The sequence below is a fragment of the Mus caroli genome, unplaced genomic scaffold (assembly GCF_978045245.1).
Source record: "Mus caroli unplaced genomic scaffold, Mus_caroli_1 scaffold_5, whole genome shotgun sequence".
Taxonomy (NCBI): Eukaryota; Metazoa; Chordata; class Mammalia; order Rodentia; family Muridae; genus Mus; species Mus caroli.
The window spans coordinates 59,441,478-59,502,425 of NW_028227260.1; the positions used below are offsets into that span (position 1 = coordinate 59,441,478).

The window sequence follows — 60,948 nt, forward strand, 5'->3', positions numbered from 1 at the left end:
CTCTATAAGTTTCAGTGTCTATGGTTTTACGTGGAGTTCCTTAATCCACAAAGATGTGACCTTAGTACAAGGAGATAGGAATGGATCAATTCACATTCTTCAACATGATGACCGCCAGTTGTGCCAGCACCATTTGTTGAAAATGCTGTCTTTTTTCCACTGAATGGTTTTTGCTCCCTTGTCAAAGTTCAAGTGACCCTAGGTGTGTGGGTTCATTGCTGGATCTTCAATTCTATTCCATTGGTCTACTTATATGTCACTATACCAGTACCATGCAGTTTTTATCACAATTGCTCTGTAGTACAGCTTTAGGTCAGGCATGATGATTCCACCGGAGGTTTTTTTATCCTTCCGCAGAGTTTTTGCTATCCTAGGTGTTTTGTTATTCCAGATGAATTTGCAGATTGCCCTTTCTACTTCTTTGAAAAATTGAGTTGGAATTTTGCTGGGGATTGCTTTGAATTTGTAGATTGCTTTTGGCAAGATAGCCATTTTTTACTATATTAATCCTGCCAATCCATGAGCATGAGATATCTTTCCATTTTCTGAGATCTTCTTTAATTTCTTTCTTCAGAGACTTGAAGTTCTTATCATACACATCTTTCACTTCCTCAGTTAGAGTCACACCAAGGTATTTTATATTATTTGTGACTATTGAGAAGGATGTTGTTTCCCTAATTTCTTTCTCAGACTGTTTATTCTTTGTGTAAAGAAAGGCCATTGACTTGTTTGAGTTAATTTTATATCCACCTACTTCACTGAAGCTGTTTATCAGGTATAGGAGTTCTCTAGTGGAATTTTTAGAGTCACTTATATATACTATCATATCATCTGCAAAAAGTGATATATTGACTTCTTCCTTGCCAATTTTTATCCCCTTGATCTCCTTTTGTTGTCAAATTGCTCTGGGTAGGACTTCAAGTACAATGTTGAATAGGTAGGGAGAAAGTGGGCAGCCTTGTCTAGTCCCTGATTTTAGTAGGATTGCTTCCAGGTTCTCACCATTTACTTTGATGTTGGCTACTGGTTTGCTCTAGATTGCTTTGATCATGTTTAGGTATGGGCCTTGAATTCCTGATCTTTCCAAGACTTTTATCATGAATGGGTGTTGGATTTTGTCAAATGCTTTTTCAGCATCTAACGAGATGACCATGTGGTTTTTGTCTTTGAGTTTGTTTATATAATGGATTACATTGATGGATTTTCGTATATTGGTCAATTTCGGAGAAGGTACCATGAGGTGCTGAGAAGAAGGTATATCCTTCTGTTTTAGGATAAAGTGTTCTGTAGATATCTGTTAGATCCTTTGTTTCATAACTTCTGTTAGTTTCACTGTGTCCCTATTTAGTTTCTGTTTCCATGTTCTGTCCATTGATGAAGTGATGTGTTGAAGTCTCCCACTATTATTGTGTGAGGTGCAATGTGTGCTTTGAGCTTTACTAAAGTTTCTGTAATGAATGTGGCTGCCCTTGTATTTGAAGCATAGATATTCAGAATTGAGAGTTCCTCTTGGAAGATTTTACCTTTGATGAGTATGAAGTGCCCCTCCTTGTCTTTTTTGATGACTTTGGGTTGGAAGTCAGTTGTATTAGATATTAGAATGTCTACTCTAGCTTGTTTCTTCAGACCATTTGCTTGGAAAATTGTTTTCCAGCCTTTCATGTTGAGTTAGTGTCTGTCTTTTTCCCTGAGATGGGTTTCCTGTAAGCAGCAAAATGTTGTGTCCTGTTTGTGTAGCCACTCTGTTAGTCCATGTCTCTTTATTGGGGAGTTGAGTCCATTGATATTAAGAGATATTAAGGAAAAGTAATTGTTTCTTCCTATTATTTTTGTTGTTAAAGTTGTCATTCTGTTCTTCTGGCTGTCTTATTTTAGGTTTGTTGAAGGATTAGTTTCTCGCTTTTTCTAGGATGTGGTTTCCATCCTTGTATTGTTTTTTTTTCTGTCATTATCCTTTGAAGGGACGGATTCATGGAAATATAATGTGTGAATTCGGTTTTATCATGGAATACTTTGGTTTCTCCATCTAAGGTAATTGAAAGTTTGGCTGGGTATAGTAGCCTGGGCTGGCATTTGTGTTCTCTTAGAGTCCGTATAACATCTGTCCAGGATCTTCTGGCTTTCATAATCTCTGGTGATAAATCTGGTGTAATTCTGATAGGCTTGCCTCTTTAGGTTACTTGACCTTTTTCCCTTACTGCTTTTAATATTCTATCTTTATGTAGTGTGCTTGTTGTTCTAATTATTATGTGTCAGAAGGAATTTCTTTTCTGGTCCAGTCTATTTGGAGTTCTGTAGGCTTCTTGTATGCTCATGGGCATCTCTTTCTTTAGCTTTAGGAAGTTTTCTTCTATAATTTTGTTGAAGATATTTGCTGGCCCTTTGAGTTGAAAATCATCATTCTCATCTACTCCTATTATCCGTAGGTTTGGTCTTCTCATTGTGTCCTGGATTTCCTAGATGTTTTGAGTTAGGATCTTTTTGCATTTTCCATTTTCTTTGATTGTTGTTTCCATGTTCTCTATGGAATCTTCTGCACCTGAGATTCTCTCTTCTGTCTCCTGTATTCTGTTGCTGATGCTTGCATCTATGGTTCCAGATTTCTTTCCTAGGTTTTCTATCTCCAGCATTGTCTCACTTTGGGTTTTCTTTATTGTGTCTACTTCCCTTTTTAGGTCTAGTATGGTTTTGTTCATTTCAATCACCTGTTTGCATGTGTTTTTCTGTTTTTCTATAAGGACTTGGAACTCTTTAGCAGTGTTCTCTTGTATTTCTTTAAGTGAGTTATTAAAGACCTTTTTTTTTTTTAACCAGGCAAGACCAATTATGTTTACAACAGTCTGTAGCAAACTTGGCCTTGGGGTTTCCCAGGGCTGGGCGGGGCAGGGCGGAGCAGAGCAGAGCAGGGTGGGCCTGGACAGCAAGCACAACAAGGACAGTGGCAACAGTGTACAGACACAGGACATTGGCTTCAGACAATGCAACAGCAGGGGTGTCCTGGCCACAGCTCTGATAGAACTGCCCCAACTCTCTTGCCTCCAGGTAGGAGGCTCCGTACATGCAACTCAGTCTCGAGGAAAGTTCTAGTCAGTCCAAGTCCAGAGACATCCCAGGCAGGTGGAGCTCTTCCGAAGGCTCAAGGAAAACAGGCATTTGGGCATTAGTTCAGGTTCCTGCTCCACAATAAGGCAACTTTTAAAAAAATATTATTTCCAAAAACAGAACAGAAGAAAAATTCCAAGGAGGGGGAAAGACATCACTTTCTATGGATTAGGTGGGCTCTGGTTTTTTGTCTTTTTTTTTTTTTTAAGTGGTCGATTTGTCTTTTTTTTTTTCTTCTTTTTTCTTTCTTTTTTTGTTTTTGTTTTTTTTGTTTTGTTTTGTTTTGTTTTTTTGTTTTGTTTTTCTGTTTTCCCAAGGATGGAAAGGTCAGAGAAAAAAATAAAATGAATCATCTTTCAATAGTCTCTTCTGGTGTGAGCAGCGTCTCTGTGGTGGGGTGAGGGGGCGAGGGGAGAGGCTGAAGCTCCCACCCCCACTGAGATCCTTTGGTTTCCTTCCCCCAGAGGTGGCAGAAGGGCATGTGGAACAGCAGGGACACGGTGATGGCAAACCCCAGGTGATCAAGGGGCTGGTGCTTCTGGGGCCCATGGGCACCGCCAGAGCCTTCTGGTGGGCTGCATAGTTGGCTTGAGGGAAGCAGGAAGAGGCAGAGGAGACAGGTCGGCCTAACAACCGCAGGAAGGGCTGAAGAGTGATTTTGGAAATGCAGACAAACTATCAATAATTTAAAACTTGATATATATATATATATATATATATATATATATATATATATATATAATCTCCCCCCTTTCTCTCCCCCCTTTCCCTCCCCCCTTAGAAGTTATGATGGAAGTCATGGTGACAGGAGGGGATGGGGTACTTGGAGGCTCCTGCCCAGGAGCACCGCTAATAGCCCAAATGGTATACACTGCTACTCAGCGCAAAGGCCCATTCTTGGTAACTCTAGGCCTGTCCCTTCTCTTGTTCACTCTTCTGGGCACCCCACAGATCCTCACCCCCACCCCCTCTATCACAAAACCCAGGGGGCTTCAGGCCATTCACTTTCCCAAAGTCAGTGTGTCCGAGTGCTGGCTTGTCCATTTGGCATCTTCTCGAGTGGCCTGGCCAGTAGGTGTCGTAGGGGGCTGGCTGATCCCAGTGGCAAGCCTGCTGGAAGACTGGGAAGGGCACTGCTTCCTGCCCTCTCCGCTGCCTCCTGCTACTACTGGGTGTCGCTTGTGGTTGCCTTCCTCGCCCATGGGGGGGTCCACTCGGAAGTCTTCTAAGCGGCGGAATTTGCCGAGGTATTCTTGCAGTTTGGGGTCAGTGTCCAAATTTTTGCCTTTGGAGTATTTCAAGAAGGCCCAGAACTTCTCCAATCCATAGAGCTGGCCAGCCTCATAGTCCTTCACTGTCTCCTCCTGGAAATCCTTGAATATGTCCAGCCGGAACTTTTTCTCTAGACCATAACTGTAGTATCGAAAAAGGCACTCCAAACCGTACCTACATGTAGCCTTCTTTGGCATCCTCCAGTGCGAGCTGCTTGAACTCTTCATACATCTTTATTGAAGTGATCTCGGAGGAAGAAGGACCAAAAGCGGAAGAGGGTGTTCATCTCCTGAGACTGGCCAATGCCCAAGCGCTTCCGCTCATTAAGGCAGCGCCTCCGATACTTGTGGTAGACGTGTTGTGTGAAGCCATTTTCCTTGAGCAGCTCATGGGAAGGATGCTGGAACTTGGGCAGTGACTGAGGGGTACAGCCATAGCTGCCGACTGCAGGTGTTCCCTCTGAAGGACTGGAGCTAATAGAAGAGTCCTGGGCCTGTGCTCCCGAGAATCCATCACCCAGCCCACATGACTTTCCAAGGGGGGATTCAAGCTGTGCCTTGTCTTTCTTTTTCGAGGCATCTTGGCATCTAGGGTCCATCCTTCTTTCACCACGGGGTAAAACTGTGGTGTCTGACTAGAGTCTTTGAGCTGGGGGGTCCGGGGTGTGCGGGGAGTCCTGGCATTTCGGTAGTTTGGAGACTCTTGGGACAGTGGTTGGTAGAGAACGGGCAATGGTAGATGGCTCGGGACCACCAAACAGCTTGTTGGCCAGGGCATCAGTAGGAACTTGCTGGAACCAAGGTGGCCCAGAAGGAACCTCCTGGTTAGGATCCACAGGGGGCTCAGGGGTCAGAGTGTCAAACTGTTCCCGACTAATCATATTCACTTTCTTGAAGTTCTCCACTTCTTGCTTGATCTGTGAATACTCAGGCTCAAACTTCTCAGTCCATAGGTCTTGTTTATAGTAGAAGAGTCCATCATTAATGACCTTGGCCAGTTCAGCACTCATCTTGGCACGAGAAGTGTAGTTGCCTGTACGGTCTCCTCCAGGGTGGCGACGCATGTAAGGTGGTGTTTGAGTGACGATGAGGATCTTATTGACATCCCGGTCATCAATTTCATAGTCAGAGTCCTCTTCAGACCAGGCAGTGAAGGTATTCTTCCACCCATCCATCTGCTCCATCTCCTCGTCAAACAGAAAGTCTAGTTCTTCTTGCTCATCCTGATCCTTAGACATCAGCTGCTGGGAGGGAAGCTGCTGAGGCAGAGCAGTTGGGTGGGAGAACCTGGGCTCCTCTGGCTTCTTGGGGCGTGCTGGTGAGGGCCGAGGCCTTTTCTTCACTTCAATCCAGCTCTCAGAATCCAGATCTGGGAGGCTGGCAGACAAGCCCTTGGGAAGGGTCTTCAGGTTGCTGACCTCCTCTGTTTTTGTTGGCACTGGGGTGACTGCACGGGGAGAGCCAGGTGCCGACTCTGTCTCTTTCTGGTAGTGCTGTCGGGGAACAAACTCTGGGCAGTTGAGAAGCTGAGAAAAATCAGTTTGTGAATAATCCACTATCGGGGGTCCAAGCAGTGGCCACTTTTCAGGTTCTTCCCTCCTGCGGACTTTCTCCTCAACCATCTCTACCACCTTGCTGTCCTTTAGAGCCGCAAAGATGAGTGAAATGTCAGTGGTTAGGGCCTGTACATGGTGAAAGGAAGCAATAAGGGTGATGGGAAGGAAGCCATCAGCATCCATTTTCCGTCTCAGGAAGAAGTCTCGCTCTAAATTGTCCACGCTGAAGTAATATTCAATCTGGCGCTTGATATAATCCTTGAGCAGCTCCTGGTCCATACTGTAAATCTCATTGCTGCTGACATTGTCAAAGTAGTAAGTGATGTTGTTCATATACTTGTGGGTGCGGGGCCCCTCTGTACCATCAAACTTTCGGTAGCCAAACTGGTAGTCAAAGTGGGTCCGAGTGCCACCCCGTCCACGGCCCCGTCCACGACCACGCCCCCGTCCACGGCCACGGAAGGAAGCCCGCGCCCCACCAGCCCCATCACTCTTCACACTCGATGTCTCATCCTGGTCGTGCCAAGCAGCAAGCAGGCTCCGCTTTGGTTGCTCTGGTTGCCAGGCTGGGGTGGCTGGGGCCACAGATATAGGCATGTAGGTGGCAGGTTCAGATCCTTTCATCTCCCCACGGATAGCAGGTGTATGTCTTGGCTCCTGTGGGCGAGTGGGACGGGAGGCCAATTTCTCTCTGGGTACTTCAGGCTTCATGTCTATTTGCAATGGAACCCACTTGTGTTTGCTCCCTTTCTTCTTCTGCCCGCCTCACTGGCAGTCCTCATCCCCATTCTTTTCCTCCCCCGATTCATCCGACTTGGTTTTTGGGCTCTCCTTACTATCACTTCCATCTCCTTTCTCTTGCTCCTTCATGTCCTTCTTGGGTGGCAACTTTCGAGCAGGCTGAGGCTTGTGGGACTGTGGCTGCACACTTTTGTGGGCTATCTCTCCAGGTGTAGGCTAGTTGATTGCATCTCCAAAATCACCAACCTTGCTGCCCTTATGCGGTTTAGGAGCAGCTGCCCTCACCACCTTGGCTGGAGCAGAAGGTTCTGGAGGCGGCTGTCCGTTCACCGTGGCCGGCGGCGGCGCGTGCTTCGTCCATGGGTTCACCTTGGGCGGCGGTGCCTCCACGAAGTCACTCCGACCGCCGTCCTCGCCGTCGCTCCCCGCTGGGGCTTCCGCAGCTGCGGGTGGTCGCGGGCTCTCGCGCTCCGCGCCGTCGCCCGGGCCCGACTCGGCCTGGGCGTCGGGCGCCGGCTTCTTCCTCGCCAGGCCGTGCTCCTCGGCCTGCAGCAGCGGGGCACCCGCCGCCAACAGCGGCTCCACTTGAGTGGCTATCTGCGCGGAGGGGCCGGGCGCGCCGCGGGCTCCGCTCGAGGCCGCTGGCGGGGCGCCGGGGCCCGGGCCGCGCGGACGCGCGCAGAAGGCTCCGGCGCGCCTAGCCGGCCTGGCGGACCTCGGTCCACCGCCTGCGTCCCCCCGCCCCCGGCCCGGGGCGGCACGGGGGGGGCTGCAGTGGTCTAAAGACCTTCTTTATGTCTTCTACCATCATCATAAGATATGCCTTTAAATCTGTGATCTGATAGAATGCATGGGGTTAGTTCAATCTTCTTGTATCTGTTGAGGCCTGTTTTGTAACAATGGTGAATTTTGAAGAAGGTACCATGAGGTGCTGAGAAGAAGGTATATTATTTTTTCTTAGTAAGGGTTTCTATTCCTGCACAAACATCATGACCAAGAAGCAGTTGGGGAGGAAAGGGTTTATTAAGCTTACACTTCCATATTGCTGTTCATCAGCAAGGAAGTCAGGACTGGAACTTAAGCAAGTCAGGAAGCAGGAGCTGACGCAGAAGTCATGGAGGGATGTTCCTTACTTGCTTGCTTCCCCGGGCTTACTCAGCCTGCTCTCTTATAGAACCCAAGACTTCCAGCCCAGAGATGGCCCCCCACACAAGGGGCCTTTCCCCCTTGATCTCTAATTGAGAAAATGCCCCACAGCTGGTCTTATGGAGGCATTTCCCCAACTGAAACTCCTTTCTCTGTGATAACTCCAGATGTGTCAAGTTGACACAAAACTAGCCCGTACACTTTTGTTTTAGGATGAAATGTTCTATAGATATCTGTTAAATCTATTGGGTCCATAACTTCTGTTAGTTTCACTGTGTGTCTGTTTAGTTTCTGTTTTCATGATCTGTCCATTGATGAGAGCAGGGTGTTGAAGTCTCCCACTACTATTGTGTGAGGTGAAATGTGTGCTTTGAGCTTAGTAAAGTTCCTTTTATAAATGTGGGTGCCCTTGCATTTGGAGCATAGATGTTCAGAATTGAGAGTTCATCTTGGTAGGTTTTTCCTTTGATAATGAAGTTTCATTCCTTATCTTTTTTGATAACTTTTTGTTGAAAACCGATTTTATCCAATATTAGTATGGCTACTCCAGCTTGTTTCTTGGGACGATTTGCTTGGAAAGAAATTTTCCAGCCCTTTACTCTGGAGGTAGTGTCTGTGTTTGTCACTGATATGTGTTGTCTGTATGCAGCAAAATGCTGGGTCCTGTTCATGTATCCAGTCTGTTCGTCTATGTCTTTTTATTGGAGAATTGACTCCATTGATGTTAAGACAAATTAAGGAATAGTGATTATTGCTTTCCATTATTTTTGTTGTTAGAGGTGGAATTATGTTGTGTGGTTATCTTCTTTTGGCTTGTTGAAAGACGATTACTTTCTTGCTTTTTCTAGGGTGTAGTTTCCCTCCTTATATTGGAGTTTTCCATCTATTGTAAGGCTGGATGTGTGGAAAGATATGGTTTAAATTTGGTTTTGTCATGGGATATCTTGGTTTCTCCTTCGATGGTAATTGAGAGTTTTACTGGGTATAGTAGCCTGGGCTGACATTTGTGTTCTCTTAGGATCTGTACAAAATCTGCCCAGGATCTTCTAGCTTTCATAGTCTCTGATGAGAAGTCTGGTCTAATTCTGATAGGCCTGCCTTTATATGTTATTTGGACTTTTTCCATTACTGCTTTTAATATTCTTTGTTTTGTGCATTTGGTCTTTTGAGTATTATGTGATGGGAGGAATTTCTTTTCTGGTCCAGTCTATTTGGAGATCTGTAGGCTTCTTGTATGTTCATGGGCATCTCTCTCTTTAGGTTTCAGAAGCTTTGTTTTATCATTTTGTTGAAGATAGTTACTTGCACTTTCAGTAGGGAATCTCCATACCTGTTATCTTTATGTTTTAGGTTAGGAGCTTTATTCATTTTGCATTTTCTTTGACTGTTGTGTCATTGTTTCCTATGGTATCTTCTGCACCTGAGATTCTCTCTTCTATCTCTTATGTTCTGTTCATGATATTTGTATCTATGACTGTTCTCTTTCCTAGGTTTTCTGTCTCCAGAGTTGTCTCTCTTTGTGATTTTTTTATTGTTTCTATTTCCATTTTTAGACACTGGATGGTTTTGATCAATTCCTTCACCTGTTTTGTTGTGCTTCTCAGTAATTCTTTAAGGGATTTTGGTGTTTCCTCTTTAAGGGCTTCTACCTGTTTGCCTGTGTTTCTTTAAGGGAGTTATTTATGTCCTCCTTAAAGTCCTCTATCATCATCATGAGATGTGATTTTAAATCAGAGTTTTGCTTTTCTGGTGTGTTGGAGTATTCAGGGCTCGCTGTGGTGGGAGAACTGGGTTCTGATGATGTCAAGTAGCCTTGGTTTCTTTTGCTTATGTCTTTGCCCTTGCCTCTCACCATTTGGTTATCTCTGGTGTTAGCTGGTCTTGCTATCTCTGAGTGTGGCTTGTCCCTCCTGTGAGCCTGTGTGTCAGCACTCCTGGGAGACCAGTTCGCTCCAGGAGGAATTTGGATATGGAGAGCTGTGGCACAGGGTCAGCTCCAGGGGACAGATGAAAACTGGACTGATCCTGTCCCTGGCTGTTCCTTGATTCTCATGTCCTCATGGCTCTGAGCAAGTCTCTCTTGGGCCCAGAATTTGAGCAGAAGTGATGGTCTCTTACCTGTGCTCTCAGGTGTGTCAGCACCCTTGGAAGGCCAGCTCTCTCAGGTGGGACCTGGGTATAGAGATCTGTGCTCTCAGGTGTGTCAGCACTCCTGGAAGACCAGCTCTCTTGGTAGTTTTGGTTTTTTAAACTAATTTTTATTAGATAAAAAGTAGTGTTTAATTCAGTCTACTACAGATCCCTTGTGCCCTTAAGTGTCTAGTTTCCATCCTCACTACAAATAAGCCCTCCCTTCATGTCACATATATTCCATTACCTTCTCCTTGCCCACTTCTTAGAATCGCTTCCTCACTACTCATGATCCCCTTTCTAGTTTCAAGCCTACACACACACACACACACACACACACACACACACACACACACACACACACACACATACCTATGCGTTTCCTGTTCTGTAGCCTGCCTCTTCTCTCTGAGACCAACTCTGCTGTGCAGGATTGTCATTTCATACAATCCTATTTGTTATATCTTGAAATTACTTCTTATTTCATTCTTCTAGTAATGTATACCTAGGTTTTCCAGAACCATTTTTTAAAAAAGATTGTTGTTTCATGTAATGCAAATTTTGGAACTCTGATTGAAAATTAGGTGGATATGGTCATGTGTTGTTGTTATTGTTACTGTTGTTTATATTTCTGGAGTCTCTATTGTAGTCCATTGATCTATGCATCTGCTTTTGTGTAGTACCATAGTTTGATACTATGGTCCTATAGTACATTTTTGAAATCACCCACTGTAATGGTTTCAGTATTGTTCCTTCTACTTACTGCTTTGACTATTCAGGGTCTTTTGTGATTCCTTATGAGTGTAAGATATGTTTTTCGAGTTACTTGAAGAATATCATTAGAGTTTTGATGGGATTTTATTGAATATGTAAGTGACTTTTGAAACTATAATAATATTTATAGTATTAATTCTGCCAAATCATACACATAAGAGGTTTGTCTGTCACCCAGTGAATTTTAAATTTTTCTTCAGTATCTTAAAATTTTCATTTTAGATCTTTTACCTCTTTGGATATGTTTACTTTTTTTTTTTTTTTTTGTTTTTTTTTTTTTGTTTGTTTTTTTTTTTGTTTTTTGAGACAGGGTTTCTCTGTATAGCCCTGGCTGTCCTGGAACTCACTTTGTAGACCAGGCTGGCCTCGAACTCAGAAATTCACCTGCCTCTGCCTCCCGAGTGCTGGGATTAAAGGCGTGCGCCACCACGCCCGGCTTATCACTGTTTACTTCCTTGATATTTTTAAGAAACTATTGTAAATGAATTTTTTTCTTGAATTCTGTCTTGCTAATTTTGTTGCCATATTTGTTACAGTTATATGGGGAGGCTACCATTGAAATTTGTTGAAATTTTTAAATTTTGTGACTTGGCTAAAAGTGGGCATAAATTCTAGTAATTTTCTGGTTGAGTCTTTTAATATAGCATGAGATGTCTGCTAATAAGCATTCTTCTACTTCCGACTTTCCATTATGTAACCATTTTTTTTTCTTATTGAATTATAGTTTTGAGAGTAGACATCATTGGCTCCTTCTTGATTTTAGAGAAATTATTTTCAGTTTTTCCACTACTCAGTATAATGTTAGATAAAAGTTTATCATACCGTAACCTTATTATGTTACTTTTTCCCTCATTTTCTCCAGAGCTTAATGCCATGGAATGATATTAAACAGTTTAAAATGACTTTACTGTCTGTAATGAGGTGATCATATGATTTCTGTCATTAAGTCCACTTATGTGTTGTATTTTATTGATTTGTATATTATGACACAACTTTGCATTATTTGTATGAAGGCAACTTGTTCATAGTGTAATTAATATCTTTATAATTAGTTTTTTAATTCAGTCTGAGAGTATTTTGTTGAGCAGTTTTGTGCCTGTATTCAAAAGAGATGCTGGCCTACAGTTTTCTTTTGCTGATATGCTATTATCTAGCTTTATTATCAAGCATCTACTAGATTTATAAAATGAATTTGTAGTGTACAAATGTGTATTTAAATGCATAAACAAAATTTCATATATATATATATATATGAAATGAAAATATTTTAAGATATAATAAAGTAAAAAGACACTAATATATGGGAAAAACATGATGTACAGGAAGCAATGCCAAGCCCTAAAAAGATAAAAATGGTAAAATGCTAGAGCAGTGTTGTTCTGGGTCTTTGAAACCTGGAGAGGAGAGTTAGTTGAACTTAATATTTCAAACCATGATTTGTGCATGTGTTGTTTCAGTATTGGACAACTCTCCAACTGTCCATGACAGTTGCTTACATTCATTGATATGCAAGGCTGCATATGACTTTCATTTTGTTACTTGTTTTCTAGTTTTACTACAATCCTTTCTATCCCTCTTTTATCAACTTTTCTTTTTTAAGTGATTTACTTAATTACCATATGATTTATTCTTCCTTACTATTTTTTGGTTTGTCTAGTGTAACATTTTCATTGTACTTATAAAAATAATCTTTGAACTATAATAAGCAATTTTGAATAAAAACTAAACATGATGAATAAAACCTAAGCATTATTTCTGTTTGATTGCTTTAATTTTTTATTATGTTTTATTATTTTATTTTGAGTCTCAGTATGTAGTAAAGACTGGATTTGAACTATGTAACGAAAGAGGACATAACATTCAAGATTGCCCTGATTGAGCATTTCATGTGCTGGAAAAACAGATATCTACCATTTCATCAAGCTAAGTCACTTCCATCTCTTTTGTTATGTTTTTCTGTATTGGAAAGCAATAGTAGTTTCTTCTCTTGCCCAGAAAAATATGTGATGAAAGCATATTGCAAGTAAAGAAGATTTATGTTGGCTCTCAGATCAAGGATGTAGAACATCATTGCAAGTACAATATAATAGCATGAGTCCGAAACAGCTAGTCACATTATGTCTATCACAAGGAGGCAGAGAAATGAATACTGCTCTTCTGCTCACATTCTATTTTTACTCTTTCTCATGGAATGCTGCATCCCACAGTTAGGAAGCATCTTCCTATTCACAGATACCAATTGTAGAACATCCTTCACAGACATTCTCAGAGGCTTATTTCCAAGTAATTCTAGAGCCTGTCAAGTTGTCAATCATATTAATCATCACAAACACACTCGAAGCTCAAGTTTTTCTAAATTTCTTGTTGTTTACAATGAACTAGGAGAATAGCTAAAAATTATATTCTGTCCACACAAATCTCCTTAGAGGGGCTTCTCCCACGTGTCTCATCTCTACTGGCCAAATACTTTACCTCCAAAATCTAATGACATTCCTGTAGCCTTCAAATCCATCAAACTGTGTCATTCACTAATGCCCAAAGCCTAATAAAAGCAACACAACCCTGTGGGAGGGCCAAGGCCCACATTATTATAGACTGATGTCCTTACAGAACTCAACAAGGCCACATCAGCCACAGGTAAGGCTAACTAATCTAATAGCTTAACTTGGGTTTTATACATTCCAAGATGCTGTATGTTTACACAGACCCCACCCTAAAGATAAAGTTTATTAGTGTAGACATAATTTTTTGCAACCTACTTTTTTTTAATTACTTTTATTCTTCAGTCAAGCCATTGCACCCCTCCTGGCACACCCGCCCACAGTTCCTCATCCCATTTTTCTTACTCTCTGTCTCCAAGAGGATGCCCCCCAAGGCCTCCCCACTCTCTGGGGCTTCATGTCTCTCTAGACTTAGGTGCTTCTTCTCCCTCTGAGAACAGACCAGGCAGTCCTTTGCTATATATGCTTAGGGGACCTCGGATCAGCTCATATATGCTGCCTGGCTGGTGGCTCAGTGTCTGAGAGATCTCAGAAATCTGGGTTAGTTGAGACTGCTGGTCTTCCTATGGGGTTGCCCTCCCCTTCAGCTTCTTCAATCTTTCCCCCAGTTCCTCCATGGATGTCACAGACTTCAGTCCAATGGTTGGGTGTAGGTATCTGTTTCTGTCCCAGTCAGTTGCTTGTTGGGCCTCGCAGAGAATAACCATTCCAGGCTCCTGTCTGTTAACACACCATAGCATCAGTAATAGTGTCAGGCCTTGGAGCCTCACCTTGAGCTGGATCCCAAGTTGGCATGATCACTGCACTGCCTTTCCTTAAGTCTCTTCTCCATTTTTGTCCCTGCAGTTCTTTTAAACAGGAACAATTCTGAGTCAGAATTTTTGACTGTAGAATGGCAACCCCATCCCTCCACTTGCTATATATATGTCTTTCTACTGAAGGTGGACTCTCCCCACCATAGGGCACTTGAGCTAAAGACCCTCCCTTTGAGTCTTGAGAGTCTCTCACCTTAAAGGTCTATTGTACATTCTAGAAGGTCCCCCACCTCCCACCCTCCGAGGTTGCATATTTCCATTCATTCTGCTGGACCTCTGGGTTTCTCTCCTTTCGCCCCCCACCCCATACCTTATCATGTTCCCCCTTTTCCCTCCCCATGTCCACTCTCACCCATGTCCCTCCCTCCCTCTGCCTCCCAGGATTATTTTCTTCTCCTTCCAAGTTGGGATTGAAGCATCCTCACTTGGGCCCTTATGCTTGCTAACTTTCTTGAGCTCTGTGGATTTTCTCCTAGGCTTTCTGTACATTTTTGAATAATATCCACTTATTAGTGAGTACATACCATGTATGTCCTTTTGGGTCTAAGTTACCTCATTCAGGATGATATTTCTAATTCCTTCCTTTTACCTGCAAAACCTATGATGTTTTCAAACTACTATTAATAAGCCTTCAACCTCGCCTCTATCCCACCACTCAGCAGACTTTGTGGAAGAGAAAAGTATTTAGGATATGGGTGAAGTGGACCTGTTCAGCAGTAGTTCTTTCAGAATGAAATCAATCTTCTTTGTCAGAAGTTCAGTCCTGTATCACACATCAGATATGACTCAGCAGCTGTAGACCAGTCCTCTAGGCTGGCAGATACCACAATGGAACTGACAACTACATTTCAGTCCTTTCTGCAGGCAGACACCAGGCATGAACCAGCAGCTGCAGTTCAGTTTTGAAAGAGCTGCCAGCCTCACCAATCCACCTAAGATGAGGCCACTGAAGCAGTTTTTGGGCAAGTTTCTCTCAATGGTGGCATCATCATATGTTGAGCTCAACAATACTATGTAAAGTGAACCAATAGCTTCATTTTTAGCGAAGTATAGTGACATAGAAGAAATTAAAGCAAGGCTCAGTGCTTGTTTCCCACTGCCTGTGGGGTCATATTTATACTCCAGCAAGCATCCTTTCACAGGTTTGCTATATCCAAACGCCATTTCACCTGAGTCTGCTTCAGGAAAACTGTCTTTTATGTGTTTACTTTAGCAAGACATCCTTTCACCTGTGTGCCCCCAGCAAAACAACATTTGACATAACTAACTTTCCAAAGAAACTAGAAGTTTCCACAACACATTAGTATCTCCTCTGTCTTGAGTTTCATCAACCAAGCACAATTCTACAGCAAAGTCCTGTCCTGTAAACCTACTATCCAAGATTAGGGTAGTGTTGGTGAAGGCAATCATTTGGACACCTAGGCTGATGCTAAACTCAACTGATCTTAAGGTTCACAGATACAGACTTATGGTAAGGTGAATTAATCTTAAATATCATAGATTCATGAATCCACAGATTATGGGGAGTGCACCAAGTCCAATCTATCAAAAATATGAATATATTGCATCAGGGAGCTAGACACTGTCTGATAACAGTAGTTGTAGCACTGTTAGAAGACAGTCTCCTGGTAATACCTGCACTACCTCAAGATGGATGGTAAGAATAATCCATTGGCTACCACGATGAACATTACTGATCTTGACTGTTTCTCAAAGTCATAGGCACATGCAAATTTTCAGTACAATGACGGGTGTTTTCTATCTAGGACCATTCCACAGGTCCACGTGGCATAACTCAAAACTTGTGTGTCTTACTGACATGAAGACCTTTGTCTGATACTAGTGCTGGGTTAGAGGCTTGATCTGTGAGCCTTTGCCTATGTATCTTGCCTTCTACTCAGTGCTAGACCTCGCTGTCTAGAGAGAGAGCCTCAAGACAAACACATGTGCAAAATATTGTACCTTGCTCCCCAATGAAGGGAATCATGTTTTCTTATCAACTACTTATGGGCATAATGTTTTGTATTCTGTGTAAAGTTTATCCTTGTATAATTCAAATGCTTATTTCTCTGCCCTCATATCTTGTTTCAATCTGGACATGGCATTGTAAAGCTTACACCAAAAATCTCCTGTCTCAACTTTGTGTAAACAGTTCTTTCCATTTACTTTCTGCCTTGTCAATAAATGCTGATCATCCAATGGCTAGGCAAAATAGAGGACAGGGTGGGACACCTGCCAGCAGAAAAGAGAGAGAGGAAGAGGAGGAAAGTTAGATAAGCAACAGAATGGAGGAATTGGACCCATGAAGAAGGGGTCTGAAGCCACAGATCAACAATATGCAACTATCATGGGATGGGGCTGAAAGGTAGCCAGATTAGTATACAAGATAAAGATAGATCATTTAACTGCTCAGCTATTGAGGTGCAGCTTTGACAATCTTATTTCTTCTGTGTGATTACTGGAGAATAGCATCTGGTAAAGAAATACAGCTGCTGGATTAATTCGCTGTTATATTTACATGAAGAATAATTCATTTACAGCTACTAGATATCAAAGATGAGAGGTACATAGTTAGCACTAGTGTTCCAACATGTGGCTATAAACCTGATAGTCTGAATGCTGCTGCTTTGCTAAAAACCATGTCTTACCATATACAGCCTAGTATAAAATATTGACTCTAAGATTTAGAGTTACTTCTCCATTCTTGTCTCAGGCATTAATTTCCTTCCCTAAAAGCTGAGATGTTTGTAGTTGAGGGAGAAAGGATGTGGTTCTTTCCTCTTCTTTTCTTTAATGTCTTTACTTTGCCATACTGAGAGCAGTCGCCATGATCTCTCCAATGATTCTTTCATCTTGTATCAAAGTATTCATATGATAAATAAATTTTGTGTCTATAAAGAGATATTCCTTAAAAGATCTTACTAAGCCATCATCTTGTTTATGTCCTGAATTATTTTTTAATTATGCATTTATATGTGTGTGAGTGTGAGTATGTACACATAAGTTCAATGTGAGCTGATTAATGTTAGTGCTGGAAACTGAACTCTGATGTTTGGGGATAGCAGTATGTCCTCTCAACCACTACTGAACCATTTCTTCACCGTCTATTTTTCATGTTACAAAATCAATCTCAAACCTTGCCAACTAGTCTACTTTCTATACAGATCTTTTAGTTATTTAGCAAATATGCAAACACTGTCATTCTGGCCACAGAAGTAGCAGCAAGAAATAAAATAAGTGAGTAAAGTGATAATGTCAATCTATAAACCACAGTGAGCAACTTGATTTTGTTTCTTGGTTTTCTATAGTCCTGATTTATAAATGATTAATTTTTATTTTTGAAATTATAATTATAAAATTTTCCCTTTTCTTTCCTCCCTCCAACTCCTACCCCTGTATAGCCCCTCCCCTTCTCTCTCAAACTCATGGCCTCCTTTTTCCATTAATTTAACATTTTTTACAAGTAATTGGCATGATCACTGAAATATTGTTCATCTAATTTAAGGTAAATGAAAAGTGAAAATCCATGAAGGACACTGATAAGAAATTAGTCAAAAGAATTAGTGGATCATTTATAAAAGAATAATTATGGTCTCTATGTTTGTATAAAGACTCTAGGAAGTTAGAACATTATGAGGAACACAATACTTATTACAGGTGGAGCACTTTGTGGGACACTTCAGTGATGCCATCTCTATCATTAAAACTATAGCTGATCTGGTCTCTCTGATTCCAGGTGCCATGACTAAATTTTTACTACCCCTTACAATTGATTCTTAAAGCTATAATCTCACTGTGATAGTATTTGGAAGTAGAAGTACTGGGAAGTAATTTTGTTTACATGTGGTCCTGTGGATAACATTCTCATGATGGGATCCTCTTAAGACTAAGAATACATTTGCCTAGGAATTTCATAAATTCATTCTTTTTAATAGCTGAGTAGTACTCCATTGTGTAAATGTACGACATTTTCTGTATCCATTCCTCTGTTAGGGGCATCTGGGTTCTTTCCAGCTTCTGGCTATTATAAATAAGGCTGCTATGAACATAGTGGAGCATGTGTCCTTCTTACCGGTTGGAACATCTTCTGGATATATGCCCAGGAGAGGTATTTCGGGATCCTCCGGTAGTACTATGTCCAATTTTCTGAGGAACCGCCAGACTGATTTCCAGAGTGGTTGTACAAGCTTGCAAAATTCCTAGGCAAATGGATGGACCTGGAGGGCATCATCCTGAGTGAAGTAACCCAATCACAAAAGAACTCACATGGTATGTACTCACTGATAAGTGGATATTAGCCCAGAAACTTAGAATACCCAAGATATAAGATACAATTTGTGAAACACATGAAACTCAAGAAGAACAAAGACCAAAGTGTGGCTACTTTGCTCCTTCTTAGAATTAGGAACAAAACACCCATGGAAGGAGTTACAGAGACAAAGTTTGGAGCTGAGACAAAAGGATGGACCATCTAGAGACTGCCATACCTGGGGATCCATCTCATAATCAGCCTCCAAACGCTGACACCATTGCATACACTAGCAAGATTTTGCTGAAAGTACACTGATATAGCTTTCTCCTGTGAGACTATGCTGGGGCCTAGCAAACACAGAAGTGGATGCTCACAGTCAGCTATTGGATGGAGAACAGGGCCCTCAATGGAGGAGCTAGAGAAAGTACCCAAGGAGATAAAGGGATCTGCAACCTTATAGGTGGAACAACAATATGAACTAACCAGTACCCCAAGGAGCTCGTATCTCTATCTGCATATGTATCAGAAGATGGCCTAGTCGGCCATCAGTGGAAAGAGAGGCCCATTGGTCATGCAAACTTTATATGCCTCAATACAGGGGAACGCCAGGGCCAAGAAGTGGGATTGGGTGGGTGGGGGAGTGTGGGGAAGACTTTTGGGATAATGTTGGAAATGTAAGTGAAATAAATACCTAATAAAATAGAAAAAAGAAGAAAGAAAAACCACAAAAAAAGACTAAAAATACACAGTAGCTCCTCTGTCATGTAAGGGGAGAGAGATTCTTGCAAAGCAGAAAGAGAGCTGTAACTAAGAGGTGAATCAACTGGTACCTTGTTCATAAGATTCTAGCCTCAAGAACTGTGTGAAAATAAGTGCCTACTGTGTATTCCACCAGTCTGTGGTAATTAATTACAGCAGATCCCACAGGCAAAGATATCAACCTAGAATGTCACTGAATACCATACCTTCAGGTTAAATCTTCTCACTGTTTTTCCCCCCATGGTTTATAGCATAGATACCTTTTCTATTGGATATTTTCTTTACTTACATTTCAAATGTTATCTTATTTCCTGGTTTCCCCTCCGAAAACCCCCATCCCATCGCCCCTCCCTCTGCTCACCAATGCACCCATTCCCACTTCCCTGTCCTGGCATTCCATTACCCTGGGTCATCCAGCCTTCTCAGGACAAAGGGCCTCTCCTTCCACTGATGTCCAACAAGTCCATCCTCTGCTACATATGCAGCTGGGGCCATGGGTCCGTCCATGTGTAATCTTTGGTTGGTAGTTTAGTCCCTGGGAGCTCTGGGGATAGTAGTTGGTTCATATGGTTGTTCCTCCTATGGAGCTATAAGCTCCTTCAGCTCTTTTGGTCCTTTCTCTAGAAACTCCATTGGGGACCTTGTGCTCAGTCCAATAGTTGGCTGAGAGCATCCACCTCTGTATTTGTCAAGCACTGGCAGAGCCTCTCAGGAGACAACTATATCAGGCTCCTTTGTGGAGCAGAGACTGAAGGGAAGACCAACCAAAGATTGCCACACCTGGGGATCCATCCCACATACAGTCACTATTGTGGATGCCAAATCATCTCACTATTAGAGTTATTTAGACTATTTCTCTGAAAGATGATAAGCATTCAATAGTTCTTTTGTTTGGGGTCTTGCCCTGAAGTCACAACTTTATTGCATGTAGCCTCAAGCTTTTCCTTAAACATCTTATCTCCTTGATAATTGGATTTAGCTCCATTGCACTTCCTGGTGACTCTTTTCACCTCATAATACACACTTTGTATTTTCTTTGCTTAGCTTGCTGACTCCCTTTCATTATAAATCTGCATATTAGTTGCCACTAATAAAGCAAGGAACACAATAAATACAAGGCTGTTTGTTTGGTTTTTAGCTTTTCTGCCAACACAATTATTCCAAAACTCTTCAATTTAGCTTCAGGCAGATATTTTGGGTAAGGGTATAAAACAGCCACATTCTTTGCCAAGTTGTCACAAAAAAATATTTCTATATTGACACTTATTCCTATACTTTTCCTCTGAAACTTCATGAGCCAGATGACTGTCATAATAATCTACATTGCTCTGAGCAGCACTGTGTTCCCTGTTCCTATGAGTATGGCCAATTAAACCCCACTTAAAGAGTTCAACTGCTTTCCTAATCTAAAAAAACCCAGCTCCACATTCCTCCAACAAGAAGAGTGGTCAGGCTTGTCAAAGTAAGAACTCTCAGCCACCTCTCCAGCACCATGTCTGCAGGCATGCCATCATGCTTTCCCTTATAAGAGTTGCCATTGTCATGGTGTCTCTTCAAAGCAACAAAACATTAAGACAGAAGTGAATCTCAAGAAAGTTTATTTCTAAAAAGTTCCTCTCATTGTTTTGAGGCAGGCACCATCTTGGGACATAGGTTTTAGGAAATATACCAATCTACATACATGTAATTTCTCCATAGACCATTCAAAAACTTCTAAGTCTTTATCAGATCATTTAAAATTTGTGGATTCTTCATACTAGCTATTTCAGCAGACATCATTTGTCATAGGAAGAATATTTAGATTGCTAACTGTGATAAGTAATGAGATTTATTTTGTCCCTACTTTTTCTAATTAGCAATTCTAAAGTGAATATTTATGCATTTTGTTTTGAAACAAAGTTGGGATTTTATTAAAGGTATGTTAACATAGGCTTAAAATGAGCATTATAGAAAGGGATACTCATAAGGAAATATGTACCCAACAACATAGATACAATTTCCTTAAAGAGTTTCTTCATTTGTATCTATATAATAAAGAAAAGTTTAATGTCAAAAGTGGCTAGAAAGAAAATCACAAATAAATCTATTTACTCAAACAATGGTACTTACATTGATTTATAAAGTAGATTTTCTTTTTCCCTTTGTAGATTCTGTATCTGTTGCATATAAAATTATTTCCATTTTATGCACTTGGTATTTCTCCTTTCAATTATTTCCTCACGAGACATTTAAAACATTCCCCATTGGTATTTCTATTAGAAGAACCCCCCCCCAAGCTGAATAAATATGTCACCCTTTGTTCTTAGTATCAGGGTAATAACTGCCAGGGGTATAGTCTAATAGCTGTACCTATGATGATTGGTGGCTAGAAGCAGCACTTTAGGGAATTATTCTGGAAAACTTGAAAACAGGATTTGTGTATATACTGCAGGCCACATACCAAGTCTAACTTGCATGATGCTACATAATACTCTGTCTATGATAGTAGGTGGTGATGACACTGATGGTGATGATGATGATGATGATGATGGTGGGTGGTGATATTATGGTTCTAGAATGACATGCATCATGTGTATATCAAATCACCATATAGTATATGGAAAGCTGATAATTTGATTGATTTGAGAAGAATCAACTGGACTGGTCCTCAGAAGCCTTGAGTACTAATGCCAGTCTGATCACTAATTAAATTCATATGAAATTTCTTTCCTTCTCATTGGGAATCTACTTTCCATGTATTGGATTAAAGCTTTGATTTTGAAAATAAGACTACTCACTTATTTGCTAAATGTTGTAAAGGGAAAAAAGGGAATCTTTAGTCTGTCAGTTATGTCAAAGCGACTCTTACTGCTTTGTACAGAGTGTCAGTTCACTAACACATGAGCTCATATAACACATATTAAAAAAAAAACAGAGTGAGATAAAAGCTGAGTGTTAGCTGGGCGTGGTGGCGCACGCCTTTAAGCCCAGCACTCGGGAGGCAGAGGCAGGCGGATTTCTGAGTTCGAGGCCAGCCTGGTCTACAAAGTGAGTTCCAGGACAGCCAGGGCTATACAGAGAAACCCTGTCTCGAAAAACCAAAAAAAAAAAAAAAAAAAAAAAAAAAAAAAAAAAAAGCTGAGTGTTTAGTTTTCTACATTTGCCAAAGTGAAAAATCCAACTAGACTCTCCACACAGGGCTTTATGTCTATGTTGTTCAGAACTCTTCGATATCTAATTAGGAAAAAAAAAATTATCTTCCAAAGGCATGTAATAGCTGGTTTATTTGTCCTCTAGATAAAAAATGCTGTTCAATACTATTGTCATGTACTCATGAAAGGCATCTAACTCCATCATCCTGAGTTTTAAGACACAGTGCCTGGCCTAAAGGAAGAATGCCAGCCACTACTTGGGGAAATGCCCTGCTGTTGTTTACGTCCTAATGACAATGCTACAAGTATGTTACTAAAACAGAGTTGAATTCTTAAAGGAAAATAACCACAAAAGTCCCTAGGAGTTTGACCTTTTCCTTTAACTTTTTCAAATCTACTCAAAGTCTATTTATTAGAAATTTTCCCACTTGCAATTATACAGGAGAGTTGAAGTTCAGCAAATAGCCTATCTATGAATCTCAGGAAGTCTCAAGTAAAAACCGAGGTAACTGACAATTGATGCTTCCCATAATAATGTACCTTAAGTTCATTTCAGGAAGTGAAAGCAAGAACTATATCACAAGATTATAAGCTACCAGCTTTAAGGAGAAATGAAATTACAGAATGACTGAAGAACCTAGCTGTTCATAACAATGATTCAATCATTTTGAAGTTGAAGTCAGTATATCTTCATTTGGATATCATCATTGTAGATACATTATCGTGAATACTTACTTAAAGGATGTTTTGTAAAATTGTAATATGATCTTGAACATTTACAATCATTAAACCAAGATATAATAAGACCATTTTGGAGCTAGAGATGAAAGAGATCTTGCCTAATCTGACGGCCCCTATACTACGTATACAAAAGCAAATAGACAGTCTCTACTAGCCCTTGATGAAAAAAAACACACAATGGTGTGATTGGGGATCTAAAGTTCTAAACTATCTGTGGGCACTTTTAAGATGATTATTATATCAGTTTTAACATTTTGGTAAGTTTATAGCCAATAACCCTCTGTCATTTTACTTACAAATAATGTTTCTATTTTCAAAGTTTTCACAATGCATTAACTGTTAAAAACTTTTTTATTTATCTAGCTGATTTCTTTCCATCCTGTTTTAACTAAAAACAATTATGGACCTAACTGAATAATTACTCCAGTTTATTCTACCATAATAATTCTTATCAAACCAGCCTTTCATTCTTCATCCAAGCACACATTATGTACTGCACACATTAACTGAATTCACTGTTTAAATGTTAGCTTCAGTCTCAGAAACTTCAGGGAGACTGGCTTCTTTGGAAAACTAACCCATGAAAAGGATCAAATCTGAAAGTATCAAGAATCTGGGGTATATCCTGTCCTTCATGGTCACTGCCCCAGAGTTTCCTGGGGAAAAAATGTTACCCAAGATTGGGTAAAGCCTTTTCTGGGCCCTGCAATTGATAGCTGAAATCCAAAGATGAGTATAAATTATACTGACCTATACAAGCACATAACAATGCACTAAGAATGCTTTTTCATTAATAATTTATTCACTTTACATCTCAATTTCAGCCCCCATTCCTCTCAGTTTCATTCTTATAAATCTCTCCCCCATTACCCCCTCCCCTTCTCAGAGAAGTGGAAGCTCACCCATGAGTACCATACCACCCCACCATGGAACATCCAGTCCCAGCAGGACTAAGTGCATCCTCTCCCATTGAGGCCCAACCAGGCAGTCCAGGAGAAATATTTTGCAATTTTTATAAAGTTATTCCCTGTCAAGAAACATGATGATCATCCCCCATGTGCTGAATCACTAGTACTGCCAATTTCTATAAAAACACTAATGTTTTCTACACCTGGAATAGTGAGACAGAAAATTAATTATCCTAAATGGAGAGTGTTGTCATACATGGGATGCCCCTAATGAAAAATAATATGAAGACTATTTAAATCCAAATTATGCAAAATCACATTCATATATGAATATTTTATTCAAATACAGAAGTAAGCCGGTATGAGGTCACAATAAAGCATCACACAAAATATAGCATCTTTATTTAATTATTGTATTAATTTTAGGCCATGTTAATCATGTGACTATCAGCATATAATAGGTATTTTGATGAAATGGGAAAGTAAGCATAGGAAAGTGGAATTTTTAAATCTGAAGCTATAAATGCAGTATTAAATTTGACATTAGCAAAAAATATGATATTAGCTAAACATTATTGTTTTATATAGTACTATATAATCTCAACACTTTGGGTATCTTTGCTACATAAATAAATATTAATACACACTACTGTGCCTAAGAAAATTACCCACAAGAATGCTGTCTACATATATTTCATTCAATTTTCAAAAGTACAAACTTAAATCAAATGTATTCCATGTGAATAATCTTCCTTGAAATACTAAAATCAAGCAAAACAATAAGACAATATACACAATATTTTCAGTCTTTACGTAACAGTAAATCAGTTTTCCAAAATTGTTGCCCATTGTCTTTTCAGAATCAAATATCTGAATGATTGAAATTGATTGGACAAATATGGCAGATGATGAGAAGTAGTGAAGGAGTGAAAAGCAAGGCATTCTAAGGAGTTCAAGCTACAGGACTGGACGAAAATGTTTGATTTAAAAATCACTAGCTATGAAGACATTGAGCTGGTTCATTCTCTAGAATTTAATAAGGAACAAAGCACTTATTTGAGGAGATTATTAATACATAAAGTTATTAACATATTACACATTAAAAGGAAGTTTATAACAGAAGCTCATAGCAATCTATTTACAAGCAATAATGTGTGATGATCATTTCACTATTCATAGGAGAAATGTGAGCTGTTAGCCATGAGATCTTGTTTCCAATATGGCAATAGAATATAACATTTTAAAATGAGAATTAGTTAATTTAGTTTCAGTTTCAAATTTTACACATTTTCTTTTATCTTATGTCAAGATCTTGATTGTAGAGAATCTGAATAGTGTAAAACATTGCCAAAAGAATCTCAGAAGTAGTTGGCAGTTTGCTATATACTTCAGTTAGTCAACCTGTGTACCTTCCTTCCTCTCAGATTTAAAAACAACAAGGAATAACACAGTAATATAAAAGTGTTAATCCTTGTGCCAGTAGAGTTTAAAATAAAATGAAGTTTAATTCAAATGGAACCAACTAAAGTCTCCATTTTCCTTAATCTTTCCATCAAAGTCTCTTAAAAATGTCAGATAAATTGTATTATTTTTCTATAGGCTCTTCGAATCTACACACAAAAATAGTATATACACATGCAAAACAAATTCTCCCAGGGTATTCTATTTGTCAGTGTAAATAGTCCTGTGTACCATAAATAAGAGGAAGGTTATTCAAACACCGATCATATGCCTCTAAAATTGCTTTAATACAGTTCCTTCCTCGTACTGCTTTTGTGGTTAACAAACCTTAGTGACAATATGTACAGACAGAGCATATGTGAAAACTACTAAAGGTGTCAAAACAGAGAGAAAACATAAATGGTCACACATCATATTTATTGTACTTATATCCTACAAGAATTCAGATGGACCAAAATAATTTCACAAAATTAACACCACCACAAAGGAAACTTTATGAGACCTAAAAAGCATGAGAACGCAATTGTTACTGTAGTTTCTTATTTGACATAGCCAGTCTTTAGGTGATTACCATTATAGATGTCATACAAATTCCCGACTAGCTTGGTTTGATATTTGTAAGTTAGGAGTGCTTAATTCGGTACTGTTTCTGTGGGAAACATTACGAAGATTACATAGTGCTAAAGAGTGGAGAAGGGCTTCTCGGGCTTTGGGTGCCTCTATGTTCTGCTCTTGAGAGATTTGAAGGCTAATTTGATTGACATTATTCATCATTATGCTAGAAGTCATGAGGTTGGTTATAGAGAGGCACCTGGTAAGATTTTCTTCCAAAAACTGTTTGTAGAGTTCATCCACCTTTCTTTCAATATAATTATTAAGTATAGAATTAGAGAGGGGTTGCTTATGTAATAGCATGCTTTTTTCTCGAATTTCATCACCATTGAATAATTTTGAGGTAGATGTTTTCTCGAGAGGCTCCATTTTAGGAGAGTGGCCCAATGGTATATCCACTGAAAGTAAAAGAGGACCATTACAAACATCATCATGTGTGTGTTCCACAAAGCAACCAGAATCATACATGTTTCTAATGTGGTCACCTCCTATCTGTAGGTCAGGATAATTCTGGCAAATACTTGTACATGACCAGGATCGATATAAATCCAGTTGTGTTTCATCCTGTCCCCTCTTTGGAATGGGCAATGCAACAGATACATTTCCTGGAAGAGGTGTACATTTGCATTTTGCAATAGGTAGCTCATCCATAGATTTGATTTGAGATGAATCATTGTCTTGTTCAGTTACACTTCCTTCTATAACTTTCTCTTGGCTTCCAGTCTTTAAAGGGGGAAGTGACTTGTCCAGTGTATCTAAAAGCTTATTTTCCCAATTTTCCTTTTTGTCATTTGATGTCTTCTTACATCTTAGTGGTTTGTAAAGTTTTGCATGTCTCTGTTCTTTGTAGAGGAATTTAGTTAGGAAGGCTTCTCCAAGCATTTTCTTAGACAAGTTATAAAATATGAGTGAACTGTACTCCTAAAATATAAAATAACTAATTAAGGCAATGTAATATAATTTTTTTTCTCTGACATGAACCATGTTCTAGGGAAGAACTGTTGCTTAAGAGACAGAGGATAAAACTAGAAATTCTTTGATTCCTTTTTATCACTGTTTAGCCCTGAAGAATTTACTTATTTCTGGCTCTCAACTTCCTCAACAGTTAAATTATAATAATGCCCTTTCCATTTTCATTGGACTATTGTGAGAATATTGCATAGCATCTACGCAAATGTTTAAAAACTGCAAAATCAGAGATATGCTTAACATTATATTGAGCTGGGGTTTTTTAGTATTTATTTAGAAATTAATAAAAATGCCTTGCCTTTTACTGTCTAAAAGGGCACTTAAAATAAAATTTATACCTATGGAAAATTTCTGAACTAAACTATAATCATAGCTATCTATATTTTTCCTATAATGTAGGTCTCTGCTTTTTCCTTCTCCATTCTTTTTAATTTTTTCCTTTTTCTTCTTTTGGACTCAAAGCTCCCTTCCTTATTTGCTATTTCATGCTTTTACATCATTTATTAATACAAGTCTAAGAGTTTCAAATTTCACTGTAAAATCTATGTAAAAAGTCAGGCATAATGCTTCACACCTGCAATCACAGAACTTAGCAGGCTGAGGCAAAAGTATCTTAAATTCAAGGTCAGCCTGGGCTAAATGGCAAAACCTGCCTCTTACATAGCAAAATTAAACGTCAACTCTATAAGAATGAAAAAGGTCAAGTTGCCTTCATTCAAGATAAAGATTTCGTCTCATAAGTCTATGTTATATATTACATATGTTTCCATGAAACCTATCTATGTTATTATTTGAAAGAATTTGAGAAGAAAATGAAACACAAATAAAACTAAGAATTTAGACTTACGTTTTCCAAATATCAGGATACCTAAAGATTTGCTCCTCTGAGACGCCAACAATCCAAACTCAGAAAAAGTCCTTTCTGTCTGGTTTGCTTCTCAGCGTCTGCTTACATCTTACAAAGGATGACAGCTTTAATCACGTAAATTGGTTCTGCTTTCCGTTATTACCCCAGGACTGCAAACCTAATAGGAAAATGATGTGGGCTGGTCACATGTGAGGTACGGTAATGACCATGTACCAAAAGAGGATCTTGAAAGTGTTTCTTCAAGTTCCCAATGACAATGGGTGGGAAAATGTTAGCAGTAGTAGAGTTCTTAATATACATAAAGACAGAGACAGGGTTATTTTCACTTTTAAGTAGGACAAAGGTGGAAGAGCCTCAGCATCTTCTGTAAAAAGGAGTAATTTTAAACAAACCAAATGAACATCAAAAATAAACTGATTGAATAAATTTTGATACATCCATGACAGGAAATATGAAAACCTTCCTTTAAAAATATTTATTAATTCATACATTTATGAGATGAAATACTAAATTAAACATTTATTTAAACATGTTTTATTAATTCTTTCAAGAATTACACCTTTCTCTCCTTCTCCTCAGAAGCCACTGACTGTCAATAGATGTTCAGTTACGGGGTGTGAGGTTATTAGCCACTCTGCCCTCCACGTTCAAAAGTTGATTAGCTTGATACTGTACAGGTCTTACACAGGTACTCACAGCTGCTGTGAGTTCATGTGTGCAGTGGTCATGTCCTGTCCAGAGGACACTGTTTTCCTCTGCTCCTTCCTGACCTTTAGATTTTATAATCTTTCCATGCCCTCTTCCACGATGGTCTCTGAACAAATGGAGCATTTCTAATGATTTTATGATAGTGAATTGATTATTCTTTTATTTGATTTTCTGTTTACTACTCAGTCTCACAATGTAGCACTGGGTGACCTAGAATATGTTATGGAGACTAGAATGGCCTTAACCTCATGACAATCTTCCTGCCTCTGCCTCCCAAGAGCTGAGATTATAGGCATGTGTCAACACATTTGGCTATATGACAACATTATAAATTGTCATGTAGATTATTTAAGAAACACACAATTATTCATTTTACAGAGAAAACAAAGGAAAAGAAATGGAATGTATGTTTTTTACAGTCACAATACTAGTAACTAATAGAAGTAGATGTTTGAGCAGACAGTTGGACTAAGATTCCATGTCCTTAGGCACTGCAGCATATGTTATGTATATGTGTAAAGTATGTACTCTGTAAGAGAATATACACCATGTGATTCCACCATCAATTGTGTATGTCATGTGTCAAACACTATTCAGAATATCTCACACAGAGCAATTTGATCTTCCTAAAATTCCAAGAAAGAGATACTGTTTTTCCTTATGAGAAGAACCAGGCACAGAGAGAAGTTAGGATTGTTCCGTTTCAGAGAAGTGTAAGAAGTTGTTGGAAAACACTACTATCAAGGTATCACAAGCCATCATGTCCAGATAGCTCCCCAAGCTTGGGACAAAATGGAGGACTCCTTCTAGGTAGTTAAAATAATTCTTGCCGGGTGTAGTGGTGCACGCCTTTAATCCCAGTACTTGCTGACAAGAGCCTGATATAGCTTTCTTCTGGGAGGCTCTGCCAGAGCTTGACTAAAACAGATACAGATACTCACAGACAACCATTTGACTGAGACACAGGACCCCAATGGAAGAGTTAGGGGAAGGACTGAAGGAGCTGAAGGGAATTGCAACCCCATAGGAAGAACAACAATACCAACTAACCAGATCCCTCAGAGCTCCCAGGGACTAAACTACCAACCAAAGAGTACACATGTGTAGATCCATGGCTTCTGTTACATATGTAGCAGAAGACTCCATTATATGGCATCAATGGGAGGAAAGGCCCTTGGTCCTGTGGAGACTTGTTGCCCCAGCGAAGAGGAGCGAGTGGATGGGTGGGAGGAGTACCCTCTCAGAGGCAAAGGGAGTGGGGATGAGATAGGGAGGTTCATGGAGAGGAGACTGAGAAGGAAGACAAAATTTGAAATGTAAATAAATAAAATAATCAATAAAAAACCCACAAGAAATAAAAAATACTTTATTCACATATTTTCCCATTATTAAACATGCCTCGAGTTTGTTAATCTCTGTCATTCCAGGATTCCTGCCTGAATGCACATAGTTGGTTTGATTTTATCTTATGAATTCTCAGCTCCATGAAGACAAATACTGTCTTACCTAATGATATGATTCCTAGCAGTATGCAGAGTCTAACAGCTATTACTCATTATACTGTTTTTCTGAGCAGCCTACAATGAAGCCATACACTATCATCCTCACTTTAACATTAAACAAGACTGCAATTTCACCAAATTCATATCTCTCTCTCTCTCTCTCTCTCTCTCTCTCTCTCTCTCTCTCTCTCTCTCTCTCTCTCTCTCTCTCTCCCTTCCTCTCCTCCCTCCCCTCCCTTTCCCCTCTCCCTCCTCCTTCTCCTCCCCTCTCTATTTCTCCTTCAAGACTCATGCCTCATGTATCCCAGGCTAGCAGTAACTCTCTATGCATCTAAATATGCCCTAAATCTGCTGATCTTCCTGATTCCATTTCTTTTGGGTGCAGGCATTACAGTTATGTACCACTACCCCTACTATACATGGTGCTAGGCATGAACCCAGGACTTCCAAAACACTAGGTGAATACTCTACCAAGTGAGCTGCATCTTCAGCCACAAATCAATTCTTATTAGTGGGTAGAGCCATGCAATACATACAATATTGTATCACTGAAAATAATTAGGCATGGGAGCCCTCTGCCTCAGGAGAAGGGAGCGCCAACTTGGTTCCAGGACTCCACCGAACTTAGGAACTTAGTCTGCACAGGTGAGAGTGTGCATCACAGAGGCACACAGCTTCTGGGACAGGCGGAGTCTGCACAGGTGAGAGTGTGCACCACAGAACCTGACAGCTTCTGTGACCTGCCAAAGCAACACAGCATCTGGGAAATGTCCTGTTTTGGGCCTTCTTCTTCGGCCAGGAGGAGGTCCAAACACCAGATATCTGTGCACCTTCCCTGTAAGAGGAGAGCTTGTCAGCAGAGAGTGCTCTAACCACTGAAACACAGAGGAGAGAGCCTGTCTCCCAGGTCTGCTGATAGACGATAATCAGAATCACCAGAAGAACAATCTCTAAACAGAGACAACTATAACAACTCCAGAGATTACCAGATGGTGAAAGGTAAACGTAATAATCTTACTAACAGAAACCAAGACCACTCACCATCATCAGAACCCAGCACTCCCACTTCGCCCAGTCCAGGGCACCCCAACACACCCGAAAAGCTAGACCTGGATTTAAAAGCATATCTCATGATGATGGTAGAGGATATCAAGAAGGACTTTAATAACTCACTTAAAGAATTACAGGAGAACATTGCTAAAGAGTTACAAGTCCTTAAAGAAAAAACAGGAAAAGAAAACCAAACAGGTAGAAGTCCTTAAAGAAAAACAGGAAAAGAAAACCAAACAGGTAGAATTCCTTAAAGAAAAACACTAAAACACATCCAAACAGATGATGGAAATGAACAAAACCATACTAGACCTAAAAAGGTAAGTAGACACAATAAAGAAAACCCAAAATGAGGCAACACTAGAGATAGAAACCCTAGGAAAGAAATCTGGAACCATAGATGCGAGCATCAGCAACAGAATACAAGAGATGGAAGAGAGAATCTCAGGTGCAGAAGATTCCATAGAGAACATCGGCACAACAATCAAAGAAAATGGAAAATGCAAAAAGATCCTAACTCAAAACATCCAGGAAATCCAGGACACAATGAGAAGACCAAACCTACGGATAATAGGAGTGGATGAGAATGAAGATTTTCAACTCAAAGGACCAGCAAACATCTTCAACAAAATTATAGAAGAAAACTTCCCAAATCTAAAGAAAGAGATGCCCATGAACATACAAGAAGCCTACAGAACTCCAAATAGACTTGACCAGAAAAGAAATACCTCCCGACACATAATAATCAGAACAACAAATGCACTACATAAAGATAGAATACTAAAAGCAGTAAGAGAAAAAGGCCAAGTAACATATAAAGGCAAGCCTATCAGAATTACACCAGATTTTTCACCAGAGACTATGAAAGCCAGAAGATCCTGGACAGGTGTTATACAAACACTAAAAGAACACAAATTCCAGCCCAGGCTACTATACCCAGCCAAACTCTCAATTAACATAGATGGATAAACCAAAGTATTCCAAGACAAAACCAAATTCACACATTATCTCTCCACGAATCCAGCCCTTCAAAGGATAATAACAGAAAAAAGAAAAAAAATAAAAATAAAAGGACGGGAACCACACCCTAGAAAAAACAAGAAGGTAATCCCTCAACAAACCTAAAAGAAGACAGCCACAAGAAGAGAATGCCAACTTTAACAACAAAAATAACAGGAAGCAACAATTACTTTTCCTTAATATCTCTTAATATCAATGGACTAACTCCCCAATAAAAAGACATAGACTAACAAACTGGTTATAAAAACAAGACCCAACATTTTGCTGCTTACAGGAAACTCATCTCAGAGAAAAAGATAGACACTACCTCAGAATGAAAGGCTGGAAAACAATTTTCCAAGCAAATGGTATGAAGAAACAAGCTGGAGTAGGCATTATAATATCTGATAAGATTGACTTCCAACCCAAAGTCATTAAAAAAGACAGGGAGGGGCACTTCATACTCATCAAAGGAAAAATCCTCAAAGAGGAACTATCAATTCTGAATATCTATGCTCCAAATACAAAGGCAGCCACATACATTAAAGAATCTTTAGTAAATCTCAAAGCACACATTGCACCTCATACAATAATAGTGGGAGACTTCAACACACCACTTTCACTAATGGACAGATCATGGAAACAGAAACTAAACAGGGACACAGTGAGACTAACAGTAGTTATGAATAAAATGGATCTGGCAGATATCTACAGAACATTCTATCCTAAAACAAAAGGATATACATTCTTCTAAGCACCTCATGGTACCTTCTCCAAAATTGACCAGATAATTGGTCACAAAACAGGCCTCAACAGATACAAATATATTGAAATTGTCCCATGCATCCTATCAGATCACCATGGACTAAGGCTGATCTTCAATAACAAAATAAATAATAGAAAGCCAACATTCACGTGGAAACTGAACAACACTTTTCTCAATGATACATTGGTCAAGGAAGGAATAAAGAAAGAAATTAAGGACTTTTTAGAGTTCAATGAAAATGAAGCCACAACGTACCCAAACTTATGGGACACAATGAAAGCATTTCTAAGAGGAAAACTCATAGCTATGAGTGCCTCCAAAAAGAAACTAGAGAGAGGACACATTAGCAGCTTGACAACACACCTAAAAGCCCTAGAACAAAAGGAAGCAAATTCACCCAAGAGGAGTAGACGGCAGGAAATAATCAAACTCATGGGCAAAATCAACCAAGTGGAAACAAGAAGAACTATTCAAAGAATCAACCAATCAAGGAGCTGGTTCTTTGAGAAAATCAACAAGATAGATAAACCCTTAGCCAGACTCACTAGACAGCACAGGGAAAGCATTCTAATTAACAAAATCAGAAATGAAAAAGGAGACATAACAACAGATCCTGAAGAAATCCAAAACACCATCAGATCCTTCTACAAAAAGCTATACTCAACAAAACTGGAGAACCTGGATGAAATGGAGAAGTTTCTTGACAGATACCAGATACCAAAGTTGAATCAAGATCAGGTTAATGATCTAAACAGCCCTATATCCCCCAAAGAAATAGAAGCAGTCATTAATAGTTTCCCAACCAAAAAAAGCTCAGGACCAGATGGGTTTAGTGCAGAGTTCTATCAGACCTTCAAAGAAGATCTAATCCCAGTTCTTCAGATACTATTCCACAAAATAGAAACAGAAGGTACTCTACCCAACTCATTCTATGAAGCCACAATTACTCTGATACCTAAACCACAAAAAGACCCAACAAAGATAGAAAACTTCAGACCAATATCCCTTATGAATATTGATGCAAAAATCCTCAAAAAAGTTCTTGCTAACCGAATCCAAGAACACATCAAAACAATCATCCATCCTGACCAAGTAGGTTTCATCCCAGGGATGCAGGGATGGTTCAATATAAGGAAATACATCAACGTAATCCAGTATATAAACAAACTCAAAGACAAAAACCACATGAGCATCTTGTTAGATGCAGAAAAATCATTTGACAAGATCCAACACCCATTCATGATAAAAGTCTTGGAAAGATCAGGAATTTAAGGCCCATACATAAACATGATAAAAACAATCTAGAGCAAACCAGTAGCCAACATCAAAATAAATGGTGAGAAGCTTGAAGCAATCCCTCTAAAATCAGGGACTAGACAAGGCTGTCCACTTTCTCCATACCTATTCAACATCGTACTTGAAGTCCTAGCCAACTCAATTTGACAACAAAAGGAGATCAAAGGGATACAAATTGGAAAAGATGAAGTCAAAATATCACTTTTTGCAGATGATAGGATAGTATATATAAGTGACCCTAAAAATTCCACCAGAGAACTCCTAAACCTGATAAACAGCTTCGGTGAAGTAGCTGGATATAAAATTAACTCAAACAAATTAATGGCCTTTTTCTACACAAAGAATAAACAGGCTGAGAAAGAAATCAGGGAAAAAACACCCTTCTCAATAGTCACAAATAATATAAAATATCTTGGCGTGACTCTAACTAAGGAAGTGAAAGATCTGTATAATAAAAACTTCAAGTCTCTGAAGAAAGAAATTATAGAAGATCTCAGAAGATCGAAAGATCTCCTATGCTCATGGATTGGCAGGATCAACATTGTAAAAATGGCTATCTTGCCAAAAGCAATCTACAGATTCAATGCAATCCCCATCAAAATTCCAACTCAATTCTTCAACGAATTAGAAAGTGCAATCTGCAAATTCATCTGGAATAACAAAAAACCTAGGATAGCAAAAACTCTTCTCAAGGATAAAAGAAACTCTGGTGGAATGCTGGACCTAAAGCTTTACTACAGAGCAATTGTGACAAAAACTGTGTGGTACTGGTATAGTGACAGACAAGTAGACCAATGAAATAGAATTGAAGACCCAGAAATGAACCCACACACCTATGGACACTTGATCTTCGACAAGGGAACTAAAACCATTGAGTGGAAGAAAGACAGCATTTTCAACAAATGGTGCTGGCACAACTGGTTGTTATCATGTAGAAGAATGTGAATTGATCCATTCCTATCTCCTTGTATTAAGGTCAAGTCTAAGTGGATCAAGGAACTTCACATAAAACCAGAGACACTGAAACTTATAGAGGAGAAAGTGGGGAAAAGCCTTGAAGATATGGGCACAGGGGAAAAATTCTTGAATAGAACAGCAATGGCTTGTGCTATAAGATCGAGAATTTACAAGTGGGACCTCATGAAACTGCCAAGATTCTGCAAGGCAAAAGACACCATCAATAAGACAAAAAAACCACCAACAGATTGGGAAAGGATCTTTACCTATCCTAAATCAGATAAGGGACTAATATCCAATATATATAAAGAACTCAAGAAGGTGGACTCCAGAAAATCAAATAACCCCATTAAAAAATGGGGCTCAGAACTGAACAAAGAATTCTCACCTGAGGAATACCGAATAGCAGAGAAACACCTGAAAAAATGTTCAACATCCTTAATCATCAGGGAAATGCAAATCAAAACAACCCTGAGATTCCACCTCACACCAGTCAGAATGGCTAAGATCAAAAATTCAGGTGACAGCAGATGCTGGCGAGGATGTGGAGAAAGAGGAACACTCCTCCATTGTTGGTGGGATTGCAAGCTTGTACAACCACTCTGGAACTCAGTCTGGCGGTTCCTCAGAAAATTGGACATAGTACTACTGGAGGATCCAGCAATACCTCTCCTGGGCATATATCCAGAAGATGTCCCAACCGGTAAGAAGGACACATGCTCCACTATGTTCATAGCAGCCTTATTTATAATAGCCAGAAGCTGGAAAGAACTCAGATGCCCCTCAACAGAGGAATGGATACAGAAATTATGGTACATTTACACAAATGAGTACTACTCAGCTATTAAAAAGAATGAATTTATGAAATTCCTAGCCAAATGGATGGACCTGGAGGGCATCATCTTGAGTGAGGTAACACAATCACAAAGGAACTCACACAATATGTATTCACTGATAAGTGGATATTAGCCCAAAACTTAGGATACCCAAGATACAAGATACAATTTGCTAAACGCATGAAACTCAAGAAGAATGAAGACCAAAGTGTGGACACTATGCCCCTTCTTAGAATTGGGAACAAAACACCCATGGAAGGAGTTACACAGACAAAGTTCGTAGCTGTGATGAAAGGATGGACCATCTAGAGACTGCCATATCCAGGGATCCATCCCACAATCAGCCTCCAAATGCTGACACCATTGCATACACTAGCAAGATTTTGCTGAAAGGACCCAGATATAACTGTCTCTTGTGAGACTATGCCGGGGCCTAGCAAACAATGAAGTGGATGCTCACAGTCAGCTATTGGATGGATCACAGGGCTCCCAATGGAGAAGCTATTGAAAGTACCCAAGGAGTTAAAGGGATATGCAACCCTATAGGGGGAACAACATAATGAATTAACCAGTACCCTGGAGCTCTTGTCTCTAGCTGCATATGTATGGAAAGATGGCCTAGTCAGCCATCACTGGAAAGAGAGGCCCATTGGACTTGCAAACTTTATATGCCCCAATACAGGGGAATGCCAGGACCAAAAGAATGGGAATGGGTGGGTAGGGAAGTGGGGGGGGGTATGGGGGACTTTTGGGATAGCATTGGAAATGTAATTGAGGAAAATACGTAATAAAAAATATTAAAATTTAAAAAAAAATAAAATAATTAGGATACTATAATGAAGAACTTAACTTCCATTATATACCCACTTTTGGCAAACTCCTCCTCAATGTACAAATATGTCAATAACTTATACTTGTGTCTGGACAGATCCCTGTTTAACAGTGTGTACTGGTCTTCAAGAGGACCAGAATTCAAATCCCAATGTTAATGTCAGGTGGCTCCCAACTGGTTGCCTATAACTCCAGGCCTCTTGGGCCTGTACTCCTACCTTCAGACAGGCACAGAAAACATAATTAGTACATACATCATCTTATTCAGGTACAGATATATAATTAAAATATTTTTTAATGTTAAAAAGTTGTAGCTAGAAAATGTACACTAAAAAATGAACTATGAATATAAGGAAGAAGAAGCAGACATTTTACACAGCGAGTGGAGGGTGGAGTGAGGGGAGAAGAGGAAGCACCAGGAGCTGCAGAGGCTATTGCACACATTGCAAGGTTGACCTCAAGAAGAAAAGGGCAGACTGCAAAGCACGTTTCAACAAGGACGTTTCAACAAGGGAGCCCAGTGGGAGAGAGGAAAAGAGAACTTTCCTGTGTCAAGACTTGGGGAAATGTTGCTATGTTGGTCATATCCTGCCTGGATCTGTTTGTACTGACCTTACAAACTAAGGCAACTCAGGTTTATTTGTCTCTTTTCTTCACAAGCCACACTGTATTTTTAATGAATTTTCTCCCTCTCTCTGTGCCAGGGGAGGCAGGAATGGCCAGCAAAATATGTAGCTGCCCTCCCTTTCTAAACAGAGAAGGGGAAAGAGCAGAAATGTAGAGTGTGTTAGTTTTTCCTGTTTCGACCCCAGAACTTGGCAGATGGGCAAAAAAAGAGGTGTTAGCTAGTGGGTATTACTCAAGGGAGCACAATCTCTCTTCCTTTCAGGGCAGGCGGGTGGGGCTTCCTGCACTCTGGTCACCAGGAACCAGTTTTTCTCAGAATGGACACCAGCCTGCGTCACAAAGGAGCACTTGCTCCTTAGCCAATCCTAAGTGCAGGCCCTTAGCAACCCTCAGAGAGAAAGCAAAGTTTAGCCTGGCTCCATGTTCAGACTTCAGAAAGCCGGTAACCAGAAAGAAAGCTGACCAGAAGACAGCAGTAAAGTGTTGGACCCAATACATTTGAAGAGTAACTGCAGACTGAAAACAATGAGTAATATTATAATTTACTATGCCAGCATGACAGTCTCCAGGGAGATGAGTAGGAAGTGCCTCAGTTGGAGGAAGGCAACAGGAGGGGCTTAGAGTAAAAATACCATAGTTGGGGACTTCAAGATTTTGTTAAGATTATCATGCCTTTTCTGCCTTTCTAAATATTTTTTATTCTACTTTATTTTATCATGTTGGGTGGAAGTGGGATTTGCAAGGACCTACCAAAATGGCTGTTAACTCCCTTACTCCTGTTGTGCTCTAAGAATTTACTGATATTAGAAGTTTCTGGTATCTTGAACTTAAGGAATCCAATAGTTTTGTCCATATTTCAAGTGTACAAGAACTAGTTAACTCCATTTAGGATGGGAGAGAAACAAACAAACACAGTACGCATATAGCTCATTTCCCCAGAGAAGACCAAACAACTCATGAAAGGGCCAACTGTTTATTTCTAATACGTTGTTATATTTTCATAGGTCACATATTTCTTACATGAAATGATTAATTATTTTGAGCAATATTTAGGAAGTATTACAGAACAGCACTGCCCAATAGAAGCATAATGAGAGTTACCTGAGTAATTTAAAATGTATTACTAGTCATTTAAAATAGAAAAAAGTGAGATTAATTTTAGTATGCACATTTAACATAAAGTATTCAAAGTGTCATTACAAAATGTAATCATAAATGTTGGTATGTTACATATATTTTTATCATGCTGTCTTCAAAAGCCATCATGCACTGTACTCAAAGACTGAAGGACTAGAATTTTTACACTTCAGAGTTCCACTTTCAGGACAACAAATAAATGGCTGCCAAGCAGTCATCACATCCTTGCTACACATTACACACTCTAGATGAAGGGAAGAATGCGATTTGACCTCAGTCTAGGAAAAGGAGATTGCTTTTATATAAAACCTGGTCAATTACATTACTATTTTGCATAAAAATAAGAAGTGGTTTTAAAGAAAGTAAATTATAACATATTTCTCTAGTTTTAAAATATCAGCAAACAAACATGTGACTTATATGCTATTGGGCATAACTGCCTAAAACAAGGAACGATTTCAACTAAGAACCACAAAGAATGCAACACTAAACTGCTGATCTTTGGCACTCCAACTGTTGCATAACAATCATTGGGCAGGGATGCTAGAACAGATCATTCCTGGTACTACCCTCAGCATTTCTACTACTGTAGAATTGAAGTGGAAGTGATGATGAGGCAGCCAGCCTGTGAATCACAAACTGAATATCACTGATCTATGTAACTGTTCTCTTAATGGGTTTGTCTGGAAAGCTTTAGAAAAATACTATGCAAAGATGACTCAAGTCTCATGAAACATATTGTGCAATTTTAAAAACTTAATGAGAAGGTAGAAACACTGAATTTTGGAATTTTAGAAATTTCTCTGCTGTCCTTTGCATGCAGACAAGCATTTTTGAAGTATAACTGGGTTACATCTTTTGAACATCAAACAAAAATCTTACTGGCATGCATTTTACAGAAATCCCACTTCAACATGTTGGGGATGGGGCTTGTCAAATTGTTATCACATTCTAGTATCAAAAGTGTTATTTGACAAGATTACTCAAGATTATAACATGAAAACAAAGAAACCTCAATTTTACTATTATTTCTTATAGTTATTCAATTTTCAGTTATAAAATAAGTTTAAAAACCAAGCTGTTACAATTGTACTTGAACCATTGTGTGTTTTAAAAGACAGTTAAACACTAGATATAGTCTGTTAATAGAAGATACAAATTTGACAGTTCAAGAGCACAACACAAATTAATCATTCATTTTTTATATCTTAATTTCATGAAGTATTTAATCTTTCATTCTATTTTCTGATTAATGTCTTATTGTTTTCCCTCATATATATATATATATATATATATATATATATATATATATATACATATGTGTGTGTGTGTGTGTGTACATATATATACAGGTTGTTTGTTTTTCAAAGCAAGGTCTAATGCCTTGGAATTGTTCACTTTGGCCATCTTTCTAATTTTTTATGCATGATTGTACAAACATATATATTTCTTAGATTGCCACACAACTTTTTAAAAAAATTGTGGTTCTGTTCAATTCCAAAATTTTTAAATATATATATTTATATAATATATATGTGCCATATATCATAATACGTATGATATATAAACTACATATAATATATACATATGTGTAGTTTAACAACAAAATTGCATAGTTTTGCACCAATGCCTGCCACCAATAATGGCTGTTCCTCTTTTATAACTTAATGAATAGGTAAGAACACAATACATAAAAGTATTACAGTAAATTGAATAACATGTCATCTCTTTTTTTCTATCTAGGTAAAACACAGACAGAATGAAGCTATGAGAGTATTAGACACTTACAAAATTAAGTATGAGTTAATCAACATAGCTGTCAGTGCCAAAATACTGGAAGAAATGTTTATTAAGGTTGCCTCTCCCAAGGCTAATCCACCTCAGATATTCACAAGAATATTGTCGTGTAAGCATAACTGTTCTTCTTAACTGTATTTCATAACTTAAAGTCATATATGTGGGTTAAAAAAATCAATGTGTGGAGTATTTATTTATTTATTTATTTATTTATTTATTTATTTATTTATATGAGTACACTGTCACTGACAAACCAGAAGAGGGCATCAGATCCAATTACAAATGGTTGTGAGCCACCATGTGGTTGCTGGGAATTTAACTTATGATGTGTGGAAGATCAGTGGATGCTCTTAACCCCTGAGCCATCTCCCCAGCCCCTAAGGTATGGAGTATTAAAGTCAGGTCTACTCATCAACAGAATAACTTAATTGTGTTTCCGACAACAAGAAAATGAGCATTTAATCCTAAAAATGATTGTCACTTCGTGGTGAGGGATACTTGGGTATATTTATTATAATATAGAATAACTGGTAATCTGAGAAAATTATTCATCTTAGTTACCAGAGGTTTGTAAAATTCTCAGCAAACTAATTAGCAGTCCATGCTTGAATTTAGTTATTAATTGAGAATCGTCAGAATTGGTTAACTATACTTTTAGTTTTAGAATTTCATATATTTCCATGATGCCAAGGAGAACAAGGAAATTGTGAAGTTCCTGAAGATTGAGTAAGTGAATATTTATGATAAAAGATAAATTCACCATTTGATCTTAACCATAAAAGAACCACTCCATTAAAGTAGCTACCAAAACTAATGGGCTCCTACTGTTTCAATGGTTAGTTAAAATTATTTCTTAAACTGTAAACATTCTAAAAATTTGCTTTTATTATCTGTGTGCGTGTGTGTGTGTGTGTGTGTGTGTGTGTGTGTGTGTATTAGGTGGAGGGCTGTGCTAACACACACATGTGGGAGCCTACATAAACAAGGAGAGGGTGTCAGGTTCCCTATAGTTAACAGGCATCTCACAGCTGGCCAGCATGGGCTCTGGGAATGAAATTATGCCCTCTAAAAGACAAGAAACAACTCTTAACTTCTACGTCATCTTTTCAACTCTAACCATTAATACCTTACAACAGGAAAAAAAATGTACTAGCATCCACCAACATGAAACTTTTAAAAATTCACTAGTAACTATGGGCATAAATAGACTTGTACAATTTTCAGTTAGCTTCTTTTTAAATGTTTGTCACTATATTTAACATAGGTTTACATACCTAATGATTGCAATGTTTCATAAAATTAAAGACAGAAATCACTCTGTAGACTTTTATAAAAGGTTTGTTTATTTGCATTTAACAATCTGAAACAGAAAGTTTGAAATTATATGATGTAGAAAGTCATATTCCTTAAAATTATCTAGAGTGCTACTGAATATTCAGTTGCTAAATCCATTCTTGCATTTTTATGTTGAAATAAAGATCTAAGAATTTAGTTAAGATGCTCCTGGTGATGCTAAAGCATAGTAATATCTCAGAAATATAGGTCAAATAGAAATTCCATACACATTTTTGGAAACGAATAGTTATAGATCATTTTCTCCCATGACTTAAATACCTTTCCCTTGAGATCTCTACTCTGTTCTTTGTAGCTTCCTAAATGCATCAGTTTTGCATTTTCTTGCCATTTTCCCACACTTTCAGGTGATATATCCTCCTGCCATCTGGTGACAATGAATTATTTATTGATCTTTCAGGTTTGAGTTCTCATGACAGTCTTGGTGATTTCTCCCTACCAGAATGTAGCTTCATTTTCCTTTCAGTTTCAGGTATAACCTAATGTGTACTTCTTTCAGAACACAAATAACAGGCTTACAACTATAGACTCCCTTGAAAATAATATCTGCCAACACTTTTTCATGTCTTTCTACAATGTGACATTTTGTTGAATAATAACAAATTCACAAGATACAATGATTTTACTGACAGTAATTGCCAAGTAGTTCTACTTGCCTTGATAGCTTCCTCTGGGAAATTTCTTTTTCAAAATATTATTATGATTGCCTGTATACATACATGTGAATACAACCTGCTTGGCTCCATTTAGTGTTGCTGGTATGCATATGTTTTTATAGAAATGACTTATTTAGTATTGGATAACTATTTAGGGAACTCATCTCTGAGAAAGTCTGATTCTTCCTCTCTCAGCAGTTATTAATTGCCTTTAGTTCTTCATTTGGGGGGAGGGCTTGTGAGAACCAGTAATTCCTAACAGCTTTGTAAATATTACCCTTATAACCATAGATTATAATTGTAGCTCCCACCAATTATCAAAATCATTTCTTTCTTCATCAGATAGAGACCATTATAGAAAGCCATAGATACTAGTCAAAGTACAGACAACAGCTGACCATGCGATGCCCAGCTCAGTACAAGTCATATGCTCAAGGGTCTGGAAAAATTGTGGAAGAAGGAATGGAAAGATTATGAACACCAAAGAATCAGACTTTCTGCTGTGAAAGATCTAAAAATTACATCAGTTAGTAAACAACATTTCTTATACAACATGTGTTGGGCATCCTTCTAAAGTGTTACGCATGGCAGCTTCATTTAACCATCTCAATTTCATGATCTATGCATGAGGAAAATAAGCTATTAAATAGAAAGTTGCAAAAAAAAAAAAACCTGCAACCAGTAAGACGATGAGAAAGCAGCAGTGAGTCAGAAGTCTGCAACCATAAAATGTTCTACAGTTCAAGCCTTTTAAAAAGATTCATCTTTATTTTATGTATACAAGCAGTTTGCCTGCATGTGCATCTGTGTACCATGCATGGGCATTGCCCCCAGAAGCCAAAAGAGATCATTCAGTCCCCTGGGACTGAAGTTAAAGATGGTAGTGGGCTGCCATGTAGGTGATAAGACCTGAACTCCAGTCATCCAAGAGTAGCAAGTGCTCTTAACAGCTAAGCCATCTCTCCATTCTAACTTGAGCGTTCTTTTAAGCAAAAATTCCAGGAAGTTAGAAGATTGGCAATCTTGAAAGATAGCTGCTTTTAAAGGTAATAAGGACAGAAAGGATGTCTGCATGTTATTTCAAAAGTCTTTCGAGAGATGCCTAGCAACCTATCATTGAAATATTGCTACATAGCCATAGTGTCTAAGTGTGTCTAGGGTGATGAAACTGATGTTAGTCACACAGAGCCCCATTCCTCCTTTACAGTGATGCAACATTTCAAATTTTCCCATGCCTCCAGAGAAACTAATTGAATACCACCAAATGAGAACAATGAAAGCCTGATTATTCAGGACTTGTTAGAAGTTAGGCATCATCACTGGTATTTTGCAGAGACTTTCAAAGGCAGGCAAATGAATGGGAAGTTTTATAAACTAAAGATATCAGGTATGTGCCAATTGACAGCTGTAAGATTCTGGAAGCAGGATAACTAGAAATAGGCAATCCTATGTGATAACTGATTTTCTCTACTTGAGGTCAACACTTAGGGAGGCTAATAGTGATGATGAAGTGTTGAAAGTCTAAGACTGATTGCTACAGAGACTGTGGTGGTTCAGATTCATGAATGGTTTGTCACAAAGGCTATGGTTTATGGTTGTGATGATCATTACAAGTTATGGGCCAGTGTTTTATTTCCTTTTTTTAAATCTAAGATCTGGCCACTCCCAACAAGGCTTTAAACTGCTGTCTGTGAACAGGGAGGTATAAAAACCATCTTGAAGTTCAAGAAATGAACGATGGGAAATAATTGTGACCCTAGCAACCAGTAAGTAGAGTGGTATTGCAGCCATAGTTAAAAAAAAAAAATCAGTTTCTCCCTTAGAAAAAAATGGATACCATGTACAAATAAGTCCTTTCTCTTTAAGATCTATTCACTCAGGTTTCATACACAAACCAAGAAATCTGAGGATTCTCATTTTGCTTACTTAGTGGAGTTATCCATAAGATACTTAATCTGGGTAGCATAAACATTCTACTAGTTTTACAGATGCAACAACCTAACAGAGATCCACTGAGAAGAGACTATCCAGTAAGAAATCTAAAGGTGACACTCCCCGTATATGTGTATATACACACTACACACATACACACACACATACACACACACACACACACACACACACACACACACATCCCATAATTTCTGAGATTTAGGAAGTTGCTTTATTTGAATAAAGGGTTTTTGCAACTGTAAATTAGGATTTTGATATTTAAGATAATGCAATGAACCAAGTGAATCCTAACATTGATATCCAAACATCTTTATAAGCACGAAGCAGAAGAAGACAAAAGAGAGAAAAAGAGAGAAGGATAAAAGAGGCAGACTGAACTGACCGCTATACCAACAGAAGCTGAAAGCAGGCAAAGAATCTCCTTTTCCTGTGACCTTGGTGAGGCACCGTACTTTTAAACTTCTGCCCTTCAGAGCTCTGAAAGCAATGTCTGCTATTTGTGGCAGTTTTTTTTTTTTTTTTTTTTCAAATTCACGGGAAACTATTGCATCCTTTAACTGTGATCTCTTAAAATAGAGAAAGAATCTACACACTACAGTTTTGGATGAGGACACAATTTCAGACTATTTCCAAGGTCCTCCCATGGATACAGACTATTTCCAAGGTCCTCCCATGGTTGGGAAAATGAGTAGACTAGGACAGGGCACTCTCAAGTACTGAGAATCTTTTATGAACTTTTACACAGAGGCTGGGAAAAGGCAGTTAGCCACACCATGAAGTTCATGCCCTAACTTCTTGTCTCTACCCTGCAAAAAGAGGTTTTGTAAACTGAAAAACATGTTCATCAGTAAGATGAAGATATGTGAAGGTATCAAATTCACATTCAGAATGCTCTAATGTTATAGATATGGTACATAAGCCCCCTTTATCTTTCAAAGTAAGGAAAACAAAACAAATAAAATAAAATAAAATAAAATAAAATAAAATAAAATAAAATAAAAGCTACATTAATGTGATAACTACATTAAGAGTTAGCCCATATAGAGAAAATGTACAATTCAAAATATGTGGAAAAAGGTTAGAGTTTTATTACTAGCAGATTTTGGTTTGTTCTTTATAAAGTAGCTTCTTAAAATAAAAGAATGTTTGTAAGCCACATGGTAACCTTAAAGCAAAAATTAGTAAGAAACAAACCAAAGTGATAAGCAAGAAACAAATATGACAATTGAGTCAATCAATTAATTATAAAGAAAGATTATAAGCAAACTAAACAAAAGCAAAACTATAATTATAGATTCAGCAATTACTTCTCTATCAAGTCTCATACCAAAGTTCATGATTTGACTCTCTGACAAGCACCGAGTGACTCCACCAAGGTCGATGTTTTGTACACCTCATCTCTAAGAACATACATGGACCAAAATCTATAAACAAAGCCAGAATGGTCACAGAAGTAGCACATAAAACAGATTTAAATGAAAAGCAGTAAAAATAAGAAAAAGGTGAAAAGTAATAGTAACTGAGGCAAGCCAGCAAGAATAAATAATAATGTGTTGAACTCAATATCACAGCACATGAATATATAAAGCAAATATCAATGTTAAAGGAAAATATAGTGCAACATAGTAACAATTGATGACTTTAAAATTCCCCTTTTATTAATGGAAAGATCATTCAGATACTACCCAAGCAAACTGAAGTTAAACTATACTCAAAGACCCTAACATATACATATACTGCATATCCTACTGAGCACTGCCAAATACACATTTTTTTTCTTCTTGAGCAGAATATTTTCTAAGACAGTGTCACAAGCCACAAGCTAAGTGACAACATACTTTTTAAAAAACCTCTATAAATACTTCCTCTGACTTCTGTGTAATAAAACTAAAGCCAGAAACCATTTGCTTGCATAGTTTGGAGACAACAAAAATGTGTGTAAATCAAACAATCTACTTTTGGACAGCCAGTGGATTGTAGAATGTGTTGAAAACTAATATTGAGAAAGTCAACAAGGAAATTAAAAAAAAACTACAGTAAAGTGAAAATTGAAAAATCAATTAGGAGATACAGGAAAAGGGGGACTGAAAAGAAAGTTTGGTGCAATCAATGCTTACATTTCACAGAGTAGGGATAGTTCAAACACATGAATTATTACTGTTTATCAAACAATTGGAAAAAGAACGTTTTACCAGTTATAAAAATTAGTGGATAGAATATAATTAAGATTAGAGCATAAATAAAAGACTAAAATATCCCAAAACAAGTTGTTGTTTAAAAAATATTAAGAATTGTAGACAAAATCTTAGACTAAGAAAAGTGGAGACATCTCTAATAACATCAGGTAAAAAAGTGCAGTATTGCAGTTACCTGGCAACAGCCACGTATGCTCCACCCCACAGTTACCTGGCAACAGCCAGGTAGGTCCAGTCCACTATAAAGGGAGGTGCTTGCTCTTTCCTACTCTCTTACTCTCTTGGTCTCTTACACTCTTGCTCCTGCTTTTCTTACTGTTGCCCTCTTGCCCTCCCCTCTCTCTCAATTCCCATCTCCCCTCTCTCCACGTGGCCATGGCCGGCTTCTACTTCTCTACTCTTTTCCCTCTCTCTGCCTTTCTACATTAAATGCCTTAAAACCACTGAGTGCCTCTTCTCATTGGTATCCACCATGCTGGAGCAATGAAACAGGTCTCCCTCTAAAGAGCCACACAACTAACTTTATGCTGGAGGCCTCTCTGAATTCTTAGCCATGGTCTTCCCCAAGCAAACCACCAACCAAGCCAATGACTCTCCTCCCAACAGTAACCAGCTGGAGCTCTCTCTTCCTGCCTTTTTCCCTTTGGCCCCAGGCCAGAACTAGCCCTGTGGGCCCCTGATACTCTGTTCTCAGCTCTTCCAGGGCATTCAGTGGTGTCCGAGGTGCCCAAGAGTTAGAATCTACTGTCCCTAGCCTCTGTGCAGGCCAGAGACCCTGAGCCAGTTCCAGCAGTTCCACTGTGACCTCAGACTTCAGCTCCCCAGCCCCTAAGTGGGGTCCTGAGGCTTCTCACAGCCTGATGCCTGCCCTGCAGCAACATGAGGGTGTGTACAATTGAATTTTCTGCATCCTACCTTGCCCAGCAGCACGAGCCCCAAGCAGACGTGGGACAACATTCTCAACCCACAACAAATTATTATGTGCAAATACCTATCAAATACTTATCAAATACCCTAGCTTCCAAGCCTCCTGGTCGACACCTCTGTCTCCTGCGGGAGATATGTGTCAGCCCGGAGCTCTGTCATTAAACTACCTCATGCTTTTACATCAAGATGGTCGTCTGTTCGTGATTCTTGGGTGCACACTGAACAGGAATTGAGTGGGGGTTTCCCCAGTAGGTTCTTTCATTTGGAGGCCCCACCGAGATCCGCGTGACACCCAAGAACCCCGAAAGACCCTTTGGAGGTACGTTTGTTGTCTGTTGTCTAAGTGTGGCACCACCAAATTTGTGTCTTGGTTTGTGAATTTGTGTCTTGGTTTCAGGGTTACGAGATCGTGGGTTCGAGTCCCACCTCGTGCTTTGGTTTTACATCTGGCAGAGTGAGGAATGAGTGTGCTTAGATACTGGTGTCTTTTATTCTCTGTTGCTGTCTTGTTTTTGTGTTGCTGTCTTATTTTTGTTTGTGGTTTTCGTCATGGGACAGACTGTGTGTGTGGTGCTGACTGTGGACTTGGACTGACGTTAGGACAGAATTTGTCAGTGATAGTTAAGAAAAACAACTCAGCCCACGTCCCTGGCTGCACACAGCTGCAGGACCGGACTGAGAACTTCTGGCTTCCAGCTGGCCAAGGCAAGGTGCCACGTGGGAAACCATGGCCCAGGGGGGAACACAGGTGTGGAGGTTTCCCTGGGATGCCCGCCCACCACTGCCACGCATTTCGCCTTCCACAGAAGGCAAGAAAAGAAAGAGGGGCGAGGCCTGTGGGACCCCCGCATCGGCCCTGCCTGGCTTCCTAGAGTGGCAGTGATGCCTGCCTGATGGGGAGGGGCCAACTAGAGTCGCCACCTCTGCCGCCTTCCCCCCCTCCCCGCAGCCAGCTGTGAGAGCTGCCTTCCCTTCCCTGTCCCACATGTTTTCTCTTCTAGGGCGGCCTGCCCTAAGCTGCTAACCATCGAGGGAGACATCTGCCCACTTAAAACTTCTGTCCCAGGTAAGGAGCACCTATGAATCTAATCACCAGGCTCTGACAAATGGGTATAGAGGTATAGAAAAAGGTGAGCTTAGGCTGTTAGGAAGAGCAAAGCTTCAGCAGACTCAGGAGAGATAGATAATAGTGAAAATAGAGATGAAAGAGATTAGAGAGATCCGAGATGAGAGAGATACCCCGAATGAGAAATATTTAGAGTAGAACCAGTAAGTAAGAGGCAGAGAAGGCATATTACAAGAGAAGAGGGGGGAGGGGTGAGAGGCAGCAGAAAGAGAAGACAAGAGGGATCGTAGACAGGAGAGAAATTTGACTAGAATCTTGGCCGCAGTGATAGGAGAGAAAGAAAAAGACAAGATCTAGACAGGAAATCTGGGCAACAGAAGACCGAGCCTCAGCTAAAAAGGCTCAGCTAAAACGGCTCAGCTGTGGATGAGCTGTGTCAGATGGAAGTTACTTATTTGGGATACACCCTTTGAGACAGGATGTAGTGGCTAAAGAAAGCCAGAAAAAAGACTATAACTCAGATCCCCACCCCAACTACACCAAGGCAAGTAAGAAAATTCTTGGGTACCACTGGCTTCTACAGACTCTACATACCTGGGTTGGCAACCTTAGCTGCCCGTTGTACCCCCTAACCAAGGAAGGGGAAGTGTTTGTGTGGACCCCAGATCACCAGAAAGCCTTTAGAGAAATGAAAAAGGCCCTACTGATGGCCAGCCTTTGTCTGACCTAACCAAGCCTTTCACTCTGTATGTGGAAGAGATCAGGGGTCGCCAAAAGAGTCCTTACTCAGACTTTGGGACTTTGAAAAAGGCCAGTGGCTTACCTATCCAAGAAGTTAGACCCTGTTGCCAGCGGGTGGTTTTCTTGCCTGAAAGCTATTGCTGCCATAATCTGCTTGTCAAGGATGCTGATAAGCTCACTCTGGGACAGCAAACAACTGTGGTGGCACCCCACACTCTTGAAAGCATTATCTGAAAGCCCCCTGACTGATGGATGACGACCAACGCTCCTGTGACACATTATCAGAGCTTTTTGTTGACTGAACAAGTGACCTTCGCTCCACCTGCTGTCCTCAATCTCTACCCTACTGCCCAAGACTTCACCTACTCATCACTGCACTGACGTTCTGGCAGAAGAAACTGGTACTCGAAATGATCTGAAGGATCAGATCAGCCTTGGCCTGAGAGTTCAAGCTGGTACAAGCAGTAGCCTCGCGGTTGAAGGACTGAGACGGCCAATGTAATAGCCAAGAAGATCTTAGAAGAAATCTTACCTAGGTAATGGACCTGCCTTTGTTGCCCAGGTAAATCAGGGACTGGTCAAGATATTAGAGATTGATTAGAAGTTACATTGTGCATACAAGCTCCAAAGCTCAGAATGGGTAGAAAAGATAAATAAAATTCTAAAAGAAACTGGTGCAGACTTGGTGCTCCTTCCCCTTGCCCTGTTTAGAACTAAAAATACTCCCTCTTGATTCAGTCTTACTCTTTTTAAGATACCTTATGGGGCTCCCATGTTCATCACTGTCTTAAACAATGTGTTTAAACCTACATGTTGTTGTAATAATAATCTGTATGCTAAGTTAAAAGACTTGCAGGTGGTGCAGAAAGAAGACTGGTGACAATTGGCTACAGCAAACAAGCCGGGTACCACAAAAGACATCTCACCAGTTCCAGTCAGAGATCTAATCCACGTACACCTACATCATGCCCAGACCCTCAAGCCTCACTAGAAGGGTCCCTGCCTAGTTCTGTTTACTATCCCTTCTTTTCCTGTTTTTGTTCTTATAGAAAAAGGGTATGATTTCTATTCTCCACATACTTCTGAAATTCTAAGATTAGAATTACTTAGTAGAAGAAGAGGGGAATGAAAGGAAATAAAACTTGAGACCTGTGATTCATGTAATGTATGTCAAATAGCCCAAATAGTTGTTTGTGAGCTTTGAAACCTGGGGCTGAGAACATAGCAGAACAGGCCAGGACATGCCCGGGCAGGCCTGTCGTTAAGACATTCCTGAGGCTGCTTAGCCATAAAGATAAAGAGAGATAAAGAGAATGATATGCTGGACTGGCCCGACGCCTCCCTATATCCCGCCCTTCTGACCTAAGTTAAATGTTAACAGGCTGCTGATGTTTAAATGAACCAATCATGTGAAACCGCGCCAATTCCTCCCCCCCACACACCCCTTTTATATAAAAACCCCTAGCTTCCAAGCCTCGTGGTCGACACCTCTGTCTCCTGCGGGAGATATGTGTCAGCCCGGAGCTCCATCATTAAACTACGTCATGCTGTTACATTAAAAAAAAAAAAAAAAAGAGGCTGAACAACCTAGAAATACATGGCAAATTCCCTGGCTCAGAAAACTTACCAAGCTAAATTACAATAAATAAAATACCAAACAGAGTTAGTTCAATTAGAAACTGCTTGTCTATCACCTTCCAAGTTCATTCAATAAGGTCAACATCATTCTGAAACTAAAATCATACAAGAACACAAGAAAGGAAAAAGAAGACTACATGTTGATATCCTTAATAAACACAGATTTTATGTTTGCCATGGGACTGGAGAGATGAGTCAGTGGTTAAGAATACTTGCAGAGGACCCAGTTTCAATTCCTAGCCCACATGGTGATACCCAACTATCTGGAACTCCAGGGCTATGACACCTTTTCCTTGACTCCAAAATCAGAAGACACTCACATGCTGCACAGATATATATATATAGATAGATAGATAGATAGATATAGATAGATAGATATAGATATAGATATATAGATATATAGATATATAGATATATAGATATATACATACAAGCAATTCACATAAAATAAATAATGAAAAATTTTAATGTTTACCAAAATTATGCCCAATCCAATCTAACAACTCAAATATGAAGAGGGATTTATCAGAGAGATGATAAGGTTATTTGGCATACATAAGTCAGTAAATATTATACATCATCAGAAAAAAAAAGAAAAAATCCTATGATTGGGCTTGTAAGATCACTCAGAAGGTAAAGGAACTTGCTACCAAGTCTAATGACTTGAGCTCAATTCTAAGGAATTAATGGTAAAAAGGGAGAATTGGCAGTCTGCACAGGAGAGTGGGAGGACAGCAGATGCAACATAGCTTCTGGGACAGGGTTCCCTTCAGGCCTTCATCTTCAGCCAGGAGGCAGAGCTGAGACACAGACCTCTGCACACTTTTCCTACCAGAGGATAGGTGGCCTCCAGGGAAGGCTCTGACCAAAGAACCAGGTGAGAATGCCATCTTTTATCCAGGGTCCCAAAAGACCAGTCTGCACAGGAGAGAACAAAGGTGGCAGAAGTGACATAGCTTCTGGAACAGGGTCAATTTTGGGCCTTCATCTTCAGCCAGGAGGCAGAGCTGAGCTCTAGATGTCTGGCACTTGCCTGCAGAGAGTACTCTGACCACTGAGACTCAGGAGAGAGTTGGATTCCCAGGAGTGCTGAGAGAGGCTAACAGAATCACAGAAGGAACAAGCTCAAGCCAGAGACAGCTAGAACGTCTAACAGCAGAGATTATCAGATAGCCAAAGGCAAATGTAAGAATCTTACTAACAGAAACCAAGACCACACACCATCATCAGAACCCAGCACTCCTACCACAATGAGTCCTGTATCCTCCAACACACCCAAAAAGCAAGATTCAGATTTAAAATCATATCTCATGGTGTTAATAGAGGATTTTAAGAAGGACATTAATAATTCACTTAAAGAAATACAGGAAAACACAGTTAAACAGGTAGAAGGCCATAAAGAGGAAGCACAAAAAATCATTAAAGAATTACAGAAAAACACTGCTAAACAGGTAGAAGTCATTAAAAAAGAAACACAAAAAATCCCTTAAAGAATTACAGGAAAACATAACCAAACGGGAGATAGAATTGAACAAAACCATCCAAGATCTAAAAATGGAAGTAGAAACAATAAAGAAAACCAAACGGAGACAATTCAGGAGATAGAAACCCTAGGAAAGAAATCAGGGACCATAGATGCGATCATCAGCAACAGAATACAAGAGATGGAAGAGAGAATCTCAGATGCAGAAGATTCCATAGAGAACATGGAAACAACAATCAAAGAAAATGCAAAATGCACAAAGAACCAAACTCAAAATATCCAGGAAATCCAGAACACAATGAGAAGACCAAACCTACAGATAATAGGAGTAGATGAGAATGAAGATTTTCAACTTAAAGGGCCAGTAAGTGTCTTCAACAGAACTATAGAAGGAAACTTCCCAAACCTAAAGAAAGAGATGCCCATGAAAATACAAGAAGATTAAAGAACTCCAAATATACTGGACCAGAAAGGAAATTCTTCCCAACATACAATAATCAGAACAACAAATGCATGAAATAAAGATAGAATATTAAAAGCAGTAAGGGAAAAGGGTCAAGTAATATATGAAGGCAGACCTATGATAATTACACCAGATTTCTCACCAGAGTTTATGAAAGCCAGAAGATCCTGGACAGATGTTATACAGACACTAACAGAACACAAATGCCAGCCCAGGCTACTATACCTAGCAAAACTCTCAATTACCATAGATGGAGAAACCAAAGTATTCCATGACAAAGCCAAATTCAAACAGTATCTTGCCACGAATACAGCCCTTCAAAGGATAATAAAGGGAAAACACTAACACAAGGTCAGAAATTATGCCCTAGAAAAAGCAAGAAAGTAATTCTTCAACAAAACTAAAAAAGGCAGCCACAAGAACAGAATCCCAACTCTAACAACAAAAATAAAAGGAAGCAACAATTACTTTTCCTTAATATCTCGTAACATCAATGGACTTAATTCCCCAATAAAAAGACATAGACTAACAGACTGGCTACACAAACAGGACCCAACATTTTGCTGCTTACAGGAAACCCACCTCAGGGAAAAAGACAGACACTACCTCAGAGTGTAAGGCTGGGAAACAAATTTCTAAGAAAATGGTCACAAGAAACAAGCTGGAGTAGCCATTTTAATATTGAATAAAATCGACTTCCAACCCAAAGTTATCAAAAAAGACAAGGAGGGGCACTTCATACTCATCAAAGGTAAAATCTTCCAAGATGAACTCTCAATTCTGAATATCTATGCTCCAAATGCAAGGGCAGCCACATTCATTACAGAAACTTTAGTAAAGCTCAAAGCACACATTGCAACTCATACAATAATAGTGGGAGACTTCAACACATCACTCTCATCAAAGAATAGGTCCTGGAAACAGAAACTAAACATAGACACATGGACACTAACAGAAGTTATGAAACAAATGGATTAACAGATATCTACAGAACATTTTATGCTAAAACAAAAGGATATACCTTCTTCTCAGCACCTCATGGTACCTCCTCCAAAATTGACCATATAATCAGTCACAAAACAGGCCTCAACAGATACAAAAATATTGAAATTAGGCCATGCATCCTATCACATCACCACGGACTAAGGATAATCTTCAATAACAGCATAAATAATAGAAAGCCAACAACCATGTGGAAACTTATCAATACTCTACTCAATGATACCTTGGCCCAGGAAGAAATAAAGAAATTAAAGACATTTTAGAGTTTAATGAAAATGAAGACACAACATACACAAACTTATGGGACACAATAAAAACAGCACTAAGTAGAAAACTCGTAATTCTGAGTGCTGCCAAAAATAATCTGAAGAGAGCATACACAAGCATCTTGACAGCACACCTAAAAGCAGTAGAGCAAAAGGAAGAAAATACACCAAAGTGGAGTAGACAGCAGGAAATAATCAAACTCAGGGCTATAATCAACCAAGTGGAAACAAAAAGAACTATTCAAAGAATCAACCAAACCAGGAGCTGGTTCTTTGAGAAAATCAACAGGATAGATAAACCCTTAGCCAGACTAACTAGACAGCACAGGGATAATATACTAATTAACAAAATCAAAATAAAAATGGAGACTTAACAACAGAACAGGAGGAAATTCAAAACATCATCAGATCCTACTACAAAGGGCTATACTCAAGAAAACTGGAAAGCCTGGATAAAATGGACAAATACCAGGTACCAAAGTTAAATCAGGATCAGATTAATGATATAAACCGCTCCATATCCCCTAAAAAACAAAAACAAAAACAAAAAAAATAGAAGTAGTCATTAATAGTCTCCCAACTAAAAAAAGCCCAGGACCAAATGGGTTTAATGCAGAGTTCTATCAGACCTTCAAAGAAGAACTAATTCCAATTCTCCTCAACAATTCCACAAAATAGAAACAGAAGGTACTCTACCCAATTCATTCTATGAAGCCACAATTACTCTGATACATATGCCAAATAAAGATCAAAAAAGAAAGAGAACTTCAAACCAATTTCCCTTATGAATATTGATGTAAAAACACTCAATAAAATTCTCACTAACTGAATCCAAGTACAAAGCAAAAGGATCATCCAATATGATCAAGTAGGTTTCATTCCAGGGATGCAGGGATGTTTTCATATACAGAAATCCATCAACATAATCTACTATATAAACAAACTCAAAGACAAAAACCACATGATCATCTCATTAGATGCTAGGAAAGCATTTGATAAAATCCAACACACATTCATGATAAAAGTCTTGGAAAAAAATCAGGAATTCAAGGCCCATAGCCAAACATAATCAAAGCAATATACAACCAGTAGCCAACTTCAAACTAAATAGGGAGAAACTTGAAGGAATCCCACTAAAATCAGGGCCTAGACAAGACTGTCCACTTTCTACCTACCTATTGAATATAGTACTCCGAAGTCCTAGCCAGAGCAGTTAGACAACAAAAGCAGATCAAGGAGATACAAATTGGAAAGGAAAAAGTCAAAATAGCACTATTTACAGATGATATGGTAGTATATATAAGTGATCCTAAAAATTCCACCAGAGAACTAAACCTGATAAACAACTTGAGTTAAGTATCTGGATATAAAATTAACTCAAACAAATCAGTGGCCTTTCTCTACACAAAGGATAAACAGGCTGAGAAAGAAATCAGGGAAACAACACTCGTCACAATAGTCACAACTAATATAAAAAACCTTGGGGGGACTCCGCCTAGCTTAGGAACTTAGTCTGCACAGGTGAGAGTGTGCACCACAAAAGCGGACAGCTTCTAGGACAGGTGGGAGCCACAGAGCCGCTGAGGCAGCACCCTTTTCGGGCCTCAGACATCCAGCCACCCTCCCAACCAGGGAGGACGCCTTGCACGGGAGCCCTCTGCCTCAGGAGCAGGGAGCACAATCTTGGTTCCGAGACTCCACCTAAATTAGGAACTTAGTCTGCACAGATGAGAGTGTGCACCACAGAAGCGGTCAGCTTCTGGGACAGGCGGGAGCCACAGAGCCGCTGAGGCAGCACCGTTTTCGGGCCACAGACATCCAGCCACCCTCGCAGCCTGAGAGGACGCCCGGCACGGGAGCCCTCTGCCGCAGGAGCAGGGAGCGCCATCTAGGATCCAGGACTCCACCGAACTTAGGAACTTAGTCTGCACAGGTGAGAGTGTGCACCACAGAAGCTGACAGCTTCTGTGACCTGCTAAACCAACACAGCATCTGGGAAAGGTCCTGTTTTGGGCCTTCTTCTTCGGCCAGGAGGAGGTCCAAACACAAGATATCTGTGCACCTTCCCTGTAAGAGGAGAGCTTGCCAGCAGAGAGTGCTCTAACCACTGAAACACAGAGGAGAGAGCCTGTCTCCCAGGTCTGCTGATAGACGATAATCAGAATCACCAGAAGAACAATCTCTAAACAGAGACAACTATAACAACTCCAGAGATTACCAGATGGTGAAAGGTAAACGTAATAATCTTACTAACAGAAACCAAGACCACTCACCATCATCAGAACCCAGCACTCCCACTTCGCCCAGTCCAGGGCACCCCAACACACCCGAAAAGCTAGACCTGGATTTAAAAGCATATCTCATGATGATGGTAGAGGATATCAAGAAGGACTTTAATAACTCACTTAAAGAATTACAGGAGAACATTGCTAAAGAGTTACAAGTCCTTAAAGAAAAACAGGAAAAGAAAACCAAACAGGTAGAAGTCCTTAAAGAAAAACAGGAAAAGAAAACCAAACAGGTAGAAGTCCTTAAAGAAAAACAGGAAAACACATCCAAACCGATGATGGAAATGAACAAAACCATACTAGACCTAAAAAGGGAAGTAGACACAATAAAGAAAACCCAAAATGAGGCAACACTAGAGATAGAAACCCTAGGAAAGAAATCTGGAACCATAGATGCGAGCATCAGCAACAGAATACAAGAGATGGAAGAGAGAATCTCAGGTGCAGAAGATTCCATAGAGAACATCGGCACAACAATCAAAGAAAATGGAAAATGCAAAAAGATCCTAACTCAAAACATCCAGGAAATCCAGGACACAATGAGAAGACCAAACCTACGGATAATAGGAGTGGATGAGAATGAAGATTTTCAACTCAAAGGACCAGCAAACATCTTCAACAAAATTATAGAAGAAAACTTCCCAAATCTATAGAAAGAGATGCCCATGAACATACAAGAAGCCTACAGAACTCCAAATAGACTGGACCAGAAAAGAAATACCTCCCGACACATAATAATCAGAACAACAAATGCACTAAATAAAGATAGAATACTAAAAGCAGTAAGAAAAAAAGGTCAAGTAACATATAAAGGCAAGCCTATCAGAATTACACCAGATTTTTCACCAGAGACTATGAAAGCCAGAAGATCCTGAACAGATGTTATACAGACACTAAAAGAACACAAATTCCAGCCCAGGCTACTATACCCAGCCAAACTCTCAATTAATATAGATGGATAAACCAAAGTATTCCAAGACAAAACCAAATTCACACATTATCTCTCCATGAATCCAGCCCTTCAAAGGATAATAACAGAAAAAAAAACAATAAAAGGACGGGAACCACGCCCTAGAAAAAACAAGAAGGTAATCCCTCAACAAAACTAAAAGAAGACAGCCACAAGAACAGAATGCCAACATTAACAACAAAAATAACAGGAAGCAACAATTACTTTTCCTTAATATCTCTTAATATCAATGGACTCAACTCCCCAATAAAAAGTCATAGACTAACAAACTGGCTACACAAAAAAGACCCAGCATTTTGCTGCTTACAGGAAACTCATCTCAGAGAAAAAGATAGACACTACCCTAGAGTGAAGGGCTGGAAGACAGTTTTCCAAGTAAATGGCATGAAGAAAGAGGCTGGAGTGGCCATTCTAATATCTGATAAGATTGACTTCCCGCCGGGCATGGTGGCTCACGCCTTTAATCCCAGCACTTGGGAGGCAGAGGCAGGTGGATTTCTGAGTTCGAGGCCAGCCTGGTCTACCAAGTGAGTTCCAGGACAGCCAGGGCTACAGAGAAACCCTGTCTCGAAAAACCAAAAAAAAAAAAAAAAAAAAAAAAAAAAAAAAAAGATTGACTTCCCACCCAAAGTCATCAAAAAAGACAGGGAAGGGCCCTTCATACTCATCAAAGGTAAAATCCTCCAAGAAGAACTATCAATTCTGAATATCTATGCTCCAAATACAAAGGCAGCCACATTCATTAAAGAAACTTTAGTAAAGCTCAAAGCACATATTGCACTTCACACAATAATTGTGGGAGACTTCAACACACCACTTTCACCAATGGACAGATCATGGAAACAGAAACTAAACAGGGACACAGTGAAACTAACAGAAGTTATGAATCAAATGGATCTGTCAGATATCTACAGAACATTCTATCCTAAAAAAAAAGGATATACCTTCTTCTCAGCACCTCATGGTACCTTCTCCAAAATTGACCACATAATTGGTCACAAAACAGGCCTCAACAGATACAAATATATTGAAATTGTCCCATGCATCCTATCAGATCACCATGGTCTAAGGCTGATCTTTAATAATAAAATAAATGATAGAAAGCCAACATTCACGTTGAAACTAAACAACATGCATCTCAATGATACCCTGGTCAAGAAAGGAATAAAGAAAGAAATTAAGGACTTTTTAGGGTTCAGGTAAAATGAAGCCACAACATACCCAAACTTATGGGACACAATGAAAGCATTTCTAAGAGGAAAACTCATAGCTCTAAGTGCCTCCAAAAAGAAACTAGAGAGAGCACACATTAGCAGCTTGACAACACACCTAAACGCTGTAGAACAAAAGGAAGCAAATTCACCCAAGAGGAGTAGACGGCAGGAAATAATCAAACTCAGGGGCAAAATCAACCAAGTGGAAACAAGAAGAGCTATTCAAAGAATCAACCAATCAAGGAGTTGGTAATTTGAGAAAATCAACAAAATAGATAAACCCTTAGCCATACTCACTAGAGGGCACAGAGAAAGCATTCTAATTAACAAAATCAGAAATGAAAAAGGAGACATAACAACAGATCCTGAAGAAATCCAAAACACCATCAGATCCTTCAACAATAGGCTATACTCAACAAAACTGGAGAACCTGGATGAAATGGAGAAGTTTCTAGACAGATACCAGGTACCAAAGTTGAATCAAGATCAGGTTAATGATCTAAACAGCCCTATATCCCCAAAAGAAATAGAAGCAGTCATTAATAGTTTCCCAACCAAAAAAAGCCCAGGACGAGATGGGTTTAGTGCAGAGTTCTATCAGACATTCAAAGAAGATCTAATCCCAGTTCTTCACAAACTATTCCACAAAATAGAAACAGAAGGTACTCTACCCAACACATTCTATGAATCCACAATTACTCTGACACTTAAACCACAAAAAGATCCAACAAAGATAGAAAACTTCAGACCAATATCCCTTATGAATATTGATGCAAAAATCCTCAAAAAAGTTCTTTTAACCGAATCCAAGAACACATCAAAACAATCATCCATCCTGACCAAGTAGGTTTCATCCCAGGGATGCAGGGATGGTTCAATATACGGAAATCCATCAACATAATACAGTATATAAACAACCTCAAAGACAAAAACCACATGATCATCTCGTTACATGTGGAAAAAGCATTTGACAAGATCCAACACCCATTCATGATAAAAGTCTTGGAAAGATCAGGAATTCAAGGCCCATACCTAAACATGATAAAAGCAATCTACAGCAAACCAGTAGCCAACATCAAAGTAAATGGAGAAAAGCTTGAAGCAATCCCACTAAAATCAAGGACTAGACAAGGCTGTCCACTCTCTCCATAACTATTCAACATTGTACTTGAAGTCCTAGCCAGAGCAATTGGACAACAAAAGGAGATCAAAGGGATACAAATTGGAAAGTAAGAAGTCAAAATATCACTTTTTGCAGATGATAGGATAGTATATATAAGTGACCCTAAAAATTCCACCAGAGAACTCCTAAACCTGATAAACAGCTTCGGTGAAGTAGCTGGATATAAAATTAACTCAAACAAATCAATGGCCTTTCTCTACACAAAGAATAAACAGGCCGAGAAAGAAATTAGGGAAACAACACCCTTCTCAATAGTCACAAATAATATAAAATATCTTGGCGTGACTCTAACTAAGGAAGTGAAAGATCTGTATAATAAAAACTTCAAGTCTCTGAAGAAAGAAATTATAGAAGATCTCAGAAGATGGAAAGATCTCCCATGCTCATGGATTGGCAGGATCAACATTGTAAAAATGGCTATCTTGCCAAAAGCAATCTACAGATTCAATGCAATCCCCATCAAAATTCCAAATCAATTCTTCAACGAATTAGAAAGTGCAATCTGCAAATTCATCTGGAATAACAAAAAACCTAGGATAGCAAAAACTCTTCTCAAGGATAAAAGAACCTCTGGTGGAATCACCATGCCGGACCTAAAGCTCTAACTACAGAGCAATTGTGATAAAAACTGCATGGTACTGGTATAGTGACAGACAAATAGACCAATGGAATAGAATTGAAGACCCAGAAATGAAGCCACACACCTATGGTCACTTGATCTTCAACAAGGGAGCTAAAAACATCCAGTGGAAGAAAGACAGCATTTTCAACAAATGGTGCTGGCACAACTGGTTGTTAACATGTAGAAGAATGCGAATGGATCCATTCCTATCTCCTTGTACTAAGGTCAAGTCTAAGTGGATCAAGGAACTTCACATAAAACCAGAGACACTGAAACTTATAGAGGAGAAAGTGGGGAAAAGCCTTGAAGATATGGGCACAGGGGGAAAATTCCTGAATAGAACAGTAATGGCTTGTGCTGTAAGATCGAGAATTGACAAGTGGGACCTCATGAAACTACAAAGCTTCTGCAAGGCTAAAGACACCATCAATAAGACAAAAAAAAAACCACCAACAGATTGGGAAAGGATCTTCACCTATCCTAAATCAGATAAGGGACTAATATCCAATATATATAAAGAACTCAAGAAGGTGGACTCCAGAAAGTCAAATAACCCCATTAAAAAATGGGGCTCAGAACTGAACAAAGAATTCTCACCTGAGGAATACCGAATGGCAGAGAAACACCTGAAAAAATGTTCAACATCCTTAATCATCAGGGAAATGCAAATCAAAACAACCCTGAG

At 39.3% G+C, this 60,948-nt stretch overlaps 1 protein-coding gene and 2 pseudogenes across 1 annotated transcript; 1 reads left to right on the plus strand and 2 right to left on the minus strand.

Moving 5' to 3' along the window:
- Positions 1–3,864: 3,864 nt before the first annotated feature.
- On the minus strand, positions 3,865–7,080 carry LOC110286736 (la-related protein 1 pseudogene; annotated as a pseudogene).
- Positions 7,081–25,816: 18,736 nt separating this feature from the next.
- Positions 25,817–26,782, minus strand: LOC110287503 (TLR adapter interacting with SLC15A4 on the lysosome-like). Its single transcript, XM_085837623.1, has one exon. The coding sequence runs from the start codon at positions 26,780–26,782 to the stop codon at positions 25,871–25,873; it is 912 nt and encodes a 303-aa protein (XP_085693749.1). The 3' UTR covers positions 25,817–25,870.
- An 11,052-nt stretch (positions 26,783–37,834) lies between these two features.
- LOC147004607 (SH3 domain-binding glutamic acid-rich-like protein 3) lies at positions 37,835–40,997 on the plus strand (annotated as a pseudogene).
- The last annotated feature ends 19,951 nt before the right edge of the window (positions 40,998–60,948 follow it).

What these genes read in the sequence shown, in the direction of transcription:
- LOC110287503 (XM_085837623.1), bottom strand. Translation starts at nt 26,782, where the DNA reads ATGCTTGGAGAAGCCTTCCTAACTAAATTCCTCTACAAAGAACAGAGA.